General features: G+C 53.1%; 1 protein-coding gene across 1 annotated transcript; it reads left to right on the plus strand.

Moving 5' to 3' along the window:
* Positions 1–163: 163 nt before the first annotated feature.
* On the plus strand, positions 164–25350 carry LOC142475648 (cytospin-A-like; the record flags this gene model as incomplete). Its single annotated transcript, XM_075581421.1, has 7 exons — positions 164–257; positions 2241–2310; positions 3471–3537; positions 17462–17564; positions 18495–18611; positions 24096–24155; positions 24878–25350. Coding segments are annotated over 7 exons (601 nt in total), but the record flags the coding sequence as incomplete, so codon positions are not given.
* Positions 25351–72089: the final 46739 nt, after the last annotated feature.

Genomic DNA, 72089 nt, shown 5'->3' on the forward strand with positions numbered 1-72089 from the left:
TGGACAGATGGGGTAGGTAACATGGGCAGGGGGGATATTCAGGTTGAAAGGGAGGGGTGCTGGAAGATTATGTGCTTGGGAAAAGAGGAGAAGATTTGATGGGGAGTGAGGACCCCTATAACAAGAACTGATCCCCCCTTATAACACCCTTCTCCTCACACAGATCTGACCCTGTGGATTGGAGAGACCCGGTCACTACTAATGGCTCCACCCAAGGTTATCACAGCCTTCCCCGTGGGGTCATCCTGTCCCCGCGGGTACAGACATAGCTCTGACCTCTCACCTCCCCGACCTCTCACCTCCCCGAACGACCTCTCACCTCCCCGAACAACCTCTCACCTCCCCGACTTCTCACCTCCCCAACCTCTCACCTCCCCGACTTCTCACCTCCCCGACCTCTCACTTCCCCGACCTCTCACCTCTCCGACCTCTCACCTCTCTGACCTCTCACCTCCCCGACCTCTCACCTCCCCGACCTCTCACCTCCCCGACCTCTCACCTCTCCGACCTCTCACCTCCCGACCTCTCACCTCCCCGACCTCTCACTTCCCCGACTTCTCACCTCACGACCTCTCACCTCCCCGACCTCTCACCTCCCCGACCTCTCACCTCCCCGACTTCTCACCTCCCCGACCTCTCACCTCCCGACTTCTCACCTCCCCGACCTCTCACTTCCCCGACTTCTCACCTCCCCGACCTCTCACCCCCCCGACTTCTCACCTCCCCGACCTCTCACCTCCCGACCTCTCACCTCCCCGACTTCTCACCTCCCCGACCTCTCACCTCCCCGACCTCTCACCTCCTCGACCTCTCACCTTCCCGATCGACCTCTCACCTCCCCGACCTCTCACATCCCCGACCTCTCACCTCCCCGACTTCTCACCTCCCCGACCTCTCACCTCCCCGACCTCTCACCTCCCCGACTTCTCACCTCCCCAACCTCTCACATCCCCGCCCTCTCACCTCCCCCGACCTCTCACCTTCCCGAACGACCTCTCACCTCCCCGACCTCTCACCTCCTTGACCTCTCACCTCCCCGACCTCTCACCTCCCCGACTTCTCACCTCCCCGACCTCTCACCTCCCCGACTTCTCACTCCTCCCGACCTCTCACTTCCCCGACTTCTCACCTCCCCGACCTCTCACCCCCCGACTTCTCACCTCCCCGACCTCTCACCTCCCCGACCTCTCACCTCCCCGACCTCTCACCTCCCCGACCTCTCACCTCCCCGACCTCTCACCTCCTCGACCTCTCACCTTCCCGATCGACCTCTCACCTCCCCGACCTCTCACATCCCGACCTCTCACCTCCCCGACTTCTCACCTCCCCGACCTCTCACCTCCCCGACCTCTCACCTCCCCGACTTCTCACCTCCCCGACCTCTCACATCCCCGCCCTCTCACCTCCCCGACCTCTCACCTCCCCGAACGACCTCTCACCTCCCCGAACGACCTCTCACCTCCCCAACCTCTCACCTCCCCGACCTCTCACCTTCCCGAACGACCTCTCATCTCCCCAACTTCTCACCTCCCGACCTCTCACCTCCCCGACCTCTCACCTCCCCGACCTCTCACCTCCCCGACTTCTCACCTCCCCGACTTCTCACCTCCCCGACCTCTCACCTCCCCGACCTCTCACCTCCCCGACCTGTCACCTCCCCGACCTCTCACCTCCCCGACTTCTCACCTCCCCGACCTCTCACCTCCCCGACCTCTCACCTCCCCGACCTCTCACCTCCCCGACTTCTCACCTCCCCGACTTCTCACCTCCCCGACCTCTCACCTCCCCGACCTCTCACCTCCCCGACCTGTCACCTCCCCGACCTCTCACCTCCCCCGACTTCTCACCTCCCCGACCTCTCACCTCCCCGACCTCTCACCTCCCCGACTTCTCACCTCCCCGACCTCTCACCTCCCCGACTACTCACCTCCCCGACCTCTCACCTCCCCGACCTCTCACCTTGCCGAATGACCTCTCACCTCCCCGACCTCTCACCTCCCCAACCTCTCACCTCCTGACCTCTCACCCCCCCGACCTCTCACCCTCCCGACCTCTCACCCTCCCGACCTCTAACCTGCCCGACCTCTCACCTCCCCGACCTCTCACCTCCCCGACCTCTCACCTCCCCGACCTCTCACCTCCCCGACCTCTCCTGACCTCTCACCTCCCTGACCTCTCACCTTCCCGACCTCTCACCTTCCCGACCTCTCACCTCTGTCACCTTTCACTTCTCATTACAGGACACAATTATGAAGTCCAGTAGCCTGCTGAGCGTTCCCCCCACCGCACACGCCCCCTCCCAGGAAACAGGTGACACAGAACTTGTGTATCTATGTATACATTGCATTATATAGAAATACAGTATATATATATACACACATATAGGGGGAGTGAGCAAACGTTCCCAAAGTCAGGCAGTAGCTGCAAAGGCAAACAAGATCTTATCTTGCATCAAACGGGCAATGGATGGAAGGGAAGTAAACATAATTATGCCCCTTTACAAAGCATTAGTAAAACCACATCTTGAATATGGAGTACAATTTTGGGCACCAATCCTAAGAAAAGACATTATGGAACTAGAGAGAGTGCAGAGAAGAGCCACCAAATTAATAAAGGGGATGGACAATCTAACTTATGAGGAGAGGCTAGCTAAATTGGATTTATTTACATTAGAAAAGAGGCGTCTAAGAGGGGATATGATAACTATATACAAATATATTCAGGGACAATACAAGGAGCTTTCAAAAGAACTATTCATCCCACGGGCAGTACAAAGGACTCTGGGCCATCCCTTAAGGTTGGAGGAAAGGAGATTTCACCAGCAACAAAGGAAATGGTTCTTTACAGTAAGGGCAGTTACAATGTGGGATTCATTATCTACCCATGGAGACTGTGATGGCAGATACAATAGATTTGTTAAAAAAAAGGTTGGACATCTTTTTAGATAGGAAAGGTATACAGGGATATACCAAATAAGTAAACATGGAAGGATGCTGATCCAGGGATTAATCCGATTGCCAATTCTTGGAGTCAGGAAGGAATTTATTTTTCCCCTTATGAGATATCATTGGATGATATAACACTGGGGTTTTGTGTTTGCCTTCCTCTGGATCAATAAGTAAGTATAGATATAGGATACAGTATCTGTCGTCTAAATTTAGCATAGGTGAACTTGATGGACGTACGTCTCTTTTCAACCTCATCTACTATGTAACTGTGTAACTATGTAACTGTGTAACTATGTAACTGTAACTATGTAACTGTAACTATGTAACTGTAACTGTGTAACTATGTAACTGTAACTATGTAACTGTAACTATGTATCTATGTAACTGTGTAACTATGTAACTGTGTAACTATGTAACTGTAACTATGTAACTGTAACTATGTATGCTCTATCAGAATCTTACCCCCTCCTGTACAGATATATACACCCCCTCCATTATTATATCTGTGTCCGTCTCCCGCAGGGCCGGGTTCATCTCGCAGAGAGAGACGAGGCAGTCTGGAAACCCTATTAAATGAGTCCAAAGCCACGTGAGTTCCCTTATATACCCAATGTAATGACTATATATACGCATTGTAACCCTATATACCCGACCGGTGGCGAAATTACCGCCCGGGCGCCTCCCGGGGGCCCAAAGGGAATCAGGACCCTCCCCCCAAGCGGTCACCGCGGTCCCGCACTCTTCCCCAATGAATCTGATTGCCGGGGCAGTGAGCGACCCTCCTCCATTGTGACACCCCGTCACCATGGGGCCACGCCACCACGTGACACAGCCACGAGGGCCCCTTACACTGAAATTATGCCACTGTACCTGATACACCGTGTCCATACAAGGGTCTAATTACACCCGGCCAGCTCTGACCTCCCCATCCTCTTGTAATTACTATATATACTCACTGTAACCCTATATAGCTTGTCCCTGACCCTATATCCCGTCTCTGACCCTATATCCCGTCCCTGACCCTATATCCCCTCTCTGACCCTATATTCCATCTCTGACCCTATATCTCGTTCCTGAGCCTATATCTCGTCTCTGACCCTATATCTCATCTCTGACCCTATATCCCGTCTGACCCTATATCCCATCTCTGACCCTATATCCCGTCCCTGACCCTATATCCCCTCTCTGACCCTATATTCCATCTCTGAACCTATATCTCGTTCCTGAGCCTATATCCCGTCTCTGACCCTATATCCCATCTCTGACCCTATATCCCATCTCTGACCCTATATCCCGTCTCTGACCCTATATTCCGTCTCTGACCCTATATCTCATCCGTGACCCTATATCCTGTCTCTGACCCTATATCTCGTCCATGACCCTATATCTCATCCATGACCCTATATCTCGTCTCTGACCCTATATCTCGTCCCTGATCCTATATCCCGTCTCTGACCCTATATCCCGTCTCTGACCCTATATCCCGTCTCTGACCCTATATTCCGTCTCTGACCCTATATCTCATCCCTGACCCTATATCCTGTCTCTGACCCTATATCCCGTCTCTGACCCTATATCCCGTCTCTGACCCTATATTCCGTCTCTGACCCTATATCTCATCCCTGACCCTATATCCTGTCTCTGACCCTATATCTCGTCCATGACCCTTTATCTCATCCATGACCCTATATCTCGTCTCTGACCCTATATCTCGTCCCTGATCCTATATCCCGTCTCCGACCCTATATCCCGTCTCTGACCCTATATCTCGTCTCTGACCCTATATCCCGTCTCTGACCCTATATCCCGTCTCTGACCCTATATCTCGTCCCTGACTGTATATCCCGTCCCTGACCCTATATCTCGTCCCTGACCATATATATCACGTCTCTGACCCTACATCCCGTCTCTGACCCTACATCCCATCTCTGACCCTATATCCCGTCTCTGACCCTATATCCCCTCTCTGACCCTATATCCCCTCTCTGACCCTATATCCCCTCTCTGACCCTATATCTCATCCCTGACCCTATATCCCGTCCATGACCCTATATCTCGTTCATGACCCAATATCTCGTCCCTGATCCTATATCTCGTCCCTGATCCTATATCCCGTCTCTGACCCTATATCCCGTCTCTGACCCTATATCCCATCTCTGACCCTATATCCCGTCTCTGACCCTATATCCCGTCTCTGACCCTATATCCCGTCTCTGACCCTATATCCCCTCTCTGACCCTATATCTCGTCCCTGACCGTATATCCCGTCTCTGACCCTACATCCCGTCTCTGACCCTATATCCCGTCTCTGACCCTATATCCCGTCTCTGACCCTATATCCCGTCTCTGACCCTATATCCAATCTCTGACCCTATATCCCGTCTCTGACCCTATATCCCGTCTCTGACCCTATATCCCGTCTCTGACCCTATATCCCCTCTCTGACCCTATATCCCGTCTCTGACCCTATATCCCGTCTCTGACCCTATATCCCGTCTCTGACCCTACTGCACCGACACACTTTATTCGAGCAAATACCCAGTATGTACCTGGCAGATACCTGGAATGCGCCGCTCCTCACCTCTGACAAGCCCCGTTGCGTTTGCCTTCCCAGCCTGGGTTCATGCCTGGCTGACGGGCGGCTGATCTGTTAAATGATAATGATTAGGATTTAATAGGCTGCAATGCTATGCGTGTCTACCAGATGGCATAAATTCATGAATTGTAATGCAGTATATATATATATACTGTGCAGTATTGCAGCCAGCGGGAATAAAATGCTTCAATCCCTGCTTGGAAAATACCTCAATGCACTCGGGCAGAAAACAGTCACAAACCTCAATACACCCGGGTATACCCGAATTCGTGGGACTAGCCGAGCTCGAATAAAGTGTGTCGCCAGTGTATATCCCGTCTCTGACCCTATATCCCGTCTCTGACCCTATATCCCCTCTCTGACCCTATATCTCGTCCCTGACCGTATATCCCGTCTCTGACCCTATATCCCGTCTCTGACCCTATATTCCGTCTCTGACCCTATATCCCCTCTCTGACCCTATATCTCGTCCCTGACCATATATCCCGTCTCTGACCCTATATCCCGTCTCTGACCCTATATCCCGTCTCTGACCCTATATCCCGTCCCTGACCGTATATCCCGTCTCTGACCCTATATCCCATCTCTGACCCTATATCCCGTCTCTGACCCTATATCCCGTCTCTGACCCTATATCCAGTCTCTGACCCTATATCCCGTCCCTGCCCCTATATCCCGTCTCTGACCGTATATCCCGTCTCTGACCCTATATCCCGTCTCTGACCCTATATCCCGTCTCTGACCCTATATCCCGTCCCTGACCCTATATCCCGTCTCTGACCCTATATCCCGTCTCTGACCCTATATCCCGTCTCTGACCCTATATCCCGTCCCTGACCCTATATCCCGTCTCTGACCCTATATCCCGTCTCTGACCCTATATCCCGTCTCTGACCCTATATCCCGTCTCTGACCCTATATCCCGTCTCTGACCCTATATCCCGTCTCTGACCCTATATCCCGTCTCTGACCCTATATCCCGTCCCTGACCCTATATCCCGTCTCTGACCCTATATCCCGTCTCTGACCCTATATCCCATCTCTGAACCTATATCCCGTCTCTGACCCTATCTCCCGTCTCTGACCCTATCTCCCGTCTCTGACCCTATATCCCGTCTCTGACCCTATATCCCGTCTCTGACCCTATATCCCGTCTCTGACCCTATATCCCGTCTCTGACCCTATATCCCGTCTCTGACCCTATATCCCGTCTCTGACCCTATATCCCGTCCCTGACCCTATATCCCGTCCCTGACCCTATATCCCGTCTCTGACCCTATATCCCGTCTCTGACCCTATATCCCGTCTCTGACCCTATATCCCGTCCCTGACCCTATATCCCGTCTCTGACCCTATATCCCGTCTCTGACCCTATATCCCGTCCCTGACCCTATATCCCGTCTCTGACCCTATATCCCGTCTCTGACCCTATATCCCGTCTCTGACCCTATATCCCGTCTCTGACCCTATATCCCGTCTCTGACCCTATATCCCGTCTCTGACCCTATATCCCGTCCCTGACCCTATATCCCGTCCCTGACCCTATATCCCGTCTCTGACCCTATATCCCGTCTCTGACCCTATATCCCGTCTCTGACCCTATATCCCGTCTCTGACCCTATATCCCGTCTCTGACCCTATATCCCGTCCCTGACCCTATATCCCGTCTCTGACCCTATATCCCGTCTCTGACCCTATATCCCGTCTCTGACCCTATATCCCGTCTCTGACCCTATATCCCGTCTCTGACCCTATATCCCGTCTCTGACCCTATATCCCGTCCCTGACCCTATATCCCGTCTCTGACCCTATATCCCGTCTCTGACCCTATATCCCGTCTCTGACCCTATATCCCGTCTCTGACCCTATATCCCGTCTCTGACCCTATATCCCGTCTCTGACCCTATATCCCGTCTCTGACCCTATATCCCGTCCCTGACCCTATATCCCGTCTCTGACCCTATATCCCGTCTCTGACCCTATATCCCGTCTCTGACCCTATATCCCGTCTCTGACCCTATATCCCGTCCCTGACCCTATATCCCGTCTCTGACCCTATATCCCGTCTCTGACCCTATATCCCGTCTCTGGCCCTATATCCCGTCTCTGACCCTATATCCCGTCTCTGACCCTATATCCCGTCTCTGACCCTATATCCCGTCCCTGACCGTATATCCCGTCTCTGACCCTATATCCCGTCTCTGACCCTATATCCCGTCTCTGACCCTATATCCAGTCTCTGACCCTATATCCCGTCCCTGCCCCTATATCCCGTCTCTGACCGTATATCCCGTCTCTGACCCTATATCCCGTCTCTGACCCTATATCCCGTCTCTGACCCTATATCCCGTCCCTGACCCTATATCCCGTCCCTGACCCTATATCCCGTCTCTTACCCTATATCCCGTCTCTGACCCTATATCCCGTCTCTGACCCTATATCCCGTCCCTGACCCTATATCCCGTCTCTGACCCTATATCCCGTCTCTGACCCTATATCCCGTCTCTGACCCTATATCCCGTCTCTGACCCTATATCCCGTCTCTGACCCTATATCCCGTCTCTGACCCTATATCCCGTCTCTGACCCTATATCCCGTCCCTGACCCTATATCCCGTCTCTGACCCTATATCCCGTCTCTGACCCTATATCCCGTCTCTGAACCTATATCCCGTCTCTGACCCTATATCCCGTCTCTGACCCTATATCCCGTCTCTGACCCTATATCCCGTCTCTGACCTTATATCCCGTCTCTGACCCTATATCCCGTCTCTGACCCTATATCCCGTCTCTGACCCTATATCCCGTCTCTGACCCTATATCCCGTCTCTGACCCTATATCCCGTCTCTGACCCTATATCCCGTCTCTGACCCTATATCCCGTCTCTGACCCTATATCCCGTCTCTGACCCTATATCCCGTCTCTGACCCTATATCCCCTCTCTGACCCTATATCCCCTCTCTGACCCTATATCCCCTCTCTGACCCTATATCCCGTCTCTGGCCCTATATCCCGTCTCTGACCCTATATCCCGTCTCTGACCCTATATCCCCTCTCTGACCCTATATCCCCTCTCTGACCCTATATCCCGTCCCTGACCGTATATCCCGTCTCTGACCCTATATCCCGTCTCTGACCCTATATCCCGTCCCTGACCCTATATCCCGTCTCTGACCCAATATCCCGTCCCTGACCCTATATCCCGTCCCTGAACCTATATCCCGTCTCTGCCCCTATATCCCGTCTCTGACCGTATATCCCGTCTCTGACCCTATATCCCGTCTCTGACCCTATATCCCGTCTCTGACCCTATATCCCGTCCCTGACCCTATATCCCGTCCCTGACCCTATATCCCGTCTCTTACCCTATATCCCGTCTCTGACCCTATATCCCGTCTCTGACCCTATATCCCGTCCCTGACCCTATATCCCGTCTCTGACCCTATATCCCGTCCCTGACCCTATATCCCGTCTCTGACCCTATATCCCGTCTCTGACCCTATATCCCGTCTCTGACCCTATATCCCGTCTCTGACCCTATATCCCGTCTCTGACCCTATATCCCGTCTCTGACCCTATATCCCGTCCCTGACCCTATATCCCGTCCCTGACCCTATATCCCGTCTCTGACCCTATATCCCGTCTCTGACCCTATATCCCGTCTCTGACCCTATATCCCGTCTCTGACCCTATATCCCGTCTCTGACCCTATATCCCGTCCCTGACCCTATATCCCGTCTCTGACCCTATATCCCGTCTCTGACCCTATATCCCGTCTCTGACCCTATATCCCGTCTCTGACCCTATATCCCGTCTCTGACCCTATATCCCGTCTCTGACCCTATATCCCGTCCCTGACCCTATATCCCGTCTCTGACCCTATATCCCGTCTCTGACCCTATATCCCGTCTCTGACCCTATATCCCGTCTCTGACCCTATATCCCGTCTCTGACCCTATATCCCGTCTCTGACCCTATATCCCGTCTCTGACCCTATATCCCGTCCCTGACCCTATATCCCGTCTCTGACCCTATATCCCGTCTCTGACCCTATATCCCGTCTCTGACCCTATATCCCGTCTCTGACCCTATATCCCGTCCCTGACCCTATATCCCGTCTCTGACCCTATATCCCGTCTCTGACCCTATATCCCGTCTCTGGCCCTATATCCCGTCTCTGACCCTATATCCCGTCTCTGACCCTATATCCCGTCTCTGACCCTATATCCCGTCCCTGACCGTATATCCCGTCTCTGACCCTATATCCCGTCTCTGACCCTATATCCCGTCTCTGACCCTATATCCAGTCTCTGACCCTATATCCCGTCCCTGCCCCTATATCCCGTCTCTGACCGTATATCCCGTCTCTGACCCTATATCCCGTCTCTGACCCTATATCCCGTCTCTGACCCTATATCCCGTCCCTGACCCTATATCCCGTCCCTGACCCTATATCCCGTCTCTTACCCTATATCCCGTCTCTGACCCTATATCCCGTCTCTGACCCTATATCCCGTCCCTGACCCTATATCCCGTCTCTGACCCTATATCCCGTCTCTGACCCTATATCCCGTCTCTGACCCTATATCCCGTCTCTGACCCTATATCCCGTCTCTGACCCTATATCCCGTCTCTGACCCTATATCCCGTCTCTGACCCTATATCCCGTCCCTGACCCTATATCCCGTCTCTGACCCTATATCCCGTCTCTGACCCTATATCCCGTCTCTGAACCTATATCCCGTCTCTGACCCTATATCCCGTCTCTGACCCTATATCCCGTCTCTGACCCTATATCCCGTCTCTGACCTTATATCCCGTCTCTGACCCTATATCCCGTCTCTGACCCTATATCCCGTCTCTGACCCTATATCCCGTCTCTGACCCTATATCCCGTCTCTGACCCTATATCCCGTCTCTGACCCTATATCCCGTCTCTGACCCTATATCCCGTCTCTGACCCTATATCCCGTCTCTGACCCTATATCCCGTCTCTGACCCTATATCCCCTCTCTGACCCTATATCCCCTCTCTGACCCTATATCCCCTCTCTGACCCTATATCCCGTCTCTGGCCCTATATCCCGTCTCTGACCCTATATCCCGTCTCTGACCCTATATCCCCTCTCTGACCCTATATCCCCTCTCTGACCCTATATCCCGTCCCTGACCGTATATCCCGTCTCTGACCCTATATCCCGTCTCTGACCCTATATCCCGTCCCTGACCCTATATCCCGTCTCTGACCCAATATCCCGTCCCTGACCCTATATCCCGTCCCTGAACCTATATCCCGTCTCTGCCCCTATATCCCGTCTCTGACCGTATATCCCGTCTCTGACCCTATATCCCGTCTCTGACCCTATATCCCGTCTCTGACCCTATATCCCGTCCCTGACCCTATATCCCGTCCCTGACCCTATATCCCGTCTCTTACCCTATATCCCGTCTCTGACCCTATATCCCGTCTCTGACCCTATATCCCGTCCCTGACCCTATATCCCGTCTCTGACCCTATATCCCGTCTCTGACCCTATATCCCGTCTCTGACCCTATATCCCGTCTCTGACCCTATATCCCGTCTCTGACCCTATATCCCGTCTCTGACCCTATATCCCGTCCCTGACCCTATATCCCGTCCCTGACCCTATATCCCGTCTCTGACCCTATATCCCGTCTCTGAACCTATATCCCGTCTCTGACCCTATATCCCGTCTCTGACCCTATATCCCGTCTCTGACCCTATATCCCGTCTCTGACCCTATATCCCGTCTCTGACCCTATATCCCGTCTCTGACCCTATATCCCGTCTCTGACCCTATATCCCGTCTCTGACCCTATATCCCGTCTCTGACCCTATATCCCGTCTCTGACCCTATATCCCGTCTCTGACCCTATATCCCGTCTCTGACCCTATATCCCGTCTCTGACCCTATATCCCGTCTCTGACCCTATATCCCGTCTCTGACCCTATATCCCCTCTCTGACCCTATATCCCCTCTCTGACCCTATATCCCCTCTCTGACCCTATATCCCGTCTCTGGCCCTATATCCCGTCTCTGACCCTATATCCCGTCTCTGACCCTATATCCCCTCTCTGACCCTATATCCCCTCTCTGACCCTATATCCCGTCCCTGACCGTATATCCCGTCTCTGACCCTATATCCCGTCTCTGACCCTATATCCCGTCCCTGACCCTATATCCCGTCTCTGACCCAATATCCCGTCTCTGACCCTATATCCCGTCCCTGAACCTATATCCCGTCTCTGAACCTATATCCCGTCTCTGATCCTATATCCCGTCTCTGACCCTATATCCCGTCTCTGACCCTATATCCCGTCTCTGACCCTATATCCCGTCTCTGACCCTATATCCCGTCTCTGACCCTATATCCCGTCTCTGACCCTATATCCCGTCTCTGACCCTATATCCCGTCTCTGACCCTATATCCCGTCCCTGACCCTATATCCCGTCCCTGACCCTATATCCCGTCTCTGACCCTATATCCCGTCTCTGACCCTATATCCCGTCTCTGACCCTATATCCCGTCTCTGACCCTATATCCCGTCTCTGACCCTATATCCCGTCCCTGACCCTATATCCCGTCCCTGACCCTATATCCCGTCCCTGACCCTATATCCCGTCTCTGACCCTATATCCCGTCTCTGACCCTATATCCCGTCTCTGACCCTATATCCCGTCTCTGACCCTATATCCCGTCTCTGACCCTATATCCCGTCCCTGACCCTATATCCCGTCTCTGACCCTATATCCCGTCTCTGACCCTATATCCCGTCTCTGGCCCTATATCCCGTCTCTGACCCTATATCCCGTCTCTGACCCTATATCCCGTCTCTGACCCTATATCCCGTCCCTGACCCTATATCCCGTCTCTGACCCTATATCCCGTCTCTGACCCTATATCCCGTCTCTGACCCTATATCCCGTCTCTGGCCCTATATCCCGTCTCTGGCCCTATATCCCGTCTCTGACCCTATATCCCGTCTCTGACCCTATATCCCGTCTCTGACCCTATATCCCGTCTCTGACCCTATATCCCGTCTCTGACCCTATATCCCGTCTCTGACCCTATATCCCGTCCCTGACCCTATATCCCGTCTCTGACCCTATATCCCGTCTCTGACCCTATATCCCGTCTCTGACCCTATATCCCGTCTCTGAACCTATATCCCGTCTCTGACCCTATATCCCCTCTCTGAACCTATATCCCGTCTCTGACCCTATATCCCGTCCCTGACCCTATATCCCGTCTCTGACCCTATATCCCGTCTCTGACCCTATATCCCGTCTCTGACCCTATATCCCGTCTCTGAACCTATATCCCGTCTCTGACCCTATATCCCCTCTCTGAACCTATATCCCGTCTCTGACCCTATATCCCGTCCCTGACCCTATATCCCGTCTCTGACCCTATATCCCGTCTCTGACCCTATATCCCGTCTCTGACCCTATATCCCGTCTCTGACCCTATATCCCGTCCCTGACCCTATATCCCGTCTCTGACCCTATATCCCGTCTCTGACCCTATATCCCGTCTCTGACCCTATATCCCGTCTCTGACCCTATATCCCGTCTCTGGTCCTATATCCCGTCTCTGACCCTATATCCCGTCTCTGACCCTATATCCCGTCTCTGACCCTATATCCCGTCTCTGACCCTATATCCCGTCTCTGACCCTATATCCCGTCTCTGACCCTATATCCCATCTCTGACCCTATATCCCGTCCCTGACCCTATATCCCGTCTCTGACCCTATATCCCGTCTCTGACCCTATATCCCGTCTCTGACCCTATATCCCGTCTCTGAACCTATATCCCGTCTCTGACCCTATATCCCCTCTCTGAACCTATATCCCGTCTCTGACCCTATATCCCGTCCCTGACCCTATATCCCGTCTCTGACCCTATATCCCGTCTCTGACCCTATATCCCGTCTCTGACCCTATATCCCGTCTCTGAACCTATATCCCGTCTCTGACCCTATATCCCCTCTCTGAACCTATATCCCGTCTCTGACCCTATATCCCGTCCCTGACCCTATATCCCGTCTCTGACCCTATATCCCGTCCCTGACCCTATATCCCGTCTCTGACCCTATATCCCGTCCCTGACCCTATATCCCGTCTCTGACCCTATATCCCGTCTCTGACCCTATATCCCGTCTCTGACCCTATATCCCGTCCCTGACCCTATATCCCGTCTCTGACCCTATATCCCGTCTCTGACCCTATATCCCCTCTCTGAACCTATATCCCGTCTCTGACCCTATATCCCGTCTCTGGCCCTATATCCCGTCTCTGACCCTATATCCCGTCTCTGACCCTATATCCCGTCTCTGACCCTATATCCCGTCTCTGACCCTATATCCCGTCTCTGACCCTATATCCCGTCTCTGACCCTATATCCCGTCCCTGACCCTATATCCCGTCTCTGACCCTATATCCCGTCTCTGACCCTATATCCTGTCTCTGACCCTATATCCCGTCTCTGAACCTATATCCCGTCTCTGACCCTATATCCCCTCTCTGAACCTATATCCCGTCTCTGACCCTATATCCCGTCCCTGACCCTATATCCCGTCTCTGACCCTATATCCCGTCTCTGACCCTATATCCCGTCTCTGACCCTATATCCCGTCTCTGAACCTATATCCCGTCTCTGACCCTATATCCCCTCTCTGAACCTATATCCCGTCTCTGACCCTATATCCCGTCCCTGACCCTATATCCCGTCTCTGACCCTATATCCTGTCTCTGACCCTATATCCCGTCTCTGACCCTATATCCCGTCCCTGACCCTATATCCCGTCTCTGACCCTATATCCCGTCTCTGACCCTATATCCCGTCTCTGACCCTATATCCCGTCTCTGACCCTATATCCCGTCCCTGACCCTATATCCCGTCTCTGACCCTATATCCCGTCTCTGACCCTATATCCCGTCTCTGACCCTATATCCCGTCTCTGAACCTATATCCCGTCTCTGACCCTATATCCCCTCTCTGAACCTATATCCCGTCTCTGACCCTATATCCCGTCCCTGACCCTATATCCCGTCTCTGACCCTATATCCCGTCTCTGACCCTATATCCCGTCTCTGACCCTATATCCCGTCTCTGACCCTATATCCCGTCTCTGGCCCTATATCCCGTCTCTGACCCTATATCCCGTCCCTGACCCTATATCCCGTCCCTGACCCTATATCCCGTCTCTGACCCTATATCCCGTCTCTGACCCTATATCCCGTCCCTGACCCTATATCCCGTCTCTGACCCTATATCCCCTCTCTGAACCTATATCCCGTCTCTGACCCTATATCCCGTCCCTGACCCTATATCCCGTCTCTGACCCTATATCCCGTCTCTGACCCTATATCCCGTCTCTGACCCTATATCCCGTCTCTGACCCTATATCCCGTCTCTGGCCCTATATCCCGTCTCTGACCCTATATCCCGTCTCTGACCCTATATCCCGTCTCTGACCCTATATCCCGTCTCTGACCCTATATCCCGTCTCTGACCCTATATCCCGTCTCTGACCCTATATCCCGTCTCTGACCCTATATCCCGTCCCTGACCCTATATCCCGTCTCTGACCCTATATCCCGTCTCTGACCCTATATCCCGTCTCTGACCCTATATCCCGTCTCTGAACCTATATCCCGTCTCTGACCCTATATCCCCTCTCTGAACCTATATCCCGTCTCTGACCCTATATCCCGTCCCTGACCCTATATCCCGTCTCTGACCCTATATCCCGTCTCTGACCCTATATCCCGTCTCTGACCCTATATCCCGTCTCTGAACCTATATCCCGTCTCTGACCCTATATCCCCTCTCTGAACCTATATCCCGTCTCTGACCCTATATCCCGTCCCTGACCCTATATCCCGTCTCTGACCCTATATCCCGTCTCTGACCCTATATCCCGTCTCTGACCCTATATCCCGTCTCTGACCCTATATCCCGTCCCTGACCCTATATCCCGTCTCTGACCCTATATCCCGTCTCTGACCCTATATCCCGTCTCTGACCCTATATCCCGTCTCTGACCCTATATCCCGTCTCTGGCCCTATATCCCGTCTCTGACCCTATATCCCGTCTCTGACCCTATATCCCGTCTCTGACCCTATATCCCGTCTCTGACCCTATATCCCGTCTCTGACCCTATATCCCGTCTCTGACCCTATATCCCGTCCCTGACCCTATATCCCGTCTCTGACCCTATATCCCGTCTCTGACCCTATATCCCGTCTCTGACCCTATATCCCGTCTCTGAACCTATATCCCGTCTCTGACCCTATATCCCCTCTCTGAACCTATATCCCGTCTCTGACCCTATATCCCGTCCCTGACCCTATATCCCGTCTCTGACCCTATATCCCGTCTCTGACCCTATATCCCGTCTCTGACCCTATATCCTGTCTCTGAACCTATATCCCGTCTCTGACCCTATATCCCCTCTCTGAACCTATATCCCGTCTCTGACCCTATATCCCGTCCCTGACCCTATATCCCGTCTCTGACCCTATATCCCGTCCCTGACCCTATATCCCGTCTCTGACCCTATATCCCGTCCCTGACCCTATATCCCGTCCCTGACCCTATATCCCGTCTCTGACCCTATATCCCGTCTCTGACCCTATATCCCGTCTCTGACCCTATATCCCGTCCCTGACCCTATATCCCGTCTCTGGCCCTATATCCCGTCTCTGACCCTATATCCCGTCTCTGACCCTATATCCCGTCTCTGACCCTATATCCCGTCTCTGACCCTATATCCCGTCTCTGACCCTATATCCCGTCTCTGACCCTATATCCCGTCTCTGACCCTATATCCCGTCCCTGACCCTATATCCCGTCTCTGACCCTATATCCCGTCTCTGACCCTATATCCCGTCTCTGACCCTATATCCCGTCTCTGAACCTATATCCCGTCTCTGACCCTATATCCCCTCTCTGAACCTATATCCCGTCTCTGACCCTATATCCCGTCCCTGACCCTATATCCCGTCTCTGACCCTATATCCCGTCTCTGACCCTATATCCCGTCTCTGACCCTATATCCCGTCTCTGAACCTATATCCTGTCTCTGACCCTATATCCCCTCTCTGAACCTATATCCCGTCTCTGACCCTATATCCCGTCCCTGACCCTATATCCCGTCTCTGACCCTATATCCCGTCTCTGACCCTATATCCCGTCTCTGACCCTATATCCCGTCCCTGACCCTATATCCCGTCTCTGACCCTATATCCCGTCTCTGACCCTATATCCCGTCTCTGACCCTATATCCCGTCCCTGACCCTATATCCCGTCTCTGACCCTATATCCCGTCTCTGACCCTATATCCCGTCTCTGAACCTATATCCCGTCTCTGACCCTATATCCCCTCTCTGAACCTATATCCCGTCTCTGACCCTATATCCCGTCCCTGACCCTATATCCCGTCTCTGACCCTATATCCCGTCTCTGACCCTATATCCCGTCTCTGACCCTATATCCCGTCTCTGACCCTATATCCCGTCTCTGGCCCTATATCCCGTCTCTGACCCTATATCCCGTCCCTGACCCTATATCCCGTCCCTGACCCTATATCCCGTCTCTGACCCTATATCCCGTCTCTGACCCTATATCCCGTCCCTGACCCTATATCCCGTCTCTGACCCTATATCCCGTCTCTGACCCTATATCCCGTCTCTGACCCTATATCCCGTCTCTGACCCTATATCCCGTCTCTGACCCTATATCCCGTCTCTGACCCTATATCCCGTCTCTGACCCTATATTCCGTCTCTGACCCTATATCCCGTCTCTGACCCTATATCCCGTCTGACCCTATATCCCGTCTCTGACCCTATATCCCGTCTCTGACCCTATATCCCGTCCTGCCTGCAGTGAGAATCTGAATGAGGATTCGGGGTCTTTCTTCCGTCGGTACGGGGGGTCTAAGAGGGGGGTGTTTCTGCGCTGGGCCCAGGACAGGACCTGCGGGTACAAGGTGATGGGGGGAAGAGGCTCTGCAATGTGAGAGGCTCTGCAGTGGGTGTGAAATGCTCTGCAGTGTGAGAAGCTCTACAGTGTGAGAGGCTCTGCAGTGGGTGTGAAATGCTCTGCAGTGTGAGAAGCTCTACAGTGTGAGAGGCTCTGCAGTGGGTGTGAAATGCTCTGCAGTGTGAGAAGCTCTACAGTGTGAGAGGCTCTGCAGTGGGTGTGAAATGCTCTGCAGTGTGAGATGCTCTGCAGTGGGTGTGAAATGCTCTGCAGTGTGAGAAGCTCTACAGTGTGAGAGGCTCTGCAGTGGGTGTGAAATGCTCTGCAGTGTGAGAAGCTCTACAGTGTGAGATGCTCTGCAGTGGGTGTGAAATGCTCTGCAGTGTGAGAAGCTCTACAGTGTGAGATGCTCTGCAGTGGGTGTGAAATGCTCTACAGTGTGAGATGCTCTGCAGTGGGTGTGAAATGCTCTACAGTGTGAGAGGCTCTGCAGTGTGAGAGGCTCTGCAGTGGGTGTGAAATGATCTCCAGTGTGAGAGGCTCTGCAGTTAAGATACTCTGCAGTGTGTGTGACAGACTGCAGTGTGAAATGTCTGCAGTGAGATGTTCTGCAGCGTGTGTAAGAGGCTCTACAGTGTGAGATGCTCTGCATCGTGTGAGAGAGGCTCTGCAGTGTGATGCTCTGTAGTGGGTGTGAGATGGTCTGTAGTGCGAGTTGCTCTGCAGTGTGAGATGCTCTGTAGTGTGTGTGAGAGGCTCTGCAGTGTGAGATGTTTTGCAGCGTGTGAGAGATGCTCTGCAGTGCGAGATGCTCTGCAGTGTGAGATGTTCTGCAGTGTGTGTGAGAAGCTCTGCAGTGCGAGATGCTCTGTAGTGTGAGTTGCTCTGCAGTGTGAGATGCTCTGCAGTGACTGATCTAGCCGGTGGTTTCCCGCAGCACGTGGTAATTACAAACTTCAGCTCCTCCTGGGTGGACGGGATGGCGTTCTGCGCTCTGCTGGACTCCTACCTCCCGCAGTGCCTCACCTACACACAGCTCCGCCCCCTGGAGAAGGTAACCCCACACAGCACCCAATCAGCCAGTGCCTGCAACTATAAAATCCTCATATCCCCCTCTTCCCCCTCCCACACTAACTAACTACCCCACACTAACTAACCCCCACACTAACTTACCCCCCACACTAACTAACTCACCCACACTAACTAACCCCCCACACTAACTAACTCCCCCACACTAACTAACCCCCCACACTAACTCCCCCACACTAACCAACTCCCCCACACTAACCAACTCCCCCACACTAACCAACTCCCCCACACTAACCAGCTCCCCCACACTAACTAACCCCCCACACTAACACCCCCCCCACACTAACACTCCCACACTAACTAACACCCCCACACTAACTAACACCCACACTAACTCCCCCACACTAACTAACCCTCCCACACTAACTAACCCCCACACTAACTAACTCCCCCACACTAACTAACCCCCCACACACACTAAATAACCCCCTACAATAACTAACCCCCAACACTAACTAACCCCCGCACTAACTAACATCCCACACAAACTAACCCCCACACAAACTAACCCCCCACACTAACAAACCCTACACACTAACTAACCCCACCACACTAATTAACCACCCACACTACACTGCTACACAAACTAACCCCCCTACACCAACTAATCTCCCACACTAACTAACCCCTCACTAACTAACTTCCCCCACTAACAACCCCCTACTAAGCCCCAACACTAACTAACATCCCACACTAACTAACCTCCCACACTAACCCCCACTTACTAACCTCCCCCACTAACTAACCCCCCAACACTAACTAACCTCCCACACTAACTAACATCCCACACTAACTAACCTCCCACACTAACTAACCTCCCACACTAACTAACCCCCCAACACTAACTAACCTCCCACACTAACTAACCTCCCACACTAACTAACCCCCCAACACTAACTAACATCCCACACTAACTAACCTTCCACACTAACTAACCCCCCAACACTAACTAACATCCCACACTAACTAACCTCCCACACTAACTAACCTCCCACACTAACTAACCTCCCACAATGTGACAGGAGAGGGTAACCAGGCTATACAAGGTTTAAGCCCATCTGGTTACCCCTGAAACCGTGGGGTCCCTGCTTGCCACATAAGCCAGGGACCCGGGATTATACGTGTAGAAAATAAAGTGACCCCCCCAAACCCCCCCAAACCCCCCCCGCGTTTCCTGCGTATATGTTCCCTTTACCTGCCTACAACTGTAACACTTCTCATGTGCACTGGGAATACAGGCGGGGGTTAATGGGACAGTCCACTGTGCGCAGGGGGTAATGGGACAGTCCACTGTGCGCAGGGGGTAATGGGACAGTCCACTGTGCGCAGGGGGTAATGGGACATTCCATTGTGCGCAGGGGGTAATGGGACATTCCACTGTGCGCAGGGGGTAATGGGACAGTCCACTGTGCGCAGGGGGTAATGGGACATTCCATTGTGCGCAGGGGGTAATGGGACAGTCCACTGTGCGCAGGGGTTAATGGGACAGTCCACTGTGCGCAGGGGGTAATGGGACACTCCACTGTGCGCAGGGGGTAATGGGACAGTCCACTGTGCGCAGGGGTTAATGGGACAGTCCACTGTGCGCAGGGGGTAATGGGACACTCCACTGTGCGCAGGGGGTAATGGGACAGTCCACTGTGCGCAGGGGGTAATGGGACAGTCCACTGTGCGCAGGGGGTAATGGGACATTCCATTGTGCGCAGGGGGTAATGGGACAGTCCACTGTGCGCAGGGGGTAATGGGGCAGTCCACTGTGCGCAGGGGGTAATGGGACAGTCCACTGTGCGCAGGGGGTAATGGGACAGTCCACTGTGCGCAGGGGGTAATGGGACAGTCCACTGTGCGCAGGGGGTAATGGGACAGTCCACTGTGCGCAGGGGTTAATGGGACAGTCCACTATGCACAGGGGGTAATGGGACAGTCCACTGTGCGCAGGGGTTAATGGGACAGTCCACTGTGCGCAGGGGGTAATGGGGCAGTCCACTGTGCGCAGGGGGTAATGGGGCAGTCCACTGTGCGCAGGGGGTAATGGGACAGTCCACTGTGCGCAGGGGGTAATGGGACAGTCCACTGTGCGCAGGGGGTAATGGGACAGTCCACTGTGCGCAGGGGGTAATGGGGCAGTCCACTGTGCGCAGGGGGTAATGGGACAGTCCACTGTGCGCAGGGGTTAATGGGACAGTCCACTATGCACAGGGGGTAATGGGACAGTCCACTGTGCGCAGGGGTTAATGGGACAGTCCACTGTGCGCAGGGGGTAATGGGGCAGTCCACTGTGCGCAGGGGGTAATGGGGCAGTCCACTGTGCGCAGGGGGTAATGGGACAGTCCACTGTGCGCAGGGGGTAATGGGACAGTCCACTGTGCGCAGGGGTTAATGGGACAGTCCACTGTGCGCAGGGGGTAATGGGGCAGTCCACTGTGCGCAGGGGGTAATGGGGCAGTCCAATGTGCGCAGGGGGTAATGGGGCAGTCCACTGTGCGCAGGGGGTAATGGGGCAGTCCACTGTGCGCAGGGGGTAATGGGGCAGTCCACTGTGCACAGGGGGTAATGGGACAGTCCACTGTGCGCAGGGGGTAATGGGGCAGTCCACTGTGCGCAGGGGGTAATGGGACAGTCCACTGTGCGCAGGGGGTAATGGGACAGTCCACTGTGCGCAGGGGGTAATGGGACAGTTCACTATGCACAGGGGGTAATGGGACAGTCCACTGTGCGCAGGGGGTAATGGGACAGTCCACTATGCACAGGGGGTAATGGGACAGTCCACTGTGCGCAGGGGGTAATGGGGCAGTCCACTGTGCGCAGGGGGTAATGGGACAGTCCACTGTGCGCAGGGGGTAATGGGACAGTCCACTGTGCGCAGGGGGTAATGGGACAGTCCACTGTGCGCAGGGGGTAATGGGACAGTCCACTGTGCGCAGGGGGTAATGGGGCAGTCCACTGTGCGCAGGGGGTAATGGGACAGTCCACTGTGTGCAGGGGGTAATGGGACAGTCCACTATGCACAGGGGGTAATGGGACAGTCCACTATGAACAGGCGGTAATGGGACAGTCCACTGTGCGCAGGGGGTAATGGGACAGTCCACTGTGCGCAGGGGGTAATGGGACAGTCCACTGTGCGCAGGGGGTAATGGGACAGTCCACTGTGCGCAGGGGGTAATGGGACAGTCCACTATGCGCAGGGGAATAACAGGGGTTGTCATAGCAACCACTTCCAGGAGGCCAGGAGATAGAGAAAGTAACTAATGTGTCCATATCCCTGCAGGGAAAGTGCTGCTGCTTAAAGGGCCAGCAGGGGGCAGAGCTGCAAAAAGGGGGAAGAACAGAACTGTGATTCTTCTTCCAGGACAATTGCAATCATATCTAACCCTAACCCCCACACTAACTCCCCACACTAACTAACTCCCCACACTAACTAACTCCCCACACTAACTAACACCCACACTAACTAACTCCCCACACTAACTAACTCCCCACACTAACTAACCCCCACACTAACTAACTCCCCACACTAACTAACTCCCCACACTAACTAACACCCACACTAACTAACTCCCCACACTAACTAACTCCCCACACTAACTAACCCCCACACTAACTAACTCCCCACACTAACTAACTCCCCACACTAACTAACACCCACACTAACTAACTCCCCACACTAACTAACTCCCCACACTAACTAACTCCCCACACTAACTAACCCCCACACTAACTAACTCCCCACACTAACTAACACCCCACACTAACTAACTCCCCACACTAACTAACTCCCCACACTAACTAACTCCCCACACTAACTAACCCCCACACTAACTAACTCCCCACACTAACTAACACCCCACACTAACTAACTCCCCACACTAACTAACACCCCACACTAACTAACTCCCCACACTAACTAACCCCCACACTAACTAACTCCCCACACTAACTAACTCCCCACACTAACTAACTCCCCACACTAACTAACACCCACACTAACTAACTCCCCACACTAACTAACACCCACACTAACTAACTCCCCACACTAACTAACTCCCCACACTAACTAACTCCCCACACTAACTAACCCCCACACTAACTCCCCACACCAACTAACACCCCACACTAACTAACTCCCCACACTAACTAACACCCCACACTAACTAACTCCCCACACTAACTAACCCCCACACTAACTAACTCCCCACACTAACTAACACCCCACACTAATTAACTCCCCACACTAACTAACCCCCACACTAACTCCCCACACTAACTAACTCCCGACACTAACTAACTCCCCACACTAACTAACCCCCACACTAACTAACTCCCCACACTAACTAACACCCCACACTAACTAACACCCCCACACTAACTAACTCCCCACTCTAACTAACACCCCACACTAACTAACACCCCCACGTTGTTTAACTTCCCACACTAACTAACTCCCCACACTAACTAACTCCCCACGTTGTTTAACTTCCCACACTAACTCCCCACACTAACTAACACCCCCACGTTGTTTAACTCCCCACACTAACTAACTCCCCACACTAACTAACTCCCCACACTAACTAACACCCCCACGTTGTTTAACTTCCCACACTAACTAACTCCCCACAATAACTAACACCCCCACGTTGTTTAACTTCCCACACTAACTAACTCCCCACGCTAACTAACTCCCCACACTAACTAACACCCCCACGTTGTTTAACTTCCCACACTAACTAACTCCCCACACTAACTAACACCCCCACGTTGTTTAACTTCCCACACTAACTAACTCCCCACACTAACTAACACTCCCACGTTGTTTAACTTCCCACACTAACTAACTCCCCACACTAACTAACTCCCCACACCAACTAACTCCCCACACTAACTAACTCCCCACACTAACTAACTCCCCACACGCACTAACCCCCCCACACTAACTAACCCCCCACACTAACTAACTCCCCACATTGTTTAACTCCCCACACTAACTAACTCCCCACACTAACTAACTCCCCACACTAACTAACCCCCCACACTAACTAACCCCCCACACTAACCCCCCACACTAACTAACCCCCCACACTACCCAAGCAACCACACTATTTAACATCCCCCACTAACTTACCTCCCACACTAACCAACCTCCCATACTAACTAACCTCCCACATTAACTAATCCATCACATTAAATAACCTCCCACACTATCTACCCTGCTACACTATCTAACTACCCACACTAAATAACCCCCACAAAACCTAACCTCCCACACTAACTACCCTGCTACACTAACTAACCTCCCCCACTAACTACCCCCCACACTAACTGACCCCCACACTAACAAACCCCTCACACTAACTAACCCCCCCAAACTAACTAATCTCCCACACTATCTACGGTGAACCACCACCTAATCCCCCCCCCCCCTCCCTCACTGACTGGACTCTCCCTGTTACAGAGAAAGAATCTGCAGCTGGCATTCCAGGTGGGGGAGAGTGTGGGGATACCCGCCCTGCTGGTGAGTTACAGATTATCCCCCATCCCCTCACCTCTCTCTCACCTAACCCACCCATCCTTCTCTCATCCCCCCACCCACTCCTCTCTCACCTCCCCCCACCCACCCCTCTCTCACCTCCCACCCTCCCCTCTCTCACCTAACCCACCCACCCTCCTCTCATCCCCCCACCCACCCCTCTCTCACCTCCCCCCACCCCTCTCTCACCTCCCCCCCCCCACCCCTCTCTCACCTCCCACTCTCCCTCTCTCACCTCCCACCCCCCTCTCTCACCTTCCACCCCCCCACCCACCCCTCTCTCACCTCCCACCCCCCCCCCACCCACCACTCTCACCTCCCACCCCCCCCACCCACCACTCTCACCTAAACCCCTCTCTCACCTCCCACCCACCCCTCACCTAACCCACCCACCCCTCCTCTCATCCCCCCACCCACGCCTCTCTCACCTCCCCCCACCCACGCCTCTCTCACCTCCCCCCACCCACCCCTCTCACACCTAACCCACCCACCCCTCCTCTCAACCCCCCACCCACCCCTCTCACCTCCCCCCACCCACCCCTCTCTCTCTCATCCACCACCCCTCTCATCCCCCACCCACCCACTCCCATCTCTCACTTCCATCTCTCTTATCCCCCACCCACCCACTCCCATCTCTCACTTCCACCCCTCTCATCCAACACCCACCCACTCCCATCTCTCACTTCCTCTCTATCTCTTCCTGGCAGACCCCCGATCACATGCTCCAGATGCAGGGTCCTGATTGGCAGAAAGTTCTTCTTTACGTCGAATCAATTTACCAGAAATTTGAGGCATGAGCATGGATACTGTCCTTTGATTGGCTGAGCTCGTACAACCCCGGACACCCCGCCCCTCCCCCCGCCCCGGGATCCTGTCCTGTGATTGGCTGAGCTCAACAACCCCGAACACCCCCCCCCCCCCCGGGATCTTGTCCAGTGATTGGCTGAGCTCGTACAACTCCGGACACCCCCCCCCCCCCGGGATCCTGTCCTGTGATTGGCTGAGCTTGTGCAGCCACTGACACGCCCTTCTGCAACTATTTATTTATAGGCTGGGGCTTAGGCTGTCTGTAATTGGCTGACTGTGGTGAGAGACGTGACTGGATGTGGTATGGGAGGGTGTTTTAAAGATGGCTCCTTCTGAGTCACACACTGAACACAATAAATATATCTTATTTTATGCTTGTAATCCCTCTTTACCCGGCTCAAAAAGAGTGAAACATCGAGGGGCCTTATATACAGGGGTGCTCAGCGCCTCTAATTACCTTCTCAGGGTGCTGGCATCCAGGCTGGCTGGGGGTGTGTGCTAAGAGGTGGTAATGAAGGGTGCCGGGCTGGCTGGGTGTGTATGCTAAGAGGTGGTAATGAAGGGTGCCGGGCTGGCTGGGAGTGTGTGCTAAGAGGTGGTAATGAAGGGTGCCGGGCTGGCTGGGAGTGTGTGCTAAGAGGTGGTAATGAAGGGTGCCGGGCTGGCTGGGTGTGTATGCTAAGAGGTGGTAATGAAGGGTGCCGGGCTGGCTGGGAGTGTGTGCTAAGAGGTGGTAATGAAGGGTGCCGGGCTGGCTGGGTGTGTGTGCTATGAGGTGGTAATGAAGGGTGCCGGGCTGGCTGGGAGTGTATGCTAAGAGGTGGTAATGAAGGGTGCCGGGCTGGCTGGGAGTGTATGCTAAGAGGTGGTAATGAAGGGTGCCGGGCTGGCTGGGTGTGTATGCTAAGAGGTGGTAATGAAGGGTGCCGGGCTGGCTGGGTGTGTGTGCTAAGAGGTGGTAATGAAGGGTGCCGGGCTGGCTGGGTGTGTGTGCTATGAGGTGGTAATGAAGGGTGCCGGGCTGGCTGGGTGTGTATGCTAAGAGGTGGTAATGAAGGGTGCCGGGCTGGCTGGGAGTGTGTGCTATGAGGTGGTAATGAAGGGTGCCGGGCTGGCTGGGAGTGTGTGCTAAGAGGTGGTAATGAAGGGTGCCGGGCTGGCTGGGTGTGTATGCTAAGAGGTGGTAATGAAGGGTGCCGGGCTGGGTGTGTATGCTAAGTGGTGGTAATGAAGGGTGCCGGGCTGGCTGGGTGTGTGTGCTATGAGGTGGTAATGAAGGGTGCCGGGCTGGCTGGGTGTGTATGCTATGAGGTGGTAATGAAGGGTGCCGGGCTGGCTGGGTGTGTATGCTATGAGGTGGTAATGAAGGGTGCCGGGCTGGCTGGGAGTGTATGCTAAGAGGTGGTAATGAAGGGTGCCGGGCTGGCTGGGAGTGTGTGCTAAGAGGTGGTAATGAAGGGTGCCGGGCTGGCTGGGTGTGTGTGCTAAGAGGTGGTAATGAAGGGTGCCGGGCTGGCTGGGTGTGTATGCTAAGAGGGGGTAATGAAGGGTGCCGGGCTGGCTGGGAGTGTGTGCTAAGAGGTGGTAATGAAGGGTGCCGGGCTGGCTGGGAGTGTGTGCTAAGAGGTGGTAATGAAGGGTGCCGGGCTGGCTGGGTGTGTGTGCTAAGAGGTGGTAATGAAGGGTGCCGGGCTGGCTGGGAGTGTGCTAAGAGGTGGTAATGAAGGGTGCCGGGCTGGCTGGGAGTGTATGCTAAGAGGTGGTAATGAAGGGTGCCGGGCTGGCTGGGAGTGTGCTAAGAGGTGGTAATGAAGGGTGCCGGGCTGGCTGGGTGTGTGCTAAGAGGTGGTAATGAAGGGTGCCGGGCTGGCTGGGTGTGTGTGCTAAGAGGTGGTAATGAAGGGTGCCGGGCTGGCTGGGTGTGTATGCTAAGAGGTGGTAATGAAGGGTGCCGGGCTGGCTGGGAGTGTGTGCTATGAGGTGGTAATGAAGGGTGCCGGGCTGGCTGGGAGTGTATGCTAAGAGGTAACTGTGACGTGGGGGAATATGGCTGCTGTTAATAAAGGTTAATAAGTCTGCCATTCCCCCTACCTGTCAGTAATACATAGGTATAGTATTGTATGATATATATATATATATGTGTCTTTGCTTGGTTCCAGCACCCCAGGAATCGGGGTTAATATGTTTGCAGGAGAATTGTTGCAACTTGGTCTGTGACCTTTCCCCGTGTCCTTGTTATGTTGCAGTTCTACCCACCAATCAGGGCCGGGCATATAGGCAGCTCCTTCCTACCCACCAATCAGGGCCTGAGCATGTAGGCAGCACCTTCCTACCCACCAATCAGGGCCTGGGCATGTAGGCAGCACCTTCCTACCCACCAATCAGGGCCTGGGCATGTAGGCAGCACCTTCCTACCCACCAATCAGGGCCTGGGCATGTAGGCAGCGCCTTCCTACCCACCAATCAGGGCCTGAGCACGTAGGCAGCACCTTCCTACCCACCAATCAGGGCCTGGGCATATAGGCAGCGCCTTCCTACCCACCAATCAGGGCCTGGGCATGTAGGCAGCGCCTTCCTACCCACCAATCAGGGCCGGGCATGTAGGCAGCACCTTCCTACCCACCAATCAGGGCCTGCGCATGTAGGCAGCACCTTCCTACCCACCAATCAGGGCCTGGGCATGTAGGCAGCACCTTCCTACCCACCAATCAGGGCCTGCGCATGTAGGCAGCACCTTCCTACCCACCAATCAGGGCCTGGGCATGTAGGCAGCACCTTCCTACCCACCAATCAGGGCCTGCGCATGTAGGCAGCACCTTCCTACCCACCAATCAGGGCCTGGGCATGTAGGCAGCACCTTCCTACCCACCAATCAGGGCCGTGCATGTAGGCAGCACCTTCCTACCCACCAATCAGGGCTGGGCATGTAGGCAGCGCCTTCCTTCCCACCAATCAGGGCCGGGCATGTAGGCAGCACCTTCCTACCCACCAATCAGGGCCTGGGCATGTAGGCAACACCTTCCTACCCACCAATCAGGGCCGGGCATGTAGGCAGCACCTTCCTACCCACCAATCAGGGCCTGGGCATGTAGGCAGCACCTTCCTACCCACCAATCAGGGCCGGGCATGTAGGCAGCACCGTCCTACCCACCAATCAGGGCCGGGCATGTAGGCAGCTCCTTCCTACCCACCAATCAGGGCCTGGGCATGTAGGCAGCACCTTCCTACCACCAATCAGGGCCTGGGCATGTAGGCATCACCTTCCTACCCACCAATCAGGGCCTGGGCATGTAGGCAGCTCCTTCCTACCCACCAATCAGGGCCTTGGCATGTAGGCATCACCTTCCTACCCACCAATCAGGGCCTGGGCATGTAGGCAGCACCTTCCTACCCACCAATCAGGGCCTGGGCATGTAGACAGCACCTTCCTACCCACCAATCAGGGCTTGGCATGTAGGCAGCACCTTCCTACCTACCAATCAGGGCCTGGGCATGTAGGCAGCACCTTCCTACCCACCAATCAGGGCCTGGGCATGTAGGCAGCACCTTCCTACCCTCCAATCAGGGCCTGGACATGTAGGCAGCTCCTTCCTACCCACCAATCAGGGCCGGGCATGTAGGCAGCTCTTTCCTACCCACCAATCAAGAACGGGCATGTAGGCAGCACCTTCCTACCCACCAATCAGGGCCTGGGCATGTAGGCAGCACCTTCCTACCCACCAATCAGGGCCTGGGCATGTAGGCAACACCTTCCAACCCATCAATCAGGGCCGGGGCATGTAGGCAGCACCTTCCTACCCACCAATCAGGGCCGGGCATGTAGGCAGCACCTTCCTACCCACCAATCAGGGCCTGGGCATGTAGGCAGCACCTTCCTACCCACCAATCAGGGCCTGGGCATGTAGGCTGCACCTTCCTACCCACCAATCAGGGCCTGGGCATGTAGGCAGCACCTTCCTACCCACCAATCAGGGCCTGGGCATGTAGGCAACACCTTCCTACCCACCAATCAGGGCCGGGCATGTAGGCAGCACCTTCCTACCCACCAATCAGGGCCTGGGCATGTAGGCAGTACCTTCCTACCCACCAATCAGGGCTGGGCATGTAGGCAGCACCGTCCTACCCACCAATCAGGGCCGGGCATGTAGGCAGCTCCTTCCTACCCACCAATCAGGGCCTGGGCATGTAGGCAGCACCTTCCTACCACCAATCAGGGCCTGGGCATGTAGGCATCACCTTCCTACCCACCAATCAGGGCCTGGGCATGTAGGCAGCTCCTTCCTACCCACCAATCAGGGCCTTGGCATGTAGGCATCACCTTCCTACCCACCAATCAGGGCCTGGGCATGTAGGCAGCACCTTCCTACCCACCAATCAGGGCCTGGGCATGTAGACAGCACCTTCCTACCCACCAATCAGGGCTGGGCATGTAGGCAGCACCTTCCTACCTACCAATCAGGGCCTGGGCATGTAGGCAGCACCTTCCTACCCACCAATCAGGGCCGGGCATATAGGCAGCACCTTCCTACCCACCAATCAGGGCCTGGCATGTAGGCAGCACCTTCCTACCCACCAATCAGGGCCGTGCATGTAGGCAGCACCTTCCTATCCACCAATCAGGGCCGGGCATGTAGGCAGCTCCTTCCTACCCACCAATCAGGGCCGGGCATGTAGGCATCACCTTCCTACCCACCAATCAGGGCCGTGCATGTAGGCAGCACCTTCCTATCCACCAATCAGGGCCGTGCATGTAGGCAGCTCCTTCTGTCTGGCGATATTGATCCCTGGTATTAGTCCCAATCTCCCGTGACACACTTCTTCCCATTATGTGTTATTTGTATTATTTGTTATTAACAGTATATGATTGTCACGTATATTACTGCTGTGAAGCGCTATGTACATTAATGGCGCTATATAAATAAAGACATACATACTGAACATACATACATACTGAACATACATATGTAACGAATTTTCTGGCCTAGCCTGACCCACCCAATCTCACATTGGCCCCTGTGGTCTAACCAGTCCCCATTACAGTGTAGTGTCTGGTGGTGCACCTGTTGGCAACAGGACTCCTGAGTCTCCCGCATGATGTTGTGTGGGGAATGCCAACCCAGACAGGCAGCTGAGGTAGTGTGCTTGAGTCCTACCTATGTCCAGTGCAGCGCCTCCAACTCATCAGGATCCCAGCATCCGCTTGTGGATGGTCCTGGTGAGGAACTCCTCTGTGGTGCACTCCTCGGTGTAATCACTCCACACTTACACACGAGGGTATGAGTTAACAAGATCATCTTTATTGCTTGCGGCGGGCCAGCTGCCCCTCACAGCGGTTGTTCTCAGCCGCTCATGTTCACCGCACTTCCCTTTGAAAGGTGTCCTTCCCCAAATTGGGGGATTCCCTATCTCCCCTCAGGGAGATAGTCCCTGTGCCAGGTCCCTGGTCACAGTCTCATGAGCTGTCTCCTCCCAAGTCTGTACTGAGACTTGCTCCTTCTACAACCAACTCACTGAACTCCACTGATGATCTACTTCAGCCTCTAACTTTTGAGCAGTGCTGTGCCTTATGTATCCTCTGGGGGCTGGCACAACTCTGACATCACTAATCGTGGATTCAGAGCCTTTGACCACTCCCATCCATACATAGGGCACCTCACCAGGGTGTGAGGGCAAACCTCCATAATTACTGCTGGCATGCCCATAACTTACCAGGCCTTACTGTCAGCAGGAGAGATGACTGTTAGCCATTTTACAGCATGGTTACACATACATACATACTGAACATACATACATACATACATACATACTGAACATACATACATACATACATACTGAACATACATACATACATACATACATACTGAACATACATACATACATACATACATACTGAACATACATACATACATACATACTGAACATACATACTGAACATACATACATACATACTGAACATACATACATACATACTGAACATACATACATACATACTGAACATACATACATACATACTGAACATACTGTACATATATCCCTTTTTATGTCAATGGTGCAGTTCCTGATTCTACCAGGAGGTGGCAGCATTTCCATCTTTTACCACATGGACAGCCCCTGTATACAGATTTGCAATGTGCAGTATATATACAGTACTATATATGTATATATACATTTTCTCCGATCCTATAACTATATCCCCATCGCTTCTGCTAGGATGACGATGATGATGATGGAAGATGATGATACACAGTTACAAAGGTTATAAACGAGAGAGAAGCGCCCACCTCATGGTATAGGTTTGGTATAGGCTTGGTATAGGTTTGGTATAGGTTTGGTATAGGTTTGGTATAGGTTTGGTATAGGTTTGGTGTAGGTTTGGTATAGGTTTGGTATAGGTTTGGTATAGGTTTGGTATAGGTTTGGTATAGGTTTGGTATAGGTTTGGTATAGGTTTGGTGTAGGTTTGGTGTAGGTTTGGTGTAGGTTTGGTGTAGGTTTGGTATAGGTTTGGTGTAGGTTTGGTGTAGGTTTGGTATAGGTCTGGTATAGGCTTGGTATAGGCTTGGTATAGGTTTGGTATAGGCTTGGTATAGGTTTGGTATAGGCTTGGTATAGGCTTGGTATAGGTTTGGTATAGGCTTGGAATAGGTTTGGTATAGGCTTGGTATAGGCTTGGTATAGGTTTGGTATAGGTTTGGTATAGGTTTGGTATAGGTTTGGTATAGGTTTGGTATAGGTCTGGTATAGGTCTGGTATAGGCTTGGTATAGGCTTGGTATAGGCTTGGTATAGGTTTGGTGTAGGTTTGGTGTAGGTTTGGTGTAGGTTTGGTATAGGTTTGGTATAGGTTTGGTATAGGTCTGGTATAGGCTTGGTATAGGCTTGGTATAGGTTTGGTATAGGTTTGGTATAGGTTTGGTATAGGCTTGGTATAGGTTTGGTATAGGTTTGGTATAGGTTTGACGTAGGTTTGGTGTAGGCTTGGTATAGGCTTGGTATAGGTTTGGTATAGGCTTGGTATACTGTAGGTTTGGTATAGGATTGGTATAGGTTTGGTATAGGCTTGGTATAGGTTTGGTATAGGTTTGGTATAGGTTTGGTATAGGCTTGGTATAGGCTTGGTATAGGTTTGGTATAGGTTTGGTGTAGGCTTGGTATAGGCTTGGTATAGGTTTGGTATCGGTTTGGTATAGGCTTGGTATAGGTTTGGTGTAGGTTTGGTGTAGGTTTGGTGTAGGTTTGGTATAGGTTTGGTATAGGCTTGGTATAGGCTTGGTATAGGCTTGGTATAGGTTTGGTATAGGCTTGGTATAGGTTTGGTGTAGGTTTGGTATAGGTTTGGTATAGGTTTGGTATAGGTTTGGTATAGGTCTGGTATAGGTTTGGTATAGGTTTGGTATAGGTTTGGTATAGGTTTGGTATAGGTTTGGTATAGGTTTGGTATAGGTTTGGTGTAGGTTTGGTGTAGGTTTGGTATAGGTTTGGTGTAGGTTTGGTGTAGGTTTGGTATAGGTTTGGTATAGGTTTGGTATAGGTTTGGTATAGGCTTGGTATAGGTTTGGTATAGGCTTGGTATAGGTTTGGTATAGGTTTGGTATAGGTTTGGTATAGGCTTGGTATAGGCTTGGTATAGGTTTGGTATAGGCTTGGTATAGGTTTGGTATAGGCTTGGTATAGGCTTGGTATAGGTTTGGTATAGGTTTGGTATAGGTTTGGTATAGGTTTGGTATAGGTTTGGTATAGGTTTGGTATAGGTCTGGTATAGGCTTGGTATAGGCTTGGTATAGGCTTGGTATAGGTTTGGTGTAGGTTTGGTGTAGGTTTGGTGTAGGTTTGGTATAGGTTTGGTATAGGTTTGGTATAGGTCTGGTATAGGCTTGGTATAGGCTTGGTATAGGCTTGGTATAGGTTTGGTATAGGCTTGGTATAGGTTTGGTATAGGTTTGGTATAGGTTTGACGTAGGTTTGGTGTAGGCTTGGTATAGGCTTTGTATAGGTTTGGTATAGGCTTGGTATACTGTAGGTTTGGTATAGGATTGGTATAGGTTTGGTATAGGCTTGGTATAGGTTTGGTATAGGTTTGGTATAGGTTTGGTATAGGCTTGGTATAGGCTTGGTATAGGTTTGGTATAGGTTTGGTATAGGTTTGGTGTAGGCTTGGTATAGGCTTGGTATAGGTTTGGTATAGGTTTGGTATAGGTTTGGTATAGGCTTGGTATAGGCTTGGTATAGGTTTGGTATAGGTTTGGTATAGGTTTGGTATAGGCTTGGTATAGGCTTGGTATAGGTTTGGTATAGGTTTGGTATAGGTTTGGTATAGGTTTGGTGTAGGCTTGGTATAGGTTTGGTATAGGCTTGGTATAGGTTTGGTATAGGTTTGGTATACGTTTGGTATAGGTTTGGTATAGGTTTGGTGTAGGCTTGGTATAGGCTTGGTATAGGCTTGGTATAGGTTTGGTATAGGTTTGGTATAGGTTTGGTATAGGCTTGGTATAGGCTTGGTATAGGCTTGGTATAGGTTTGGTGTAGGTTTGGTATAGGTTTGGTGTAGGTTTGGTATAGGTTTGGTATAGGTCTGGTATAGGCTTGGTATAGGCTTGGTATAGGCTTGGTATAGGTTTGGTATAGGCTTGGTATAGGTTTGGTATAGGTTTGATGTAGGTTAGGTGTAGGTTTGGCGTAGGTTTGGCATAGGCTTGGTATAGGCTTGGTATAGGTTTGGTATAGGTTTGGTATAGGCTTGGTATAGGTTTGGTATAGGTTTGGTATAGGTTTGGTATAGGTTTGGTATAGGCTTGGTATAGGTTTGGTATAGGTTTGGTATAGGCTTGGAATAGGTTTGGTATAGGTTTGGTATAGGTTTGGTATAGGTTTGGTATAGGTTTGGTATAGGCTTGGTATAGGTTTGGTATAGGCTTGGTATAGGTTTGGTATAGGTTTGGTATAGGCTTGGTATAGGTTTGGTATAGGCTTGGTATAGGTTTGGTGTAGGTTTGGTATAGGTTTGGTGTAGGTTTGGTGTAGGTTAGGTGTAGGTTTGGCGTAGGTTTGGCATAGGCTTGGCATAGGCTTGGTATAGGTTTGGTATAGGCTTGGTATAGGCTTGGTATAGGCTTGGTATAGGCTTGGTGTAGGTTTGGTAGAGGCTTGGTATAGGTTTGGTGTAGGTTTGGTATAGGTTTGGTATAGGTTTGGTATAGGCTTGGTATAGGCTTGGTATAGGTTTGGTGTAGGCTTGGTGTAGGTTTGGTGTAGGTTTGGTGTAGGTTAGGTGTAGGTTTGGCGTAGGTTTGGCATAGGCTTGGCATAGGCTTGGTATAGGCTTGGTATAGGCTTGGTATAGGTTTGGTATAGGCTTGGTATAGGCTTGGTATAGGTTTGGTTTAGGTTTGGTATAGGTTTGGTATAGGTTTGGTATAGGCTTGGTATAGGTTTGGTATCGGTTTGGTATAGGCTTGGTATAGGTTTGGTATAGGTTTGGTGTAGGTTTGGTGTAGGTTTGGTATAGGTTTGGTATAGGTTTGGTATAGGCTTGGTATAGGCTTGGTATAGGCTTGGTATAGGTTTGGTATAGGCTTGGTATAGGCTTGGTATAGGTTTGGTATAGGTTTGGTATAGGTCTGGTATAGGTTTGGCAAAGTACCCGACGATCCGCTCTTCTACAATCCTGACCCTGGCAAAGTACCCGACGATCCGCTCTTCTACAATCCTGACCCTGGCAAAGTACCCGACGATCCGCTCTTCTACACTCCTGACCCTGGCAAAGTACCGACGATCCGCTCTTCTACACTCCTGACCCTGGCAAAGTACCCCGACGATCCGCTCTTCTACAATCCTGACCCTGGCAAAGTGCCCCGACGTTCCGCTCTTCTACAATCCTGACCCTGGCAAAGTGCCCGACGATCCGCTCTTCTACAATCCTGACCCTGGCAAAGTACCCGACGATCCGCTCTTCTACACTCCTGACCCTGGCAAAGTGCCCGACGATCCGCTCTTCTACAATCCTGACCCTGGCAAAGTACCCCAACGATCCGCTCTTCTACAATCCTGACCTGGCAAAGTGCCCCGACGATCCGCTCTTCTACAATCCTGACCCTGGCAAAGTACCCCGACGATCCGCTCTTCTACAATCCTGACCTTGGCAAAGTGACCCGACGATCCGCTCTTCTACAATCCTGACCTGGCAAAGTGCCCCGACGATCCGCTCTTCTACAATCCTGACCTTGGCAAAGTGCCCCGACGATCCGCTCTTCTACAATCCTGACCTGGCAAAGTGCCCCGACGATCCGCTCTTCTACAATCCTGACCCTGGCAAAGTACCCCAACGATCCGCTCTTCTACAATCCTGACCTTGGCAAAGTGACCCGACGATCCGCTCTTCTACAATCCTGACCTGGCAAAGTACCCCGACGATCCGCTCTTCTACAATCCTGACCTGGCAAAGTGCCCCGACGATCCGCTCTTCTACAATCCTGACCCTGGCAAAGTGCCCCAACGATCCGCTCTTCTACAATCCTGACCCTGGCAAAGTGCCCCGACGATCCGCTCTTCTACAATCCTGACCCTGGCAAAGTACCCGACGATCCGCTCTTCTACAATCCTGACCCTGGCAAAGTACCCGACGATCCGCTCTTCTACAATCCTGACCTGGCAAAGTACCCCGACGATCCGCTCTTCTACAATCCTGACCTGGCAAAGTACCCCGACGATCCGCTCTTCTACAATCCTGACCCTGGCAAAGTACCCGACGATCCGCTCTTCTACAATCCTGACCCTGGCAAAGTGCCCCGACGATCCGCTCTTCTACAATCCTGACCTGGCAAAGTACCCGACGATCCGCTCTTCTACAATCCTGACCCTGGCAAAGTGACCCGACGATCCGCTCTTCTACACTCCTGACCTGGCAAAGTACCCGACGATCCGCTCTTCTACAATCCTGACCCTGGCAAAGTACCCGACGATCCGCTCTTCTACAATCCTGACCCTGGCAAAGTGCCCGACGATCCGCTCTTCTACAATCCTGACCCTGGCAAAGTGCCCGACGATCCGCTCTTCTACAATCCTGACCCTGGCAAAGTGACCCGACGATCCGCTCTTCTACAATCCTGACCCTGGCAAAGTACCCCGACGATCCGCTCTTCTACAATCCTGACCTGGCAAAGTACCCGACGATCCGCTCTTCTACAATCCTGACCCTGGCAAAGTACCCGACGATCCGCTCTTCTACAATCCTGACCCTGGCAAAGTACCCGACGATCCGCTCTTCTACAATCCTGACCCTGGCAAAGTACCCCGACGATCCGCTCTTCTACAATCCTGACCCTGGCAAAGTGCCCGACGATCCGCTCTTCTACAATCCTGACCTGGCAAAGTACCCGACGATCCGCTCTTCTACAATCCTGACCTTGGCAAAGTACCCCGACGATCCGCTCTTCTACAATACTGACCCTGGCAAAGTGCCCCGACGATCCGCTCTTCTACAATCCTGACCCTGGCAAAGTGACCCGACGATCCGCTCTTCTACAATCCTGACCCTGGCAAAGTACCCGACGATCCGCTCTTCTACAATCCTGACCCTGGCAAAGTGACCCGACGATCCGCTCTTCTACAATCCTGACCTGGCAAAGTACCCGACGATCCGCTCTTCTACAATCCTGACCCTGGCAAAGTGCCCCGACGATCCGCTCTTCTACACTCCTGACCCTGGCAAAGTACCCCGATGATCCGCTCTTCTACAATCCTGACCCTGGCAAAGTGACCCGACGATCCGCTCTTCTACAATCCTGACCCTGGCAAAGTGCCCAACGATCCGCTCTTCTACAATCCTGACCCTGGCAAAGTACCCCGACGATCCGCTCTTCTACAATCCTGACCCTGGCAAAGTACCCCAACGATCCGCTCTTCTACAATCCTGACCCTGGCAAAGTACCCGACGATCCGCTCTTCTACAATCCTGACCCTGGCAAAGTACCCGACGATCCGCTCTTCTACAATCCTGACCCTGGCAAAGTACCCCGACGATCCGCTCTTCTACAATCCTGACCCTGGCAAAGTACCCCGACGATCCGCTCTTCTACAATCCTGACCCTGGCAAAGTACCCGACGATCCGCTCTTCTACAATCCTGACCCTGGCAAAGTACCCGACGATCCGCTCTTCTACAATCCTGACCTTGGCAAAGTGACCCGACGATCCGCTCTTCTACAATCCTGACCCTGGCAAAGTACCCGACGATCCGCTCTTCTACAATCCTGACCTTGGCAAAGTGCCCCGACGATCCGCTCTTCTACAATCCTGACCTTGGCAAAGTGCCCCGACGATCCGCTCTTCTACAATCCTGACCTGGCAAAGTACCCGACGATCCGCTCTTCTACAATCCTGACCCTGGCAAAGTACCCCGACGATCCGCTCTTCTACAATCCTGACCCTGGCAAAGTACCCGACGATCCACTCTTCTACAATCCTGACCCTGGCAAAGTGCCCCGACGATCCGCTCTTCTACAATCCTGACCCTGGCAAAGTACCCCGACGATCCGCTCTTCTACAATCCTGACCCTGGCAAAGTGCCCCGACGATCCGCTCTTCTACAATCCTGACCCTGGCAAAGTACCCCGACGATCCGCTCTTCTACAATCCTGACCCTGGCAAAGTGCCCCGACGATCCGCTCTTCTACTATCCTGACCTGGCAAAGTACCCGACGATCCGCTCTTCTACAATCCTGACCCTGGCAAAGTACCCGACGATCCGCTCTTCTACAAACCTGACCCTGGCAAAGTACCCCGACGATCCGCTCTTCTACACTCCTGACCCTGGCAAAGTACCCGACGATCCGCTCTTCTACAATCCTGACCCTGGCAAAGTACCCGACGATCCGCTCTTCTACAATCCTGACCCTGGCAAAGTACCCCGACGATCCGCTCTTCTACACTCCTGACCCTGGCAAAGTACCCGACAATCCGCTCTTCTACAATCCTGACCTTGGCAAAGTACCCGACGATCCGCTCTTCTACAATCCTGACCTTGGCAAAGTGCCCCGACGATCCGCTCTTCTACAATCCTGACCTGGCAAAGTACCCGACGATCCGCTCTTCTACAATCCTGACCCTGGCAAAGTACCCGACGATCCGCTCTTCTACAAACCTGACCCTGGCAAAGTACCCCGACGATCCGCTCTTCTACAATCCTGACCCTGGCAAAGTACCCGACGATCCGCTCTTCTACAATCCTGACCTTGGCAAAGTGCCCCAACGATCCGCTCTTCTACACTCCTGACCTTGGCAAAGTGCCCCAACGATCCGCTCTTCTACAATCCTGACCCTGGCAAAGTGCCCCGACGATCCGCTCTTCTACAATCCTGACCCTGGCAAAGTACCCAACGATCCGCTCTTCTACAATCCTGACCCTGGCAAAGTACCCGACGATCCGCTCTTCTACAATCCTGACCCTGGCAAAGTGACCCGACGATCCGCTCTTCTACAATCCTGACCCTGGCAAAGTGACCCGACGATCCGCTCTTCTACAATCCTGACCCTGGCAAAGTACCCGACGATCCGCTCTTCTACAATCCTGACCTTGGCAAAGTACCCGACGATCCGCTCTTCTACACTCCTGACCCTGGCAAAGTGCCCCGACGATCCGCTCTTCTACAATCCTGACCCTGGCAAAGTGCCCGACGATCCGCTCTTCTACAATCCTGACCCTGGCAAAGTACCCGACGATCCGCTCTTCTACACTCCTGACCCTGGCAAAGTGCCCCGACGATCCGCTCTTCTACACTCCTGACCTGGCAAAGAACCCGACGATCCGCTCTTCTACAATCCTGACCCTGGCAAAGTGCCCCGACGATCCGCTCTTCTACACTCCTGACCTGGCAAAGTACCCGACGATCCGCTCTTCTACAATCCTGACCCTGGCAAAGTACCCCGACGATCCGCTCTTCTACAATCCTGACCCTGGCAAAGTGACCCGACGATCCGCTCTTCTACAATCCTGACCTGGCAAAGTGCCCGACGATCCGCTCTTCTACAATCCTGACCCTGGCAAAGTGCCCCGACGATCCGCTCTTCTACAATCCTGACCCTGGCAAAGTGCCCCGACGATCCGCTCTTCTACAATCCTGACCTGGCAAAGTGACCCGACGATCCGCTCTTCTACAATCCTGACCTGGCAAAGTACCCAACGATCCGCTCTTCTACAATCCTGACCCTGGCAAAGTACCCGACGATCCGCTCTTCTACTATCCTGACCCTGGCAAAGTGCCCGACGATCCGCTCTTCTACAATCCTGACCTGGCAAAGTGCCCGACGATCCGCTCTTCTACAATCCTGACCTGGCAAAGTACCCAACGATCCGCTCTTCTACAATCCTGACCCTGGCAAAGTACCCCGACGATCCGCTCTTCTACAATCCTGAACTGGCAAAGTACCCCGACGATCCGCTCTTCTACAATCCTGACCCTGGCAAAGTACCCCGACGATCCGCTCTTCTACAATCCTGACCCTGGCAAAGTACCCGACGATCCGCTCTTCTACAATCCTGACCCTGGCAAAGTACCCAACGATCCGCTCTTCTACAATCCTGACCTTGGCAAAGTGCCCGACGATCCGCTCTTCTACAATCCTGACCCAGGCAAAGTGCCCGACGATCCGCTCTTCTACAATCCTGACCCTGGCAAAGTACCCGACGATCCGCTCTTCTACAATCCTGACCTGGCAAAGTGCCCGACGATCCGCTCTTCTACAATCCTGACCTGGCAAAGTACCCAACGATCCACTCTTCTACAATCCTGACCCTGGCAAAGTACCCCGACGATCCGCTCTTCTACAATCCTGAACTGGCAAAGTACCCAACGATCCGCTCTTCTACAATCCTGACCCTGGCAAAGTACCCCGACGATCCGCTCTTCTACAATCCTGAACTGGCAAAGTACCCCGACGATCCGCTCTTCTACAATCCTGAACTGGCAAAGTACCCAACGATCCGCTCTTCTACAATCCTGACCTTGGCAAAGTGCCCGACGATCCGCTCTTCTACAATCCTGACCCTGGCAAAGTACCCAACGATCCGCTCTTCTACAATCCTGACCCTGGCAAAGTACCCGACGATCCGCTCTTCTACAATCCTGACCCTGGCAAAGTACCCGACGATCCGCTCTTCTACAATCCTGACCCTGGCAAAGTACCCGACGATCCGCTCTTCTACAATCCTGACCTGGCAAAGTACCCGACGATCCGCTCTTCTACAATCCTGACCCTGGCAAAGTACCCCGACGATCCGCTCTTCTACAATCCTGACCCTGGCAAAGTACCCGACGATCCGCTCTTCTACAATCCTGACCCTGGCAAAGTACCCGACGATCCGCTCTTCTACAATCCTGACCCTGGCAAAGTGCCCGACGATCCGCTCTTCTACAATCCTGACCCTGGCAAAGTACCCGACGATCCGCTCTTCTACAATCCTGACCCTGGCAAAGTGACCCGACGATCCGCTCTTCTACACTCCTGACCCTGGCAAAGTACCCGACGATCCGCTCTTCTACAATCCTGACCCTGGCAAAGTGCCCGACGATCCGCTCTTCTACACTCCTGACCTGGCAAAGTACCCGACGATCCGCTCTTCTACAATCCTGACCCTGGCAAAGTACCCGACGATCCGCTCTTCTACAATCCTGACCCTGGCAAAGTGCCCCGACGATCCGCTCTTCTACACTCCTGACCCTGGCAAAGTACCCGACGATCCGCTCTTCTACACTCCTGACCCTGGCAAAGTGCCCCGACGATCCGCTCTTCTACAATCCTGACCCTGGCAAAGTACCCGACGATCCGCTCTTCTACAATCCTGACCCTGGCAAAGTACCCGACGATCCGCTCTTCTACAATCCTGACCCTGGCAAAGTACCCGACGATCCGCTCTTCTACACTCCTGACCCTGGCAAAGTACCCGACGATCCGCTCTTCTACACTCCTGACCCTGGCAAAGTACCCGACGATCCGCTCTTCTACACTCCTGACCTGGCAAAGTACCCCGACGATCCGCTCTTCTACAATCCTGATCCTGGCAAAGTACCCGACGATCCGCTCTTCTACAATCCTGACCTGGCAAAGTACCCGACGATCCGCTCTTCTACACTCCTGACCCTGGCAAAGTACCCGACGATCCGCTCTTCTACACTCCTGACCTGGCAAAGTACCCCGACGATCCGCTCTTCTACAATCCTGATCCTGGCAAAGTACCCCGACGATCCGCTCTTCTACACTCCTGACCTGGCAAAGTACCCCGACGAACCGCTCTTCTACACTCCTGACCCTGGCAAAGTACCCGACGATCCGCTCTTCTACAATCCTGACCCTGGCAAAGTACCCGATGATCCGCTCTTCTACAATCCTGACCTTGGCAAAGTGCCCGACGATCCGCTCTTCTACAATCCTGACCCTGGCAAAGTGCCCGACGATCCGCTCTTCTACAATCCTGACCTGGCAAAGTGCCCCGACGATCCGCTCTTCTACAATCCTGACCCTGGCAAAGTACCCGACGATCCGCTCTTCTACAATCCTGACCTTGGCAAAGTGCCCGACGATCCGCTCTTCTACAATCCTGACCCTGGCAAAGTGCCCCAACGATCCGCTCTTCTACAATCCTGACCCTGGCAAAGTACCCCGACGATCCGCTCTTCTACAATCCTGACCTGGCAAAGTGCCCCGACGATCCGCTCTTCTACAATCCTGACCTTGGCAAAGTACCCGACGATCCGCTCTTCTACAATCCTGACCCTGGTAAAGAACCGACGATCCGCTCTTCTACAATCCTGACCCTGGCAAAGTACCCCGACGATCCGCTCTTCTACAATCCTGACCCTGGCAAAGTGCCCGACGATCCGCTCTTCTACAATCCTGACCCTGGCAAAGTACCCGACGATCCGCTCTTCTACAATCCTGACCTGGCAAAGTACCCGACGATCCGCTCTTCTACAATCCTGACCCTGGCAAAGTACCCGACGATCCGCTCTTCTACAATCCTGACCTGGCAAAGTACCCCGACGATCCGCTCTTCTACAATCCTGACCTGGCAAAGTGCCCCGACGATCCGCTCTTCTACAATCCTGACCCTGGCAAAGTACCCGGCGATCCGCTCTTCTACACTCCTGACCCTGGCAAAGTACCCGACGATCCGCTCTTCTACAATCCTGACCTGGCAAAGTACCCCGACGATCCGCTCTTCTACAATCCTGACCCTGGCAAAGTACCCGACGATCCGCTCTTCTACAATCCTGACCCTGGCAAAGTACCCGACGATCCGCTCTTCTACACTCCTGACCCTGGCAAAGTACCCGACGATCCGCTCTTCTACAATCCTGACCCTGGCAAAGTACCCGACGATCCGCTCTTCTACACTCCTGACCCTGGCAAAGTACCCGACGATCCGCTCTTCTACACTCCTGACCTGGCAAAGTGACCCGACGATCCGCTCTTCTACACTCCTGACCCTGGCAAAGTACCAGACGATCCGCTCTTCTACAATCCTGATCCTGGCAAAGTACCCGACGATCCGCTCTTCTACAATCCTGACCCTGGCAAAGTGCCCGACGATCCGCTCTTCTACAATCCTGATCCTGGCAAAGTACCCGACGATCCGCTCTTCTACACTCCTGACCCTGGCAAAGTGCCCCGACGATCCGCTCTTCTACAATCCTGACCCTGGCAAAGTGCCCGACGATCCGCTCTTCTACAATCCTGATCCTGGCAAAGTACCCGACGATCCGCTCTTCTACACTCCTGACCCTGGCAAAGTGCCCCGACGATCCGCTCTTCTACACTCCTGACCCTGGCAAAGTGCCCGACGATCCGCGCTTCTACAATCCTGACCTTGGCAAAGTGCCCGACGATCCGCTCTTCTACAATCCTGACCCTGGCAAAGTGCCCGACGATCCGCTCTTCTACAATCCTGACCCTGGCAAAGTGCCCGACGATCCGCTCTTCTACAATCCTGACCCTGGCAAAGTGACCCGACGATCCGCTCTTCTACAATCCTGACCCTGGCAAAGTGACCCGACGATCCGCTCTTCTACAATCCTGACCTTGGCAAAGTGCCCGACGATCCGCTCTTCTACACTCCTGACCTGGCAAAGTACCCGACGATCCGCTCTTCTACAATCCTGACCTTGGCAAAGTGCCCGACGATCCGCTCTTCTACAATCCTGACCCTGGCAAAGTGCCCGACGATCCGCTCTTCTACAATCCTGACCCTGGCAAAGTACCCGACGATCCGCTCTTCTACAATCCTGACCTGGCAAAGTACCCCGACGATCCGCTCTTCTACACTCCTGATCCTGGCAAAGTACCCGACGATCCGCTCTTCTACAATCCTGACCTGGCAAAGTACCCCGACGATCCGCTCTTCTACAATCCTGACCTGGCAAAGTACCCCGACGATCCGCTCTTCTACAATCCTGACCCTGGCAAAGTACCCGACGATCCGCTCTTCTACACTCCTGACCTGGCAAAGTACCCGACGATCCGCTCTTCTACAATCCTGACCTTGGCAAAGTACCCGACGATCCGCTCTTCTACAATCCTGACCTTGGCAAAGTACCCGACGATCCGCTCTTCTACAATCCTGACCCTGGCAAAGTGCCCGACGATCCGCTCTTCTACAATCCTGACCCTGGCAAAGTGCCCGACGATCCGCTCTTCTACACTCCTGACCTTGGCAAAGTACCCCGACGATCCGCTCTTCTACAATCCTGACCTTGGCAAAGTACCCCGACGATCCGCTCTTCTACAATCCTGACCTGGCAAAGTACCCGACGATCCGCTCTTCTACAATCCTGACCTGGCAAAGTACCCCGACGATCCGCTCTTCTACAATCCTGACCTGGCAAAGTACCCCGACGATCCGCTCTTCTACAATCCTGACCTGGCAAAGTACCCCGACGATCCGCTCTTCTACAATCCTGACCCTGGCAAAGTACCCGACGATCCGCTCTTCTACAATCCTGACCCTGGCAAAGTGCCCGACGATCCGCTCTTCTACAATCCTGACCTTGGCAAAGTGCCCGACGATCCGCTCTTCTACACTCCTGACCTGGCAAAGTACCCGACGATCCGCTCTTCTACAATCCTGACCTTGGCAAAGTGCCCGACGATCCGCTCTTCTACAATCCTGACCCTGGCAAAGTGCCCGACGATCCGCTCTTCTACACTCCTGACCTGGCAAAGTACCCGACGATCCGCTCTTCTACACTCCTGACCTGGCAAAGTACCCGACGATCCGCTCTTCTACACTCCTGACCTTGGCAAAGTACCCCGACGATCCGCTCTTCTACAATCCTGACCCTGGCAAAGTGCCCCGACGATCCGCTCTTCTACACTCCTGACCTTGGCAAAGTACCCCGACGATCCGCTCTTCTACAATCCTGACCTGGCAAAGTACCCGACGATCCGCTCTTCTACAATCCTGACCCTGGCAAAGTGCCCGACGATCCGCTCTTCTACAATCCTGACCTGGCAAAGTACCCGACGATCCGCTCTTCTACACTCCTGACCTTGGCAAAGTACCCCGACGATCCGCTCTTCTACAATCCTGACCTGGCAAAGTACCCGACGATCCGCTCTTCTACAATCCTGACCCTGGCAATGTGCCCGACGATCCGCTCTTCTACAATCCTGACCTGGCAAAGTACCCGACGATCCGCTCTTCTACACTCCTGACCCTGGCAAAGTACCCGACGATCCGCTCTTCTACACTCCTGACCTGGCAAAGTACCCCGACGATCCGCTCTTCTACAATCCTGATCCTGGCAAAGTACCCCGACGATCCGCTCTTCTACACTCCTGACCTGGCAAAGTACCCCGACGATCCGCTCTTCTACACTCCTGACCCTGGCAAAGTACCCCGACGATCCGCTCTTCTACAATCCTGACCCTGGCAAAGTACCCGACGATCCGCTCTTCTACAATCCTGACCCTGGCAAAGTACCCGACGATCCGCTCTTCTACAATCCTGACCCTGGCAAAGTACCCGACGATCCGCTCTTCTACAATCCTGACCCTGGCAAAGTGCCCGACGATCCGCTCTTCTACAATCCTGACCTGGCAAAGTGCCCCGACGATCCGCTCTTCTACAATCCTGACCTTGGCAAAGTGCCCGACGATCCGCTCTTCTACAATCCTGACCCTGGCAAAGTGCCCCAACGATCCGCTCTTCTACAATCCTGACCCTGGCAAAGTACCCCGACGATCCGCTCTTCTACAATCCTGACCCTGGCAAAGTACCCGACGATCCGCTCTTCTACAATCCTGACCCTGGCAAAGTACCCGATGATCCGCTCTTCTACAATCCTGACCTGGCAAAGTGCCCCGACGATCCGCTCTTCTACAATCCTGACCTTGGCAAAGTACCCGACGATCCGCTCTTCTACACTCCTGACCCTGGTAAAGAACCGACGATCCGCTCTTCTACAATCCTGACCCTGGCAAAGTACCCGGCGATCCGCTCTTCTACACTCCTGACCCTGGCAAAGTACCCGACGATCCGCTCTTCTACAATCCTGACCTGGCAAAGTACCCCGACGATCCGCTCTTCTACAATCCTGACCCTGGCAAAGTACCCGACGATCCGCTCTTCTACAATCCTGACCCTGGCAAAGTACCCGACGATCCGCTCTTCTACACTCCTGACCCTGGCAAAGTACCCGACGATCCGCTCTTCTACAATCCTGACCCTGGCAAAGTACCCGACGATCCGCTCTTCTACACTCCTGACCCTGGCAAAGTACCCGACGATCCGCTCTTCTACACTCCTGACCTGGCAAAGTGACCCGACGATCCGCTCTTCTACACTCCTGACCCTGGCAAAGTGCCCGACGATCCGCTCTTCTACAATCCTGACCCTGGCAAAGTACCCCGACGATCCGCTCTTCTACACTCCTGACCCTGGCAAAGTACCCCGACGATCCGCTCTTCTACACTCCTGAACCTGGCAAAGTACCCGACGATCCGCTCTTCTACAAACCTGACCCAGGCAAAGTACCCGACGATCCGCTCTTCTACAATCCTGACCTTGGCAAAGTACCCGACGATCCGCTCTTCTACACTCCTGACCCTGGCAAAGTCCCCGACGATCCGCTCTTCTACAATCCTGACCTTGGCAAAGTACCCCGACGATCCGCTCTTCTACACTCCTGACCCTGGCAAAGTACCCGACGATCCGCTCTTCTACAATCCTGACCCTGGCAAAGTACCCGACGATCCGCTCTTCTACAATCCTGACCCTGGCAAAGTGCCCGACGATCCGCTCTTCTACAATCCTGACCCTGGCAAAGTGCCCGACGATCCGCTCTTCTACACTCCTGACCTGGCAAAGTACCCGACGATCCGCTCTTCTACACTCCTGACCCTGGCAAAGTACCCGACGATCCGCTCTTCTACTATCCTGACCCTGGCAAAGTGCCCGACGATCCGCTCTTCTACACTCCTGACCTGGCAAAGTACCCGACGATCCGCTCTTCTACAATCCTGACCTTGGCAAAGTGCCCGACGATCCGCTCTTCTACAATCCTGACCCTGGCAAAGTGGCCGACGATCCGCTCTTCTACAATCCTGACCCTGGCAAAGTACCAGACGATCCGCTCTTCTACACTCCTGACCCTGGCAAAGTACCCGACGATCCGCTCTTCTACAATCCTGACCTTGGCAAAGTACCCCGACGATCCGCTCTTCTACAATCCTGACCCTGGCAAAGTGCCCCGACGATCCGCTCTTCTACACTCCTGACCTTGGCAAAGTACCCCGACGATCCGCTCTTCTACAATCCTGACCCTGGCAAAGTACCCGACGATCCGCTCTTCTACAATCCTGACCCTGGCAAAGTACCCGACGATCCGCTCTTCTACACTCCTGACCCTGGCAAAGTGCCCCGACGATCCGCTCTTCTACAATCCTGACCTGGCAAAGTACCCGACGATCCGCTCTTCTACAATCCTGACCCTGGCAAAGTACCCCGACGATCCGCTCTTCTACACTCCTGACCCTGGCAAAGTACCCGACGATCCGCTCTTCTACAATCCTGACCCTGGCAAAGTCCCCGACGATCCGCTCTTCTACACTCCTGACCTGGCAAAGTGACCCGACGATCCGCTCTTCTACAATCCTGACCTGGCAAAGTACCCGACGATCCGCTCTTCTACACTACTGACCCTGGCAAAGTACCCGACGATCCGCTCTTCTACAATCCTGACCCTGGCAAAGTACCCGACGATCCGCTCTTCTACACTCCTGACCCTGGCAAAGTACCCGACGATCCGCTCTTCTACACTCCTGACCCTGGCAAAGTACCCCGACGATCCGCTCTTCTACAATCCTGACCTTGGCAAAGTACCCCGACGATCCGCTCTTCTACAATCCTGACCCTGGCAAAGTGCCCCGACGATCCGCTCTTCTACAATCCTGACCTGGCAAAGTACCCGACGATCCGCTCTTCTACACTCCTGACCCTGGCAAAGTACCCGACGATCCGCTCTTCTACACTCCTGACCCTGGCAAAGTACCCCGACGATCCGCTCTTCTACAATCCTGACCTTGGCAAAGTACCCGACGATCCGCTCTTCTACAATCCTGACCCTGGCAAAGTGCCCCAACGATCCGCTCTTCTACAATCCTGACCCTGGCAAAGTACCCCGACGATCCGCTCTTCTACAATCCTGACCCTGGCAAAGTACCCGACGATCCGCTCTTCTACAATCCTGACCCTGGCAAAGTGCCCGACGATCCGCTCTTCTACAATCCTGACCTGGCAAAGTGCCCCGACGATCCGCGCTTCTACAATCCTGACCCTGGCAAAGTACCCGACGATCCGCTCTTCTACAATCCTGACCTTGGCAAAGTACCCCGACGATCCGCTCTTCTACACTCCTGACCCTGGCAAAGTACCCGACGATCCGCTCTTCTACAATCCTGACCTGGCAAAGTGCCCCGACGATCCGCTCTTCTACAATCCTGACCTTGGCAAAGTACCCGACGATCCGCTCTTCTACACTCCTGACCCTGGTAAAGAACCGACGATCCGCTCTTCTACAATCCTGACCCTGGCAAAGTACCCGGCGATCCGCTCTTCTACACTCCTGACCCTGGCAAAGTACCCGACGATCCGCTCTTCTACAATCCTGACCTGGCAAAGTACCCGACGATCCGCTCTTCTACAATCCTGACCCTGGCAAAGTGCCCGACGATCCGCTCTTCTACACTCCTGACCCTGGCAAAGTACCCGACGATCCGCTCTTCTACAATCCTGACCTTGGCAAAGTACCCCGACGATCCGCTCTTCTACACTCCTGACCCTGGCAAAGTACCCGACGATCCGCTCTTCTACAATCCTGACCCTGGCAAAGTGCCCGACGATCCGCTCTTCTACAATCCTGACCCTGGCAAAGTGCCCGACGATCCGCTCTTCTACACTCCTGACCTGGCAAAGTACCCGACGATCCGCTCTTCTACACTCCTGACCTGGCAAAGTACCCGACGATCCGCTCTTCTACTATCCTGACCCTGGCAAAGTGCCCGACGATCCGCTCTTCTACACTCCTGACCTGGCAAAGTACCCGACGATCCGCTCTTCTACAATCCTGACCTTGGCAAAGTGCCCGACGATCCGCTCTTCTACAATCCTGACCCTGGCAAAGTGCCCGACGATCCGCTCTTCTACACTCCTGACCTGGCAAAGTACCCGACGATCCGCTCTTCTACACTCCTGACCTTGGCAAAGTGCCCGACGATCCGCTCTTCTACACTCCTGACCCTGGCAAAGTACCCGACGATCCGCTCTTCTACAATCCTGACCTTGGCAAAGTACCCCGACGATCCGCTCTTCTACAATCCTGACCCTGGCAAAGTGCCCCGACGATCCGCTCTTCTACACTCCTGACCTTGGCAAAGTACCCCGACGATCCGCTCTTCTACAATCCTGACCCTGGCAAAGTACCCGACGATCCGCTCTTCTACAATCCTGACCCTGGAAAAGTACCCGACGATCCGCTCTTCTACACTCCTGACCTGGCAAAGTGCCCGACGATCCGCTCTTCTACAATCCTGACCCTGGCAAAGTGCCCCGACGATCCGCTCTTCTACAATCCTGACCCTGGCAAAGTGCCCCGACGATCCGCTCTTCTACAATCCTGACCTGGCAAAGTGACCCGACGATCCGCTCTTCTACAATCCTGACCTGGCAAAGTACCCAACGATCCGCTCTTCTACAATCCTGACCCTGGCAAAGTACCCGACGATCCGCTCTTCTACTATCCTGACCCTGGCAAAGTGCCCGACGATCCGCTCTTCTACAATCCTGACCTGGCAAAGTGCCCGACGATCCGCTCTTCTACAATCCTGACCTGGCAAAGTACCCAACGATCCGCTCTTCTACAATCCTGACCCTGGCAAAGTACCCCGACGATCCGCTCTTCTACAATCCTGAACTGGCAAAGTACCCCGACGATCCGCTCTTCTACAATCCTGACCCTGGCAAAGTACCCCGACGATCCGCTCTTCTACAATCCTGACCCTGGCAAAGTACCCGACGATCCGCTCTTCTACAATCCTGACCCTGGCAAAGTACCCAACGATCCGCTCTTCTACAATCCTGACCTTGGCAAAGTGCCCGACGATCCGCTCTTCTACAATCCTGACCCAGGCAAAGTGCCCGACGATCCGCTCTTCTACAATCCTGACCCTGGCAAAGTACCCGACGATCCGCTCTTCTACAATCCTGACCTGGCAAAGTGCCCGACGATCCGCTCTTCTACAATCCTGACCTGGCAAAGTACCCAACGATCCGCTCTTCTACAATCCTGACCCTGGCAAAGTACCCCGACGATCCGCTCTTCTACAATCCTGAACTGGCAAAGTACCCAACGATCCGCTCTTCTACAATCCTGACCCTGGCAAAGTACCCCGACGATCCGCTCTTCTACAATCCTGAACTGGCAAAGTACCCCGACGATCCGCTCTTCTACAATCCTGAACTGGCAAAGTACCCAACGATCCGCTCTTCTACAATCCTGACCTTGGCAAAGTGCCCGACGATCCGCTCTTCTACAATCCTGACCCTGGCAAAGTACCCAACGATCCGCTCTTCTACAATCCTGACCCTGGCAAAGTACCCGACGATCCGCTCTTCTACAATCCTGACCCTGGCAAAGTACCCGACGATCCGCTCTTCTACAATCCTGACCCTGGCAAAGTACCCGACGATCCGCTCTTCTACAATCCTGACCTGGCAAAGTACCCGACGATCCGCTCTTCTACAATCCTGACCCTGGCAAAGTACCCCGACGATCCGCTCTTCTACAATCCTGACCCTGGCAAAGTACCCGACGATCCGCTCTTCTACAATCCTGACCCTGGCAAAGTACCCGACGATCCGCTCTTCTACAATCCTGACCCTGGCAAAGTGCCCGACGATCCGCTCTTCTACAATCCTGACCCTGGCAAAGTACCCGACGATCCGCTCTTCTACAATCCTGACCCTGGCAAAGTGACCCGACGATCCGCTCTTCTACACTCCTGACCCTGGCAAAGTACCCGACGATCCGCTCTTCTACAATCCTGACCCTGGCAAAGTGCCCGACGATCCGCTCTTCTACACTCCTGACCTGGCAAAGTACCCGACGATCCGCTCTTCTACAATCCTGACCCTGGCAAAGTACCCGACGATCCGCTCTTCTACAATCCTGACCCTGGCAAAGTGCCCCGACGATCCGCTCTTCTACACTCCTGACCCTGGCAAAGTACCCGACGATCCGCTCTTCTACACTCCTGACCCTGGCAAAGTGCCCCGACGATCCGCTCTTCTACAATCCTGACCCTGGCAAAGTACCCGACGATCCGCTCTTCTACAATCCTGACCCTGGCAAAGTACCCGACGATCCGCTCTTCTACAATCCTGACCCTGGCAAAGTACCCGACGATCCGCTCTTCTACACTCCTGACCCTGGCAAAGTACCCGACGATCCGCTCTTCTACACTCCTGACCCTGGCAAAGTACCCGACGATCCGCTCTTCTACACTCCTGACCTGGCAAAGTACCCCGACGATCCGCTCTTCTACAATCCTGATCCTGGCAAAGTACCCGACGATCCGCTCTTCTACAATCCTGACCTGGCAAAGTACCCGACGATCCGCTCTTCTACAATCCTGACCCTGGCAAAGTACCCGACGATCCGCTCTTCTACACTCCTGACCTGGCAAAGTACCCCGACGATCCGCTCTTCTACAATCCTGATCCTGGCAAAGTACCCCGACGATCCGCTCTTCTACACTCCTGACCTGGCAAAGTACCCCGACGAACCGCTCTTCTACACTCCTGACCCTGGTAAAGTACCCGACGATCCGCTCTTCTACAATCCTGACCCTGGCAAAGTACCCGATGATCCGCTCTTCTACAATCCTGACCTTGGCAAAGTGCCCGACGATCCGCTCTTCTACAATCCTGACCCTGGCAAAGTGCCCGACGATCCGCTCTTCTACAATCCTGACCTGGCAAAGTGCCCCGACGATCCGCTCTTCTACAATCCTGACCCTGGCAAAGTACCCGACGATCCGCTCTTCTACAATCCTGACCTTGGCAAAGTGCCCGACGATCCGCTCTTCTACAATCCTGACCCTGGCAAAGTGCCCCAACGATCCGCTCTTCTACAATCCTGACCCTGGCAAAGTACCCCGACGATCCGCTCTTCTACAATCCTGACCTGGCAAAGTGCCCCGACGATCCGCTCTTCTACAATCCTGACCTTGGCAAAGTACCCGACGATCCGCTCTTCTACAATCCTGACCCTGGTAAAGAACCGACGATCCGCTCTTCTACAATCCTGACCCTGGCAAAGTACCCCGACGATCCGCTCTTCTACAATCCTGACCCTGGCAAAGTGCCCGACGATCCGCTCTTCTACAATCCTGACCCTGGCAAAGTACCCGACGATCCGCTCTTCTACAATCCTGACCTGGCAAAGTACCCGACGATCCGCTCTTCTACAATCCTGACCCTGGCAAAGTACCCGACGATCCGCTCTTCTACAATCCTGACCTGGCAAAGTACCCCGACGATCCGCTCTTCTACAATCCTGACCTGGCAAAGTGCCCCGACGATCCGCTCTTCTACAATCCTGACCCTGGCAAAGTACCCGGCGATCCGCTCTTCTACACTCCTGACCCTGGCAAAGTACCCGACGATCCGCTCTTCTACAATCCTGACCTGGCAAAGTACCCCGACGATCCGCTCTTCTACAATCCTGACCCTGGCAAAGTACCCGACGATCCGCTCTTCTACAATCCTGACCCTGGCAAAGTACCCGACGATCCGCTCTTCTACACTCCTGACCCTGGCAAAGTACCCGACGATCCGCTCTTCTACAATCCTGACCCTGGCAAAGTACCCGACGATCCGCTCTTCTACACTCCTGACCTGGCAAAGTGACCCGACGATCCGCTCTTCTACACTCCTGACCCTGGCAAAGTACCAGACGATCCGCTCTTCTACAATCCTGATCCTGGCAAAGTACCCGACGATCCGCTCTTCTACAATCCTGACCCTGGCAAAGTGCCCGACGATCCGCTCTTCTACAATCCTGATCCTGGCAAAGTACCCGACGATCCGCTCTTCTACACTCCTGACCCTGGCAAAGTGCCCCGACGATCCGCTCTTCTACAATCCTGACCCTGGCAAAGTGCCCGACGATCCGCTCTTCTACAATCCTGATCCTGGCAAAGTACCCGACGATCCGCTCTTCTACACTCCTGACCCTGGCAAAGTGCCCCGACGATCCGCTCTTCTACACTCCTGACCCTGGCAAAGTGCCCGACGATCCGCGCTTCTACAATCCTGACCTTGGCAAAGTGCCCGACGATCCGCTCTTCTACAATCCTGACCCTGGCAAAGTGCCCGACGATCCGCTCTTCTACAATCCTGACCCTGGCAAAGTGCCCGACGATCCGCTCTTCTACAATCCTGACCCTGGCAAAGTGACCCGACGATCCGCTCTTCTACAATCCTGACCTTGGCAAAGTGCCCGACGATCCGCTCTTCTACACTCCTGACCTGGCAAAGTACCCGACGATCCGCTCTTCTACAATCCTGACCTTGGCAAAGTGCCCGACGATCCGCTCTTCTACAATCCTGACCCTGGCAAAGTGCCCGACGATCCGCTCTTCTACAATCCTGACCCTGGCAAAGTACCCGACGATCCGCTCTTCTACAATCCTGACCTGGCAAAGTACCCCGACGATCCGCTCTTCTACACTCCTGATCCTGGCAAAGTACCCGACGATCCGCTCTTCTACAATCCTGACCTGGCAAAGTACCCCGACGATCCGCTCTTCTACAATCCTGACCTGGCAAAGTACCCCGACGATCCGCTCTTCTACAATCCTGACCCTGGCAAAGTACCCGACGATCCGCTCTTCTACACTCCTGACCTGGCAAAGTACCCGACGATCCGCTCTTCTACAATCCTGACCTTGGCAAAGTACCCGACGATCCGCTCTTCTACAATCCTGACCTTGGCAAAGTACCCGACGATCCGCTCTTCTACAATCCTGACCCTGGCAAAGTGCCCGACGATCCGCTCTTCTACAATCCTGACCCTGGCAAAGTGCCCGACGATCCGCTCTTCTACACTCCTGACCTTGGCAAAGTACCCCGACGATCCGCTCTTCTACAATCCTGACCTTGGCAAAGTACCCCGACGATCCGCTCTTCTACAATCCTGACCTGGCAAAGTACCCGACGATCCGCTCTTCTACAATCCTGACCTGGCAAAGTACCCCGACGATCCGCTCTTCTACAATCCTGACCTGGCAAAGTACCCCGACGATCCGCTCTTCTACAATCCTGACCTGGCAAAGTACCCCGACGATCCGCTCTTCTACAATCCTGACCCTGGCAAAGTACCCGACGATCCGCTCTTCTACAATCCTGACCCTGGCAAAGTGCCCGACGATCCGCTCTTCTACAATCCTGACCTTGGCAAAGTGCCCGACGATCCGCTCTTCTACACTCCTGACCTGGCAAAGTACCCGACGATCCGCTCTTCTACAATCCTGACCTTGGCAAAGTGCCCGACGATCCGCTCTTCTACAATCCTGACCCTGGCAAAGTGCCCGACGATCCGCTCTTCTACACTCCTGACCTGGCAAAGTACCCGACGATCCGCTCTTCTACACTCCTGACCTGGCAAAGTACCCGACGATCCGCTCTTCTACACTCCTGACCTTGGCAAAGTACCCCGACGATCCGCTCTTCTACAATCCTGACCCTGGCAAAGTGCCCCGACGATCCGCTCTTCTACACTCCTGACCTTGGCAAAGTACCCCGACGATCCGCTCTTCTACAATCCTGACCTGGCAAAGTACCCGACGATCCGCTCTTCTACAATCCTGACCCTGGCAAAGTGCCCGACGATCCGCTCTTCTACAATCCTGACCTGGCAAAGTACCCGACGATCCGCTCTTCTACACTCCTGACCTTGGCAAAGTACCCCGACGATCCGCTCTTCTACAATCCTGACCTGGCAAAGTACCCGACGATCCGCTCTTCTACAATCCTGACCCTGGCAATGTGCCCGACGATCCGCTCTTCTACAATCCTGACCTGGCAAAGTACCCGACGATCCGCTCTTCTACACTCCTGACCCTGGCAAAGTACCCGACGATCCGCTCTTCTACACTCCTGACCTGGCAAAGTACCCCGACGATCCGCTCTTCTACAATCCTGATCCTGGCAAAGTACCCCGACGATCCGCTCTTCTACAATCCTGACCCTGGCAAAGTACCCGACGATCCGCTCTTCTACAATCCTGACCCTGGCAAAGTGCCCCGACGATCCGCTCTTCTACAATCCTGACCCTGGCAAAGTACCCGACGATCCGCTCTTCTACAATCCTGACCCTGGCAAAGTACCCGACGATCCGCTCTTCTACAATCCTGACCCTGGCAAAGTACCCGACGATCCGCTCTTCTACAATCCTGACCCTGGCAAAGTGCCCGACGATCCGCTCTTCTACAATCCTGACCCTGGCAAAGTACCCGACGATCCGCTCTTCTACAATCCTGACCCTGGCAAAGTGCCCCAACGATCCGCTCTTCTACAATCCTGACCCTGGCAAAGTACCCCGACGATCCGCTCTTCTACAATCCTGACCCTGGCAAAGTACCCGACGATCCGCTCTTCTACAATCCTGACCCTGGCAAAGTACCCGATGATCCGCTCTTCTACAATCCTGACCTGGCAAAGTGCCCCGACGATCCGCTCTTCTACAATCCTGACCTTGGCAAAGTACCCGACGATCCGCTCTTCTACACTCCTGACCCTGGTAAAGAACCGACGATCCGCTCTTCTACAATCCTGACCCTGGCAAAGTACCCGGCGATCCGCTCTTCTACACTCCTGACCCTGGCAAAGTACCCGACGATCCGCTCTTCTACAATCCTGACCTGGCAAAGTACCCCGACGATCCGCTCTTCTACAATCCTGACCCTGGCAAAGTACCCGACGATCCGCTCTTCTACAATCCTGACCCTGGCAAAGTACCCGACGATCCGCTCTTCTACACTCCTGACCCTGGCAAAGTACCCGACGATCCGCTCTTCTACAATCCTGACCCTGGCAAAGTACCCGACGATCCGCTCTTCTACACTCCTGACCCTGGCAAAGTACCCGACGATCCGCTCTTCTACACTCCTGACCTGGCAAAGTGACCCGACGATCCGCTCTTCTACACTCCTGACCCTGGCAAAGTGCCCGACGATCCGCTCTTCTACAATCCTGACCCTGGCAAAGTACCCCGACGATCCGCTCTTCTACACTCCTGACCCTGGCAAAGTACCCCGACGATCCGCTCTTCTACACTCCTGAACCTGGCAAAGTACCCGACGATCCGCTCTTCTACAAACCTGACCCAGGCAAAGTACCCGACGATCCGCTCTTCTACAATCCTGACCTTGGCAAAGTACCCGACGATCCGCTCTTCTACACTCCTGACCCTGGCAAAGTCCCCGACGATCCGCTCTTCTACAATCCTGACCTTGGCAAAGTACCCCGACGATCCGCTCTTCTACACTCCTGACCCTGGCAAAGTACCCGACGATCCGCTCTTCTACAATCCTGACCCTGGCAAAGTACCCGACGATCCGCTCTTCTACAATCCTGACCCTGGCAAAGTGCCCGACGATCCGCTCTTCTACAATCCTGACCCTGGCAAAGTGCCCGACGATCCGCTCTTCTACACTCCTGACCTGGCAAAGTACCCGACGATCCGCTCTTCTACACTCCTGACCCTGGCAAAGTACCCGACGATCCGCTCTTCTACTATCCTGACCCTGGCAAAGTGCCCGACGATCCGCTCTTCTACACTCCTGACCTGGCAAAGTACCCGACGATCCGCTCTTCTACAATCCTGACCTTGGCAAAGTGCCCGACGATCCGCTCTTCTACAATCCTGACCCTGGCAAAGTGGCCGACGATCCGCTCTTCTACAATCCTGACCCTGGCAAAGTACCAGACGATCCGCTCTTCTACACTCCTGACCCTGGCAAAGTACCCGACGATCCGCTCTTCTACAATCCTGACCTTGGCAAAGTACCCCGACGATCCGCTCTTCTACAATCCTGACCCTGGCAAAGTGCCCCGACGATCCGCTCTTCTACACTCCTGACCTTGGCAAAGTACCCCGACGATCCGCTCTTCTACAATCCTGACCCTGGCAAAGTACCCGACGATCCGCTCTTCTACAATCCTGACCCTGGCAAAGTACCCGACGATCCGCTCTTCTACACTCCTGACCCTGGCAAAGTGCCCCGACGATCCGCTCTTCTACAATCCTGACCTGGCAAAGTACCCGACGATCCGCTCTTCTACAATCCTGACCCTGGCAAAGTACCCCGACGATCCGCTCTTCTACACTCCTGACCCTGGCAAAGTACCCGACGATCCGCTCTTCTACAATCCTGACCCTGGCAAAGTCCCCGACGATCCGCTCTTCTACACTCCTGACCTGGTAAAGTGACCCGACGATCCGCTCTTCTACAATCCTGACCTGGCAAAGTACCCGACGATCCGCTCTTCTACAATCCTGACCCTGGCAAAGTACCCGACGATCCGCTCTTCTACACTACTGACCCTGGCAAAGTACCCGACGATCCGCTCTTCTACAATCCTGACCCTGGCAAAGTACCCGACGATCCGCTCTTCTACACTCCTGACCCTGGCAAAGTACCCGACGATCCGCTCTTCTACACTCCTGACCCTGGCAAAGTACCCCGACGATCCGCTCTTCTACAATCCTGACCTTGGCAAAGTACCCCGACGATCCGCTCTTCTACAATCCTGACCCTGGCAAAGTGCCCCGACGATCCGCTCTTCTACAATCCTGACCTGGCAAAGTACCCGACGATCCGCTCTTCTACACTCCTGACCCTGGCAAAGTACCCGACGATCCGCTCTTCTACACTCCTGACCCTGGCAAAGTACCCCGACGATCCGCTCTTCTACAATCCTGACCTTGGCAAAGTACCCGACGATCCGCTCTTCTACAATCCTGACCCTGGCAAAGTGCCCCAACGATCCGCTCTTCTACAATCCTGACCCTGGCAAAGTACCCCGACGATCCGCTCTTCTACAATCCTGACCCTGGCAAAGTACCCGACGATCCGCTCTTCTACAATCCTGACCCTGGCAAAGTGCCCGACGATCCGCTCTTCTACAATCCTGACCTGGCAAAGTGCCCCGACGATCCGCGCTTCTACAATCCTGACCCTGGCAAAGTACCCGACGATCCGCTCTTCTACAATCCTGACCTTGGCAAAGTACCCCGACGATCCGCTCTTCTACACTCCTGACCCTGGCAAAGTACCCGACGATCCGCTCTTCTACAATCCTGACCTGGCAAAGTGCCCCGACGATCCGCTCTTCTACAATCCTGACCTTGGCAAAGTACCCGACGATCCGCTCTTCTACACTCCTGACCCTGGTAAAGAACCGACGATCCGCTCTTCTACAATCCTGACCCTGGCAAAGTACCCGGCGATCCGCTCTTCTACACTCCTGACCCTGGCAAAGTACCCGACGATCCGCTCTTCTACAATCCTGACCTGGCAAAGTACCCGACGATCCGCTCTTCTACAATCCTGACCCTGGCAAAGTGCCCGACGATCCGCTCTTCTACACTCCTGACCCTGGCAAAGTACCCGACGATCCGCTCTTCTACAATCCTGACCTTGGCAAAGTACCCCGACGATCCGCTCTTCTACACTCCTGACCCTGGCAAAGTACCCGACGATCCGCTCTTCTACAATCCTGACCCTGGCAAAGTGCCCGACGATCCGCTCTTCTACAATCCTGACCCTGGCAAAGTGCCCGACGATCCGCTCTTCTACACTCCTGACCTGGCAAAGTACCCGACGATCCGCTCTTCTACACTCCTGACCTGGCAAAGTACCCGACGATCCGCTCTTCTACTATCCTGACCCTGGCAAAGTGCCCGACGATCCGCTCTTCTACACTCCTGACCTGGCAAAGTACCCGACGATCCGCTCTTCTACAATCCTGACCTTGGCAAAGTGCCCGACGATCCGCTCTTCTACAATCCTGACCCTGGCAAAGTGCCCGACGATCCGCTCTTCTACACTCCTGACCTGGCAAAGTACCCGACGATCCGCTCTTCTACACTCCTGACCTTGGCAAAGTGCCCGACGATCCGCTCTTCTACACTCCTGACCCTGGCAAAGTACCCGACGATCCGCTCTTCTACAATCCTGACCTTGGCAAAGTACCCCGACGATCCGCTCTTCTACAATCCTGACCCTGGCAAAGTGCCCCGACGATCCGCTCTTCTACACTCCTGACCTTGGCAAAGTACCCCGACGATCCGCTCTTCTACAATCCTGACCCTGGCAAAGTACCCGACGATCCGCTCTTCTACAATCCTGACCCTGGAAAAGTACCCGACGATCCGCTCTTCTACACTCCTGACCCTGGCAAAGTGCCCCGACGATCCGCTCTTCTACAATCCTGACCTTGGCAAAGTGCCCGACGATCCGCTCTTCTACAATCCTGACCCTGGCAAAGTACCCCGACGATCCGCTCTTCTACACTCCTGACCCTGGCAAAGTACCCGACGATCCGCTCTTCTACACTCCTGACCCTGGCAAAGTACCCGACGATCCGCTCTTCTACAATCCTGACCCTGGCAAAGTACCCGACGATCCGCTCTTCTACACTCCTGACCCTGGCAAAGTACCCGACGATCCGCTCTTCTACACTCCTGACCCTGGCAAAGTACCCGACGATCCGCTCTTCTACACTCCTGACCCTGGCAAAGTACCCGACGATCCGCTCTTCTACAATCCTGACCTTGGCAAAGTGCCCGACGATCCGCTCTTCTACACTCCTGACCCTGGCAAAGTACCCGACGATCCGCTCTTCTACACTCCTGACCTGGCAAAGTGCCCGACGATCCGCTCTTCTACACTCCTGACCTGGCAAAGTACCCGACGATCCGCTCTTCTACACTCCTGACCTTGGCAAAGTGCCCGACGATCCGCTCTTCTACACTCCTGACCTTGGCAAAGTACCCCGACGATCCGCTCTTCTACAATCCTGACCCTGGCAAAGTGCCCCGACGATCCGCTCTTCTACACTCCTGACCTTGGCAAAGTACCCCGACGATCCGCTCTTCTACAATCCTGACCCTGGCAAAGTACCCGACGATCCGCTCTTCTACAATCCTGACCCTGGCAAAGTACCCGACGATCCGCTCTTCTACACTCCTGACCCTGGCAAAGTGCCCCGACGATCCGCTCTTCTACACTCCTGACCCTGGCAAAGTACCCGACGATCCGCTCTTCTACACTCCTGACCCTGGCAAAGTACCCGACGATCCGCTCTTCTACAATCCTGACCCTGGCAAAGTACCCGACGATCCGCTCTTCTACACTCCTGACCCTGGCAAAGTACCCCGACGATCCGCTCTTCTACAATCCTGACCTTGGCAAAGTACCCGACGATCCGCTCTTCTACACTCCTGACCCTGGCAAAGTACCCGACGATCCGCTCTTCTACAATCCTGACCCTGGCAAAGTGCCCGACGATCCGCTCTTCTACAATCCTGACCCTGGCAAAGTGCCCGACGATCCGCTCTTCTACAATCCTGACCTGGCAAAGTACCCGACGATCCGCTCTTCTACAATCCTGACCCTGGCAAAGTACCCGACGATCCGCTCTTCTACAATCCTGACCCTGGCAAAGTACCCGACGATCCGCTCTTCTACAATCCTGACCTGGCAAAGTACCCGACGATCCGCTCTTCTACAATCCTGACCCTGGCAAAGTACCCGACGATCCGCTCTTCTACAATCCTGACCTTGGCAAAGTGCCCGACGATCCGCTCTTCTACAATCCTGACCCTGGCAAAGTACCCGACGATCCGCTCTTCTACACTCCTGACCTGGCAAAGTACCCGACGATCCGCTCTTCTACAATCCTGACCCTGGCAAAGTACCCCGACGATCCGCTCTTCTACAATCCTGACCCTGGCAAAGTACCCGACGATCCGCTCTTCTACAATCCTGACCCTGGCAAAGTACCCGACGATCCGCTCTTCTACAATCCTGACCCTGGCAAAGTACCCGACGATCCGCTCTTCTACAATCCTGACCCTGGCAAAGTACCCGACGATCCGCTCTTCTACAATCCTGACCCTGGCAAAGTACCCGACGATCCGCTCTTCTACACTCCTGACCCTGGCAAAGTGCCCGACGATCCGCTCTTCTACACTCCTGACCCTGGCAAAGTACCCCGACGATCCGCTCTTCTACAATCCTGACCTTGGCAAAGTGCCCGACGATCCGCTCTTCTACAATCCTGACCCAGGCAAAGTGCCCGACGATCCGCTCTTCTACAATCCTGACCCTGGCAAAGTACCCCGACGATCCGCTCTTCTACAATCCTGACCTTGGCAAAGTGACCCGACGATCCGCTCTTCTACAATCCTGACCCTGGCAAAGTACCCGACGATCCGCTCTTCTACAATCCTGACCCTGGCAAAGTACCCGACGATCCGCTCTTCTACACTCCTGACCTTGGCAAAGTACCCGACGATCCGCTCTTCTACACTCCTGACCCTGGCAAAGTGCCCGACGATCCGCTCTTCTACAATCCTGATCCTGGCAAAGTGCCCGACGATCCGCTCTTCTACAATCCTGACCTGGCAAAGTGCCCGACGATCCGCTCTTCTACAATCCTGACCTGGCAAAGTACCCGACGATCCGCTCTTCTACAATCCTGACCCTGGCAAAGTACCCGACGATCCGCTCTTCTACAATCCTGACCCTGGCAAAGTGCCCGACGATCCGCTCTTCTACAATCCTGACCCTGGCAAAGTGCCCGACGATCCGCTCTTCTACAATCCTGACCTGGCAAAGTACCCGACGATCCGCTCTTCTACAATCCTGACCCTGGCAAAGTGCCCGACGATCCGCTCTTCTACAATCCTGACCTGGCAAAGTACCCCGACGATCCGCTCTTCTACAATCCTGACCCTGGCAAAGTGCCCGACGATCCGCTCTTCTACAATCCTGACCTGGCAAAGTGCCCCGACGATCCGCTCTTCTACACTCCTGACCCTGGCAAAGTGCCCGACGATCCGCTCTTCTACACTCCTGACCTGGCGAGTATATACGACTACTCTGCACTCTCTAGCCCTGATCCGGCTTGCACGAAAATGTACATCCTAGACGCGCCCGCGTGGCTGTGGATTGGCGTTTCTCAATTCCCTACCTCAGCATCGCGGTCGCGCTTCGTTTGTGGTGAGCTACACGTTACAGTTACATAATTACAGTTACAAAGGTTACATAGTTACATAGTTACAGTTACAAAGGTTACATAGTTACATAATTACAGTTACAAAGGTTACATAGTTACATAATTACAGTTACAAAGGTTACATAGTTACATAGTTACAGTTACAAAGGTTACATAGTTACATAGTTACAGTTACAAAGGTTACATAGTTACATAATTACAGTTACAAAGGTTACATAGTTACATAATTACAGTTACAAAGGTTACATAGTTACATAATTACAGTTACAAAGGTTACATAGTTACATAGTTACAGTTACAAAGGTTACATAGTTACATAATTACAGTTACAAAGGTTACATAGTTACATAATTACAGTTACAAAGGTTACATAGTTACATAGTTACAGTTACAAAGGTTACATAGTTACATAGTTACAGTTACAAAGGTTACATAGTTACATAATTACAGTTACAAAGGTTACATAGTTACATAATTACAGTTACAAAGGTTACATAGTTACATAATTACAGTTACAAAGGTTACATAGTTACATAGTTACAGTTACAAAGGTTACATAGTTACATAGTTACAGTTACAAAGGTTACATAGTTACATAATTACAGTTACAAAGGTTACATAGTTACATAATTACAGTTACAAAGGTTACATAGTTACATAGTTACAGTTACAAAGGTTACATAGTTACATAGTTACAGTTACAAAGGTTACATAGTTACATAATTACAGTTACAAAGGTTACATAGTTACATAATTACAGTTACAAAGGTTACATAGTTACATAATTACAGTTACAAAGGTTACATAGTTACATAGTTACAGTTACAAAGGTTACATAGTTACATAATTACAGTTACAAAGGTTACATAGTTACATAATTACAGTTACAAAGGTTACATAGTTACATAGTTACAGTTACAAAGGTTACATAGTTACATAATTACAGTTACAAAGGTTACATAGTTACAGAATTACATAGTTACATAGTAGATGAGGTTGAAAAAAGACGTACGTCCATCAAGTTCAACATATGCTAAATTTAGACAACAGATACTTTATCCTATATCTATACTTACTTATTGATCCAGAGGAAGGCAAACAAAAAACCCCAGTGTCACATCATCCAATGATATCTCATAAGGGGAAAATAATATATTATTATTGTAATATTAATTACAGGGATTAGTTATTACGGTGCAGTCTGCATGTAATATTAAATGCTCAAAATAGGAAAAAGACACAGGAAAAATATGATGGATTATATATATATACACACACACACACACACACACACACACACACAGACACACACACACACACACAGACACGCACGCACACACACACACACACACACACACACAGACACGCACGCACACACACACAGACACGCACGCACACACACACACACACGCACGCACACACACACACACACACGCACGCACACACACACACACGCACACAGACACGCACGCACACACACAGACACACACACACAGACACACACACACACACACACAGACACAGACACGCACGCACACACACACACACACACACACACACACAGGCACGCACGCACACACACACAGACACGCACGCACGCACGCACGCACACACACACACACACACACACACACACACACAGACACGCACGCACACACACACACACACACACACACAGACACACACACACACACACACGCACAGACACACACACACACACACACACACACAGACACACACACACACACACACACACACACACACACACACACACACACACACACACACACACACACACACACACACACACACACACCTATGGCCCCCTGGTGCTAACACTGTGTCTAATTCGTCAGCTGTGTCTCCTCTCCCCCTCCCCCCCCCCCCCCTCTCCTTGATGAAATGTGTGTTATTACTTGAATGCACTTGGGTGTGTTCTCTTTTTTTCTTGTTTTATAGACCCTATCTCGTGGGTACTGCCCCTATCTCGTGGGTACTGCCCCTATCTCGTGGGTACTGCCCCTGTCTCGTGGGTACTGCCCCTGTCTCGTGGGTACTGCCCCTGTCTCGTGGGTACTGCCCCTGTCTCGTGGGTACTGCCCCTGTCTCGTGGGTACTGCCCCTATCTCGTGGGTACTGCCCCTGTCTCGTGGGTACTGCCCCTGTCTCGTGGGTACTGCCCCTATCTCGTGGGTACTGCCCCTATCTCGTGGGTACTGCCCCTATCTCGTGGGTACTGCCCCTGTCTCGTGGGTACTGCCCCTGTCTCGTGGGTACTGCCCCTGTCTCGTGGGTACTGCCCCTGTCTCGTGGGTACTGCCCCTGTCTCGTGGGTACTGCCCCTGTCTCGTGGGTACTGCCCCTGTCTCGTGGGTACTGCCCCTGTCTCGTGGGTACTGCCCCTATCTCGTGGGTACTGCCCCTGTCTCGTGGGTACTGCCCCTGTCTCGTGGGTACTGCCCCTGTCTCGTGGGTTCTGCCCCTGTCTTGTGGGTACTGCCCCTGTCTCGTGGGTACTGCCCCTGTATCGTGGGTACTGCCCCTATCTCGTGGGTACTGCCCCTGTCTCGTGGGTACTGCCCCTATCTCGTGGGTACTGCCCCAGTCTCGTGGGTACTGCCCCTGTGTCGTGGGTACTGCCCCTGTGTCGTGGGTACTGCCCCTATCTCATGGGTACTGCCCCTATCTCGTGGGTATTGCCCCTATCTCGTGGGTACTGCCCCTATCTCGTGGGTACTGCCCCTTTCTCGTGGGTACTGCCCCTATCTCGTGGGGACTGCCCCTTTCTCGTGGGTACTGCCCCTGTCTCTGCGGACTGCCTTTTACTTCAGGTAAACAGGACTCTTCTTCCCGCGGTGTTACGCTGATCTCTTCTTCCGGCGGTGTTACGCTGATCTCTTCTTCCGGCGGTGTTACGCTGATCTCTTCTTCCCGCGGTGTTACGCTGATCTCTTCTTCCCGCGGTGTTACGCTGATCTCTTCTTCCCGCGGTGTTACACTGATCTCTTCTTCCCGCGGTGTTACGCTGATCTCTTCTTCCCGCGGTGTTACGCTGATCTCTTCTTCCGGCGGTATTACGCTGATCTCTTCTTCTTCTTCCCGCGGTATTACGCTGATCTCTTCTTCTTCTTCCCGCGGTGTTACACTGATCTCTTCTTCCCGCGGTGTTACGCTGATCTCTTCTTCCGGCGGTGTTACGCTGATCTCTTCTTCCGGCGGTGTTACGCTGATCTCTTCTTCCCGCGGTGTTACGCTGATCTCTTCTCCCCGCGGTGTTACGCTGATCTCTTCTTCCCGCGGTGTTACGCGGATCTCTTCTTCCCGCGGTGTTACGCTGATCTCTTCTTCCCGCGGTGTTACGCTGATCTCTTCTTCCGGCGGTGTTACGCTGATCTCTTCTTCCCGCGGTGTTACGCTGATCTCTTCTTCCCGCGGTGTTACGCTGATCTCTTCTTCCCGCGGTGTTACGCTGATCTCTTCTTCCGGCGGTATTACGCTGATCTCTTCTTCTTCTTCCCGCGGTATTACGCTGATCTCTTCTTCTTCTTCCCGCGGTGTTACACTGATCTCTTCTTCCCGCGGTGTTACGCTGATCTCTTCTTCCGGCGGTGTTACGCTGATCTCTTCTTCCGGCGGTGTTACGCTGATCTCTTCTTCCCGCGGTGTTACGCTGATCTCTTCTCCCCGCGGTGTTACGCTGATCTCTTCTTCCCGCGGTGTTACGCGGATCTCTTCTTCCCGCGGTGTTACGCTGATCTCTTCTTCCCGCGGTGTTACGCTGATCTCTTCTTCCGGCGGTGTTACGCTGATCTCTTCTTCCCGCGGTGTTACGCTGATCTCTTCTTCCCGCGGTGTTACACTGATCTCTTCTTCCCGCGGTGTTACGCTGATCTCTTCTTCTTCCCGCGTGTTACGCTGATCTCTTCTTCCCGCGGTGTTACGCTGATCTCTTCTTCCCGCGGTGTTACACTGATCTCTTCTCCCCGCGGTGTTACGCTGATCTCTTCTTCCGGCGGTGTTACGCTGATCTCTTCTTCCGGCGGTGTTACGCTGATCTCTTCTTCTTCTTCCCGCGGTGTTACACTGATCTCTTCTTCTTCTTCCTGCGGTGTTACACTGATCTCTTCTTCCGGCGGTGTTACGCTGATCTCTTCTTCCGGCGGTATTACGCTGATCTCTTCTTCTTCTTCCCGCGGTATTACGCTGATCTCTTCTTCTTCTTCCCGCGGTGTTACACTGATCTCTTCTTCCCGCGGTGTTACGCTGATCTCTTCTTCCGGCGGTGTTACGCTGATCTCTTCTTCCGGCGGTATTACGCTGATCTCTTCTTCTTCTTCCCGCGGTGTTACGCTGATCTCTTCTTCCCGCGGTGTTACGCTGATCTCTTCTTCCCGCGGTGTTACGCTGATCTCTTCTTCCGGCGGTGTTACGCTGATCTCTTCTTCTTCTTCCCGCGGTGTTACGCTGATCTCTTCTTCCGGCGGTGTTACGCTGATCTCTTCTTCCCGCGGTGTTACGCTGATCTCTTCTTCCCGCGGTGTTACGCTGATCTCTTCTTCCCGCGGTGTTACGCTGATCTCTTCTTCCCGCGGTGTTACGCTGATCTCTTCTTCCGGCGGTGTTACGCTGATCTCTTCTTCCCGCGGTGTTACGCTGATCTCTTCTTCCCACGGTGTTACGCTGATCTCTTATTCCCGCGGTGTTACGCTGATCTCTTGTTCCGGCGGTGTTACACTGATCTCTTCTTCCCGCGGTGTTACGCTGATCTCTTCTTCCCGCGGTGTTACACTGATCTCTTCTTCCCGCGGCGTTACGCTGATCTCTTCTTCCCGCGGTGTTACGCTGATCTCTTCTTCCCGCGGTGTTACACTGATCTCTTCTTCCCGCGGCGTTACGCTGATCTCTTCTTCCCGCGGTGTTACGCTGATCTCTTCTTCCCGCGGTGTTACACTGATCTCTTCTTCCCGCGGTGTTACACTGATCTCCTCTTCTTCCCGCGGTGTTACGCTGATCTCTTCTTCCCGCGGTGTTACGCTGATCTCTTCTTCCCGCGGTATTACGCTGATCTCTTCTTCCGGCGGTGTTACGCTGATCTCTTCTTCCCGCGGTGTTACGCTGATCTCTTCTTCCCGCGGTGTTACGCTGATCTCTTCTTCCCGCGGTTTTACGCTGATCTCTTCTTCCGGCAGTGTTACGCTGATCTCTTCTTCCCGCGGTGTTACGCTGATCTCTTCTTCCCGCGGTGTTACGCTGATCTCTTCTTCCCGCGGTGTTACGCTGATCTCTTCTTCGGCAGTGTTACGCTGATCTCTTCTTCCCGCGGTGTTACGCTGATCTCTTCTTCCCGCGGTGTTACGCTGATCTCTTCTTCCGGCGGTGTTACACTGATCTCTTCTTCCGGCGGTGTTACACTGATCTCTTCTTCCCGCGGTGTTACGCTGATCTCTTCTTCCCGCGGTGTTACGCTGATCTCTTCTTCCGGCGGTGTTACGCTGATCTCTTCTTCCGGCGGTGTTACGCTGATCTCTTATTCCCGCGGTGTTACACTGATCTCTTCTTCCCGCGGTGTTACGCTGATCTCTTCTTCCGGCGGTGTTACGCTGATCTCTTATTCCCGCGGTGTTACGCTGATCTCTTCTTCCCGCGGTGTTACACTGATCTCTTCTTCCCGCGGTGTTACGCTGATCTCTTCTTCCCGCGGTGTTACGCTGATCTCTTCTTCCGGCGGTGTTACGCTGATCTCTTCTTCCGGCGGTGTTACGCTGATCTCTTATTCCCGCGGTGTTACGCTGATCTCTTCTTCCGGCGGTGTTACACTGATCTCTTCTTCTTCTTCCCGCGGTGTTACGCTGATCTCTTCTTCTTCTTCCCGCGGTGTTACACTGATCTCTTATTCCCGCGGTGTTACGCTGATCTCTTCTTCCGGCGGTGTTACACTGATCTCTTCTTCCGGCGGTATTACGCTGATCTCTTCTTCCGGTGGTGTTACACTGATCTCTTCTTCCCGCCGTGTTACGCTGATCTCTTCTTCCCGCGGTGTTACGCTGATCTCTTCTTCCCGCGGTGTTACGCTGATCTCTTCTTCCCGCTGTGTTACGCTGATCTCTTCTTCCGGCGGTGTTACGCTGATCTCTTCTTCCGGCGGTGTTACGCTGATCTCTTCTTCCGGCGGTGTTACACTGATCTCTTCTTCCCGCGGTGTTACGCTGATCTCTTCTTCCGGCGGTGTTACACTGATCTCTTCTTCCGGCGGTGTTACACTGATCTCTTCTTCCCGCGGTGTTACGCTGATCTCTTATTCCCGTGGTGTTACACTGATCTCTTCTTCCCGCGGTGTTACGCTGATCTCTTCTTCCCGCGGTGTTACGCTGATCTCTTATTCCCGCGGTGTTACGCTGATCTCTTCCTCTTCTTCCCGCGGGTTTACGCTGATCTCTTCCTCTTCTTCCCGCGGTGTTACGCTGATCTCTTCCTCTTCTTCCCGCGGTGTTACGCTGATCTCTTCCTCTTCTTCCCGCGGTGTTACGCTGATCTCTTCTTCTTCCCGCGGTGTTACGCTGATCTCTTCCTCTTCTTCCCGCGGTGTTACGCTGATCTCTTCTTCCCGCGGTGTTACGCTGATCTCTTCCCGCAGTGTTACGCTGATCTCCTCTTATTCTTCCCGCGGTGTTACGCTGATCTCCTCTTATTCTTCCCGCAGTGTTACGCTGATCTCTTCTTATTCTTCCCGCGGTGTTACGCTGATCTCCTCTTCTTCCCGCGGTGTTACGCTGATCTCTTCTTCTTCCCGCGGTGTTACGCTGATCTCTTCTTCCCGCGGTGTTACGCTGATCTCTTCTTCTTCCCGCGGTGTTACGCTGATCTCTTCCTCTTCTTCCCGCGGTGTTACGCTGATCTCTTCTTCTTCTTCCCGCGGTGTTACGCTGATCTCTTCTTCTTCTCCCGCGGTGTTACGCTGATCTCTTCCTCTTCTTCCCGCGGTGTTACGCTGATCTCTTCCTCTTCTTCCCGCGGTGTTACATTGATCTCTTCCTCTTCTTCCCGCGGTGTTACGCTGATCTCTTCTTCTTCCCGCGGTGTTACGCTGATCTCTTCCTCTTCTTCCCGTGGTGTTACGCTGATCTCTTCCTCTTCTTCCCGCGGTGTTACGCTGATCTCTTCCTCTTCTTCCCGCGGTGTTACGCTGATCTCTTCCTCTTCTTCCCGCGGTGTTACGCTGATCTCTTCCTCTTCTTCCCGCGGTGTTACGCTGATCTCTTCCTCTTCTTCCCGCGGTGTTACGCTGATCTCTTCTTCTTCTTCCCGCGGTGTTACGCTGATCTCTTCTTCTTCCCGCGGTGTTACGCTGATCTCTTCCTCTTCTTCCCGCGGTGTTACGCTGATCTCTTCCTCTTCTTCCCTCGGTGTTACGCTGATCTCTTCTTCTTCCCGCGGTGTTACGCTGATCTCTTCTTCTTCTTCCCGCGGTGTTACGCTGATCTCTTCTTCTTCTTCCCGCGGTGTTACGCTGATCTCTTCTTCTTCTTCCCGCGGTGTTACGCTGATCTCTTCTTCGGGTGATGTATCACAAAGTCCAAAGCAATACGTAAGTGGGGCTCCCAAAATGGGTACCATAGACTAAGGCAAATGCCAGACCAAGGTGCCACTAATGGGAACCAGTATGGAGGAGTTCGAGTCTCAAGGACGAGAGACACAAGTGCAGAGTTCAAGTAAAAACACACAGTTTATCCAAAATGATAAAAGTGGAGGCTTACAAAATCCCAGTGGGAAAACAGCATTGACGTTGGTGATCGCAAGATCACATCACCGCGTCTTTACTGCATCAAACCGCCACAGTACATCACAGCCTGGAGCCGACACGTCACTTCCGGTCTTGGGACCGACACGTCACTTCCGGTTACGCCGCCGGTTGGAAAATGACTTCACGGGATACCAGGCAATCTCTCCCTCTCGATTGTAGGGTCACGCTGAACGCGTTTCGCCGTTCTAGATGACGGCTTCGTCAGGAGTAGCAATGACCTGTTATGAGTGTCTATTTATACCCATATAACTATCAATATCCTCTCCTCCTATAGGATAATTGATAAAACATCCCCAAATGGCGGGCAAATCAACTAAGTGCCTCAACACACAGGGATATGTACATATTTCAACATATATAACAATTATACAATAATAATAAAAAAGTTTAATAATTCGAAAACATGTTTAAAAATAAAGATTCTACCTTTGAACTCTTAAGGAACGAATCATAAAATAGAAAATGTTTAAAAATTAATCTATCACATACATAAATTGCTCCCTAATTTTGTCAATTTATCATAATGAGCGGCGATAGATGAATCTTAAAAACATAAAACAAAGAAAGTTTGATTAAGAGACAGCAAATTATCAAATTTCCATATGTATACACACAGAGTGAGGTATATTTTAAAGGGGTCTTAACCATATTTATGACATATCTGACATAGATCGGATCACAACGATGAATTCAAGACAAAGTAAAAATATTCCAAAAATGTGTAAAAATATAATCCCATTAAAATCATATATAAATTACTATATAATAAGAATGAAAATATATATATATATATATATACTAAAGAAAAACACCTAACTCAAAATCTACATTCAGGCCTTGTGGCACTAAGGTTTTGAGAGAAAAGACCCAAAAGCTCTCTCTTTTTTTCAGTGCGACATTCCTGTCCCCAGTGGGGCAGTACATGTTCCAGCACTGTGACCTCAGTCCTGAAGTGTCACCATAGTGTGTTGTAATAAAGTGATTAGATAACAAATGAGTTGTGACACCTCTCCTCACATTACCTATGTGTTCCAGAATACGTGTTTTTACAGGCCTAGTGGTCTGGCCCACATATTGAAGCCCACGTGGGCATTGTATGAGGTAAACCACGTATTCTGACCTACACGTAATGTGTTGTTTAATAAAAAACCTTTCATTAGTGATATTTGACTGGAATCCAAATGTATCTTCCGATCTATGTCTACAAGCTAGGCATGTGGTACACCCAAAAAAACCTTTCATCTGGGGCAACCACCTATTCCCCTCTTTAGAGACTTTTTGCAAGGCACTAGGTGCTAGTGAGTTTTTCAAAGAATTAGCTTTTTTGAAAATAGCTGTTGGTTGTTCAGGTACCATCTCACCTAGGATGGAATCACTTTGTACAATGTGCCAGTGTTTGCGTATTATCTTTATTATTTTTTCGGATTGTCTGTTAAAGTTAGTAAGAAAGGAAAAGTCAAAGTTTTTATTCTTCTCAACCTTTTCTGAATTACTTATAAGATCTTTCCTTTCTAGACACCCTACTTTTTTTTACCACATCCTGAATGATTTTTTCTTCATATTTCTTTTCCCCGAATCTTTCCTGCAAAAAGAGGGATTGTTTATTAAAGACATTGGTATCAGAGCGCAGGACTGCAGCGAGGTACAGCGTCACAACCCTACGTTATGGTCGGCAAGGACTGACCGCACAGGCACGGTGTATATAGGGCTTCCCACCAATGGGAGGTGATCAGGAAGTAGGAAGCCCTTCCCTGATAGGCTGCGGGATACACAGGGGTGTCCTATTGAGCTGCCCACTTGTGAGCGGAGGCGGGGCTACCGACTACTGCGCGTGCACCGCACGTCACCCGCGCAACTGAATGATGAGCCGGTCGTGCGTGCCGCATGCGTGCCACGGCACCTGCGTCAGTGTGGGGGCGTGGACCGAAGGCGGGACCCGAGGAGGAACCGGAATCCCGGGCATGCCTGCCGCGTCGCGCATCGTGGATCCCAGAGTGGGGGCGGAGTCCAGAGGTCGGAACGGGAACGAGGGGCGGGGCCAGCAGGAAACCACGATGACCGTGCGATTCCCGTGCGCCGCGCAAACCTCACCGCTGAATGGGGATGCAGACCAGGTACCGTAACCTAGGAAACCGACCTCGCGCCACCTGCGCCCGAGAACCCCGTCAGGTTGCCCCCTCTGAGCGCCTTTAGCCCTGGACGGATAGGTGAGGGTTAAGGGACAGAATCGCCCGCATGGCGAATCCTCACAAACGCTGAGTGTACGTATGGATGACTGTGGTCAAGTAGTATGGTGTGTAACTATACACCTATGCTAAGAATAAGTAGTATGGTGTGTAACTATACACCTATGCTAAGAATAAGTAGTATGGTGTGTAACTATACACCTATGCTAAGAATAAGTAGTATGGTGTGTAACTATACACCTATGCTAAGATTAAGTAGTACGGTGAGTAA

This window comes from Ascaphus truei, unplaced genomic scaffold (genome assembly GCF_040206685.1).
Source record: "Ascaphus truei isolate aAscTru1 unplaced genomic scaffold, aAscTru1.hap1 HAP1_SCAFFOLD_1302, whole genome shotgun sequence".
Classification (NCBI taxonomy): Eukaryota; Metazoa; Chordata; class Amphibia; order Anura; family Ascaphidae; genus Ascaphus; species Ascaphus truei.